Genomic DNA, 72,089 nt, shown 5'->3' on the forward strand with positions numbered 1-72,089 from the left:
TACTGAAGGAGAATTATGCTTAGCAGACCAACAAGATCTATGCCAGGCACCTACTATCCACGCGGCACCAACTTCCCGGTGAGTCTGTGGAAGATTTCTGGTGTGCCCTGCTCGTCCTGGTGAGAGACTGACTGCCAGGCCGTTTCGGCCACTGAACATTCGAACCTGCAAATGAGAGACGCGTTCGTTACGGGCATTGGGTCTGACTACATCCGCCAGCGCCTCTTAGAAGGGACCACGCTTGACCTCGCGGCGACCAAGAAACTAGCGCTCTCATTCACGGTCGCCTCACACAACGTACAGCATTATGCCCCCCCCCCCCAGTGCATCGTGGACCCCGCCAGCTGCCACCCCATCGTGGACTCCATCAGCGACCGCCCTCAGCCAGCCCCACACCAGGGCCGCGCGGCAGCCAACCAAGCCCGGGGGACCCAAGTGCGACTTCTGTGGACAGGCAAAACACCCCCGGCAGCGCTGCCCGGCGCGAAGTACGCTCTGCAAGGCCTGTGGCAAGAAGGGACATTTCGCTGCAGTGTGCCAGGCCCGCTCAATCGCCGCTATTGTCCCGGCACCCCCCACGTGCAGCCAGTAGGTGCCGCCATCTTCCTCTCCTCAGACCACGTGCGGCCCGTGGGCGCCGCCATATTGCTCCACTCACAACACGTGCGGCCCGTGGGCGTCGCCACCTTGCTTGTCTCAGAACCAATGGGCACCGCCATCTTGCCTGCCCCAGGACACGTGCGGCCCGAGGGCGCCGCTATCTTGCCTGCCCCAGGACAGGTGCGGCCTGTGGTAGCCGCCATCTTACCTGCCTCAGGACCCCTGCCCGTCGGGCACCTCATCGGGCCGCTCATCGCCTGCAAACATCGCCGACCAGCCACTTCAGGCCTCGGTCACGATCGACCAGTCTCGACCGCACAACCTCGCGACCGCTTCAACAAAGGTGAAGGTCGACGTGCACGAGATATCCTGTCTTCTGGACCCCGGGAGCACTGAGAGCTACATCCACCCCGATACGGTAAGGCGCTGCTCCCTCGCGGTACACCCCGCTAACCAAAGAATCTCCCTGGCCTCCGGATCCCACTCCGTGGCGATCCGGGGTACTGCATCGCCACCCTCACTGTCCAGGGTGTAGAGTTCAGCGGCTTCCGGCTCTATATCCTCCCCAACCCCTGCACTGCCTTGCTACTCAGCCTGGACTTCCAGTGCAACCTCCAGAGCCTAACCCTGAAATACGGCGGGCCCCTACCACGCCTTACTATTTGCGGCCTCGCGACCCTTAAGGTCGACCCGCCTTCCCTGTTTGCAAACCTCACCCCGGATTGCAAACCCGTCGCCACCAGGAGCAGACGGTACAGCGCCCAGGACTGGACCTTCATCAGGTCTGAGGTCCAGCGGCTGCTGCGGGAAGGTATCCTCGAGGCCAGCAACAGCCCCTGGAGAGCCCAAGTGGTTGTGGTAAAAACCGGGGAGAAAAACAGGATGGTCGTTGACTACAGTCAGACCATCAATCGGTACACGCAGCTCGACGGGTACCCCCTCCCACGCATACCTGATATGGTCAATCAGATTGCACAGTACCGGGTCTTCTCGACAGTGGACCTGAAATCTGCCTACCACCAGCTCCCCATCCGCAAGGCGGGCCGCCCATACACTGCGTTTGAAGCAGACGGCCGCCTTTACCTCTTTCTTCGGGTTCCCTTCGGCGTCACCAATGGGGTCTCGGTCTTCCAACGGGAGATGGACCGAATGGTTGACCGGTACGGGCTGCGGGCCACTTTCCCGTACCTAGACGTCACCATCTGCGGCCACAACCAGCAGGACCACGACGCTAACCTTTCCAAATTCCTCCACACCGCCACACCTAACTTACAACAAGGAGAAGTGTGTGATCAGCACGAACCGATTAGCCATCCTCGGCTATGTGGTTCAGAACGGAGTTCTAGGGCCCGACCCCGATCGCATGCGCCCCCTCATGGAACTCCCCCTCCCCCACTGCCCCAAGGCCCTCAAGCGATGCCTGGGGTTCTTTTCATATTACGCCCAGTGGGTCCCAAACTATGCGGACAAGGCCCGCCCACTCATTCAATCCACCGTTTTCCCACTGACAGCCAAGGCTCACCAGGCCTTCAACCGTATCAAGGCCGACATCGCCAAGGCCGCGATGCACGTGGTCGTCGAGACGCTCCCCTTCCAAGTCGAGAGTGATGCATCAGACGTCGCTCTGGCCGCCACCCTCAACCAGGCAGGCAGGCCCATGGCATTCTTTTCCCACACCCTACATGCCTCCAAAATCCGGCACTCCTCCGTCGAAAACGAGGCCCAAATGATCGTTGAAGCTGGGCGACATTGGAGGCATTACCTGGCCGGCAGGTGATTCACTCCCCTCACAGACCAACGGTCGGTTGCCTTCATGTTGAACACACAGCGGGGCTAGATCAAAAATGGTAAAATCTTGCAGTGGAGGATCGAGCTCTCCACCAACAATTACGAGATTTTGTATCGCCCCGGTAAGCTCAACGAGCCCCTCCAATGCCCTGTCCCAAGGTACATGTGCCAGCGCACAAGTGGACCGACTCCGTACCCTGCACGACAATCTGTCACCCAGGAGTCACCCGCTTTTACCACTTCATTAAGGCCCGCAACCTGCCCTACTCCATCGAGGAAGTCAGGGCTATCACCAGAGATTGCCAGGTCTCCGCAGAGTATAAACCGCACTTCTACCGGCCAGACTGTGCGCACCTGGTGAAGGTTTCCCGCCACTTTGATCGCCTCAGCGTGGACTTCAAAGGGCCCCTCCCCTCCCCTCACCCGACCGCAACATGTACTTTCTTAATGTGGTCGGCGAGTATTCCCGATTCCCCTTCGCTGTCCCATGCCCCAATTTGACGTTTGCCACATCATCAAAGCCCTTAACACCATCTTTGCACTGTTCGGTTTCCCTGCCTACGTCCACAGCGACCGGGGATCCTCATTTATGAGCGAGGTGCTGTGCCAGTACCTGCTCAACAGGGACATTGCCTCGAGCAGGACGACCAGCTACAACCCCAGGGGAGAATGGGACGGTCTGGAGGGCCGTCCAAATGGCCCTACGGTCCAGAAGTCTCCCAGCCTCCCGCTGGCAGGAGGTCCTCCCCAACGCACTTCACTCCATTCGGTCACTCCTGTGCACCGCGACCAACGAAACCCCCCATGAACGTCTCTTCGCCTTCCCCAGGAGGTCCACCTCCGGGGTTTGACTCCCAACATGGCTGGCAGCTCCAGGACCCCTTCTCCTCCGCAAGCACGTGCGGCTCCACAAGGCGGACCCATTGGTTGAGAGGTACAGCTACTCCACGCAAACCCACAGTACGCCTACGTAGCGTACCCCGACAGTCACCAAGACACAGTCTCCCTCAGGGATCTGGCACCAGCTGGGTCCTCACGCACCCCCCCTCTGCCCCGGCGCCACCCTCCCCTCCCCTGGCGCACCCCACCACAGCCCCCGCTCCAGGATAATCCGTCCTCCCCTTGCTCCCACCCGGGGATGAAAAAGATTTTGACATGCTCCAGGAGTCACCGAAGACCAAGCCAACGCCTGAGTCGCCACCAGCACTGCAGCCCTCTCAACGACAGATCAAGGTTCCCCGTTGTCTAAATTTGTAACCTTCTCTGTAATTTTAAAACCAATCTGTATGTATATAATTTCCCACCACCCCCCTGGACTCATTTTTAACAGGGGGTGAATGTGGTAGTCACCACTGTTGTATTATATTGTATATATGGGTATTACGGTAAGGCCCCTGTGCTACAGGTATGGGGTAGATCCCTGCCTGCTGGCTCCGCGCAGTACTCGGAGTATAAATGTGTGTGCTCTCCGAACAGCAGCCATTTTGTCAGCTGCTGTAGGAGGCCACACATCTCTGTGTAATAAAGCCTCGATTACATTCTACTCTCGTCTCGTCATAATTGATAGTGCATCAGTTTGCACTATGTTTAATTTGTGTCTTGACTTCTTTATTTTGTCATGTACAATGTCACTTTTTCTATATGCCTAAAATACCTCAATAAAATTGTTTACTTCTAAACAAGTGGGAACAACTTTGTTACATCTAGACTAACTTAAAACTTTTACTTGCACCATATGCAATGTATAAAATCAGAATTTTTAAGGTTATGTATTTAATCAGGTTATTTTACTTTTTAGTTTTTAACATTGATAATTTTTAAACTCAAGGTGTAGATATTAAATTAAATCTTTGCCGACAGATGTAGCCCTAGACGCCTTCTTGTGTTATGATGATGGTATGTGATGGTTCTCACCAACTCTCATTCACAGAATCAGAGAGAAAGAGAAAAGTAAAAGTGAGAAAAAGAGCACAAATGTGAGAATGAAAGAGAAAGAGAGGGAGAGAGATCAAGAGACATAGCAAGAAAGAGGAAGAAAGAATGAGAGAGAGAGAAATACAACTGCATGCACGGCCTCGGCCTCTGTGAACATAATGCTCTTCTCACAGCCTCATTCTCTGTCACTGCACTGTTCGGGGCATTAGCCTCTGTGAGGGTACGATTCAGGGCCTTAGCTGAACTCGGAGACCATTCTGCTCATAGCCTCGCCTTCTCTAAAGCCATATGTATTGAAGAAAGGAACAGAAAAGGATGTGTATGATAGATATCAGGTGGATCAACAATTGAGACTCAGCCTGGATTTAGGAGGTTCAGCGCGGAAGCCAGAAAACAAATAAAAGAAGCCATAAGAGACAATGGTTGGAGACTGGCAGCTAGCTCAGTTCTAACCAGGGTAGATTGGGCCACCGTGAGTTCTACCAGGGGTACACTGAGCTGCAGTGAGTTCTACACTGGGTAGGCTGGGCCACGGTGAGGTCCTACCCTTGGTAGACTGGTCCGCACTGAGGTCCTACCCAGGGTAGACAGGTCTGTGGTGAGTTCTAGCTGGGGTAGACCGGGCCACAGTGAGTTCTACCCAGGGTAGACCGAGCCATGGTGAGGTTCTACCCAGGGTATACCGAGGCACGGTGAGTTCTCCTGGGGTAGACTGGGCTGCAGAGGGTTCTACCTGGAGTAGACCAGGCTGCGATGAGGTTCTACCCGGGGTAGACCAGGCCACGGTGACTTTTATCTGGGGTAGACCGTGCCACGGTGAGGTTCACATGGGGTAGACGGGGCTGCGGTGAGTTCTACATGGGTAGACCGGGCTGCGGTGAGTTCTACCCGGGATAACCCGTGCCGCGGTGAGTTTTACCCGGGGTAGACCAGGCTGCGGTGAGATATACTCTTGTAGACCGTGCCGCGGTGAGTTACACCCAGGGTAGACTGAGCTGCAGTGAGTTCTACACGGGGATAGGCTGGGCCACGGTGAGTTCTACCAGGGTAGACTGAGCTGCAGCGAGTTCTACACTGGGTAGGCTGGGCCACGGTGAGGTCCTACCCGGGGAAGACCGAGCCGCACTGAGGTCCTACCCTGGGTAGACCGGTCTGCGGTGAGTTCTAGCCGGGGTAGACCGGGCCACAGTGAGTTCAACCCAGGGTAGACCAGGCCGTGGTGAGGTTCTACCCAGGGTATACCACCGGGCCACGGTGAGTTCTCCTGAGGTAGACTGGGCCGCAGAGTGTTCTGCCTGGAGTAGAACAGGCTGCGGTGAGGTTCCACCCGGGGTAGACCAGGCCATGGTGACTTTTACCTGGGCTAGACCGTGGCACTGTGAGATCCACACGGGGTAGACCAGGCTGCGGTGAGGTTCCACCCAGGGTAGACCAGGCCCCGGTGAGTTCTACCCGGGGTAGACCGGGTTGCGGTGAGTTCTACACAGGGTAGACCGGGCCACGGTGAGTTTTACCCAGAGTAGGCCAGGCCACGGTGAGATTTACCCAAGATCCAACGGGCACAGTGAGATTTACCTGGAGTAGGTCGGGCTGCGGTGAGATTTCCAGTGTAGGTCATGCAGTTTCTACCTAGGACAGACTGGGTTGCATTGACTTTCTAGCGGGGTGGGCTGGGTTCCGTTGAGTTTCTATCGGGGTGGACTGGGCTGCACTGAGTTTCTTCCCGGGGTAGACTGGGCTGCACTGAGTTTCTTCCCGGGGTAGACTGGGTTCCATTGAGTTTCTATCGGGGTGGGGTGGGTTGCATTGAGTTTCTATCGGAGTGGGCTGGGCTGCACGGAGTTTCTTCCCGGGGTAGACTGGGTTGCATTGAGTTTCTATCGGGGTGGACTGGGCTGCACGGAGTTTCTTCCCGGGGTAGACTGGGTTCCATTGAGTTTCTATCGGGGTGGGCTGGGTTCCATTGAGTTTCTATCGGGGTAGACTGGGTTCCATTGAGTTTCTATCGGGGTAGACTGGGTTGCATTGAGTTTCTATCGGGGTGGACTGGGCTGCACGGAGTTTCTTCCCGGGGTAGACTGGGTTCCATTGAGTTTCTATCGGGGTGGGCTGGGTTCCATTGAGTTTCTATCGGGGTAGACTGGGTTGCATTGAGTTTCTATCGGGGTGGACTGGGCTGCACGGAGTTTCTTCCCGGGGTAGACTGGGTTCCATTGAGTTTCTATCGGGGTAGACTGGGTTCCATTGAGTTTCTATCGGGGTAGACTGGGTTGCATTGAGTTTCTATCGGGGTGGACTGGGCTGCACGGAGTTTCTTCCCGGGGTAGACTGGGTTCCATTGAGTTTCTATCGGGGTGGGCTGGGTTCCATTGAGTTTCTATCGGGGTAGACTGGGTTGCATTGAGTTTCTATCGGGGTGGACTGGGCTGCACGGAGTTTCTTCCCGGGGTAGACTGGGTTCCATTGAGTTTCTATCGGGGTAGACTGGGTTGCATTGAGTTTCTATCGGGGTGGGCTGGGCTGCACGGAGTTTCTTCCCGGGGTAGACTGGGTTGCATTGAGTTTCTATCGGGGTGGACTGGGCTGCACGGAGTTTCTTCCCGGGGTAGACTGGGTTCCATTGAGTTTCTATCGGGGTAGACTGGGTTGCATTGAGTTTCTATCGGGGTGGGCTGGGTTGACTTTCTACCCGAGGAAGACTGGGTTGTGATGCTCTTTTCGGCCCCACCTCCCGGGATGTCGGCGCGTGTTTACGTCATGACGTTATTGTCCCCGCAGCAAGATGGCGGCGGACCCGGAGTCGCTGCTCCGCTTCCGGAGTCAGTTCCGAGCGGAGGGACCAACCAGGGTCACTGGGGAGTATGTGCGGCCCGGGCCGGAAGGTGAGAGGAAATGGCGACATTTTTACTGCAGCCCATGCATCGGGAAATGGGTGGAGCTCGAACTGGGACCACCCCCTCCCACTCTACAGCCCCACCCACGACCCCTATCCTTCCCCTCTCGACCCCCCGCTTTCTCTACCCCCTCCCCCACCTTTGCCCACTGTACCCTCCCCCTCTCTATCCCATCTCACTGCCCCTACCCTACCCATCTCTCTACCACCATCTCACTGCCCCCTACCCTCCCCATCTCTACCCTCATCCTTGTTCCATCCACCCCTTCCCTCGCCATCCTGTTGGAGTAGGCTTGCCAATCCTCCAGGATTTTGGGCAAGAATTGAAATCAATCTCCGCTGGATGCTGCTGGGTGCAGCCCTGGAGGAAAATCATTGGAACATTAAGAAAGATGGTTTCAAATGTTCTTTGAACAGATATTGAATTATTTAAAAAGGTGGATGAGAGGCTGTTTGGTACAGTCAAGCATCATCCAATTGGGCAATGAGTCGTTTTACTTTTCAATTGGGATCGGACGGTAGTGTGTCACATGGATGGATGTTTTGACTAAGTAATGACTGGAACATGGCTTAAATCATATGATGAAACCTCCAGGATACATTTACTCACAGTTGGCACCCCTAGTTGGATTGGTGTGGTAGTTCTGTGTGTCACCAGCACACATCTGGAAGCCAATCCTTTGCCTCTTGATGTCATTTGGGGACTGCATGTGGGTATGGGAGGATTGTGGGTCAGATACAGATCCTTGAAAGATTCCAGAAGTGCCAGTATGAAAGATGCAAGTGAAACTATTTCTGGCAATGGCCTCGCCACGGTTTGGATCATTAAGTGCGAAACCCAGTGAAGAAAGTTGCACTGAGATGGGAAGACTGACGAGGGAAGGCACCGGTTCAGGGAAAGCAGGGAAGAGCTTGAGAGAGGATTGGCTAGCTGGGAAAGGAGCGAGCCAGCTGGAAGGATAGTTTCCATCTTAGTGACCACACGTTCTTTGCAAATGTTTGAGTTGTGGGTGGAGGAAGCAGGGAAGAGGTGTTTTGGTGATGGAGTGGGAAAAAAACTAGGGTCGTCTTTGCTTACCAGGATGTTCTTGGTGTAGTGGCTGGTTTTGGCAGGAGAGTGGACCTTTTATTCTCTCTATTGCACAGCAAACATGTTTGATTGATTCACAACTAACAAATGAGCAGATCTTGTGAAGTTGGATTTGTGTCATTGTGGGTGAAAGCAATAATTGTGGTAAGATTCCAACATCCATTTGGAGGAAAGACTGGTGTTCGTTCACATTTCATATCACGTAACATTTTTTAGAATGGGGACAAAGAGCAAAACAAAGATTAATGGCTAAGTTTGTATTTCATTTTTTATACGATTTGCACTCATTCCATTAGGCAGTCAAAAGGACTCTCCAGATGCAAGGAAACTGCATTAGGCAGGGCCACTGTTGAAAATAAGGGGTTGCCCATTTAAAACATAGTTTAAACAAAACATTTTCTCTGAGGGTTGTTGAGTGTTTGGTACTCCCTTCCTGGAAAGGTGGTGGAGGCAGTCTTTGAATATTTTTAAGGCAGAGGTGGATAGATTCTTGGTAAGCAAGGGGGTGGTAAGTCATTAGGTGGGATGCAGATTTACGGCAACTTATCACATCAGCCATGATCTTATTAAATGGCGGAGTAGGCTTGAGGGGCCACTTCTGCTCCTTGTATGGCTTGTATGTACTTCATCAGTCTTTGCTGTCTTACAAGCTGCTCACATATCTTCTGTACAATATGAAAGTAATTGCTGATCTATCAGTATTGAGCAGTTTTAACAATATATTTTGTTTATAAGCAGATTTGGAAGATGAAGAGAAGAAAAAGGAAAAACCACTTCCTCGATTTAATATGCACTCTGTATTCTGGATTTTATCTTCAGTCGCTGTGACGTATTATGTTGAATTTTTTTCCACAATTAAAACAGATTACCGAATAGAAGGGTAAATAATCTGAATATGTTTTACTTTTGGTATCTCTTATTGGTGTAGTTTGAAGTTTCAAAATGTGGGATATGTCGTGTTCTGCTTCTTCACGTAGCATAAGCTGCTTCCTTGATGTGCACTCTGACAAAGGAAGGTTCAGACTTGGAGATAGCTTTAACACATTTATTGAACAGTTAGCAATTCTCCTACTTGAGTTCGACTCTCTTGCTAATCTAACTATAGTAGCTCAACTAACCAGTCTGCTCTAACCCATGCGGTGGGTGTGATGCTTTCCTGATCTGTCCCTATCTCTCTGAGTGTCGCCTGTGGAAAAGAGAAAGAGCATGGGTGTCCTTTCCTTTTATATGGGTAGCCCCCTTGTGGTAGTGACACCTCTGGGTGTGTCTTGAATGCCCATTGGTCGTGTCCTATCTTACTGACCTATTGGTTGAATCTCTGTGTGTCATGATGTCTCTGGTGCTCCCTCTAGTGTTTATTTAGTTCTAATGTATTTACATTAACCCCTTGTGTATTTACAGTGCTGCATATCACCACAGGATATTAGGACAGTTTTGCTTTTTTGCCCAACAGCATTGTGGAGGGTGTTCTTGAAGTCTACTGCGAGAGGCAATGTGAAGAGCATTAAATGTTGCTACAATCTGGCAATATCCAGTTGAACAGGCTATAATACGCATGTGAAAATGGAGACCCACACTTCTGTGGGTCAATTCCACAACCATCAGGCCTCCACCGCCTATCTGTGCTTCACAATTGCCATGTCTCGATATAAGTTTATCACTTGTGAAATAGAAATGCTAATGGTTTTCACATCCCTTTGGAAAAATGTAAACTCTCAAATCTTTCAACTCTGTTGAATGCAAAAATTGTAGTCTAAAAATTGGACAAACTGCACATGCTCAGAGTGCACATTGAAAACTCTGTTGTGGGTAACAATATTCAATTGAAGTCCAGGAATTAAAGAAAGAAACGTGAATTTAATGGAAATGTAATTGTTACTGTACAATGTAATTTCTTTTGGTTTAAATTTGGTCGTTTCAGTTACTGAAAAAGGACAGCCAAATAAATCTTCAGAGAAAACATTTGTGATTTTTGCACCATCACTAATATTTTAGTTATTAAATAGTACCAGTTGAAGTCATAGAATCCCATTCGGCCCATTGAGTCTATCACCATCTGATAGAGGACCCTATCTAGGCCCCTCCTCGCCCTATTTAGAGGCAAGTTTTTTTACACAGGGTAGTGGATGCCTGGAACACGCTGCCGGAGGAGTTGGTGGAAGCAGGGACGATAGTGACATTTAAGGAGCATCTTGACAAATACACGAATATGATGGGAATAGAGGGATACGGATCCCGGAAGTGTAGAAGATTTTAGTTTAGACGGGCAGCATGGTCGGCACAGGCTTGGAGGGCCGAAGGGCATGTTCCTGTGCTGTACTTTTCTTTGTTCTTAGTACATAAACTACATTTCTGCTACTCATGTCTGTTTCTTGTCAGTAATCCTTTTCTCTCTCTCTAAAACAGTCGCTGGTTCCTTTTAGGCACCTCACTGCTGATTATTAGCCTGCTGATTGCCTTCTACTGCATCTTCTACCTGGAATGGTACAGAGAAATTGGAGAATATGAGCAATATAATCCTACCCTTGTTCCTTCAGCCACAGCTTCTTTCATTGCTGCAGCAGTGTGGTAGGTTTTTATGGTCAATGCCCTAAAACCAGTCTGCTGATTTTTAACTTGGGGTTCTGTCTGAAATAAAGTGTGTAACTAAATTGAGCTGTTGTGATGTCCTGGCACGAAATGCAAATCTTAAAACTTGCTGTTCTAGTCTATATTGGGAAATAGTGCAAAGGGTTTTGGTGGTTAAATCTTAGTTAGTGGGATAATTGGAGGAATTACTGTTGATTAACGGCAAATAAGATGATAACCTAATTTATACTATTTGCTTCACATTCTTTATCTTCGTGTGTTAGCTTAACTTGGGGGCAAGGGGACACTTGCCTTCAAGTCGGAGTGAAGCTCCACTGCAGAACTGACGTGTTCCAGGCAACAACTTCAGTGCATCACTGAGGGAGTACTGCATTTTTAAAAAAAATTATTAAAGGCATTTTACATATATACATAATATCAGAAGACCAAACAGCAAGGAATACTGCATTGTTGATGTTGTTCAAATGCAATGTTTTAAAGGGAGACTTCTGCAGGTAGAAGTATAAGACTGCACGGCAGTATTTGATGAAGAACAGCGAGTTGTTCAATCGCCCTGCTGAATATTCCCCACCCCTATCATTTTTCTGGAATGATACAAAGGCCCAATTATTAAAAAGAGATTGGGTAAACTCATGTGGTTTCATTAATTTCAACTAGGCACATGAAAACATATATTCATGGGTTGAAAGTTGAAGATATCAGCAGCTGACCTTTGCGTGCTTGTGTTCTGCTCAGGGACCAAGTGAAACTGAGGCTGGATCACATCTAGTGATGGCGTGCTGCTATTCCATATATTACAACAGCTGCCACGCCAGCATTGACACTAAAATAAATAGACTATTTGTCCCATTTGCCATTTGTGGGGTGGGATCTTGCTGTGCACATTTGCCAGCTTACACAATCATGAATGCACTTGGAAATAAATGTGTTGGTTGTGGAATGTGTGCTACAAAATAATTTGGTGTTCATTTTTTACTTTAAAATATAAATTATGCACAACTGCTTTAAACTGATTGCAATGCAGAAAGCTTTAATTTTGTGATTGTAGAGTGAACATGTAGAATCTTCAAACTAGACGGTGGCAATTGATCTTTTCTGATTAAGAATTTAATACAGTTTTTGCTATTCAATCCATATTTACCTTTGCCTCAGGGGGTCACTGCTACCTTTTTATTGTTCTTCGAGGCAGTCTGTAAAATGAGAAAGGAAATATAATTCCCCAGTTTTTAAAGTAGAATATCCACTGTCAAAAACATAACTTGCTTATGGCGTAAGAGCCTAACTTTTAAGCTAGAAGTAATAGTTTGCATAATTAAGAATCTTTTTAACTTGTAGTATGTCCTGAATAATTTACTAATCAGGTTTAGTATTTTATTGCGTAACTTTTATCTTTCATGATTTTATTCTGTTTACTTCAGTAATAAAAGTGGGGCGGGAAAAGGAAAGATGAGTACGTTTAACAGTAAGCCTAATAAATAAGTAAATATTTTTATTGTCACAAGTAAGCTTACATTAACACTGCAATGAAGTTACTGTGAAAAGCCCCTAGTTGCCACATTCCAGCGCCTGTTCGTGTACACGGAGGGAGAATTCCGAATTCTCAGCTGGTACGGGAATTGAACCCACGCTGCTGGCCTTGTTCTGCATCACAAACTAGCTGTCTAGCCCACTGAGCTAACTTCCAACCCGCAGTCTATGCAATGTTGGAAAAAATCTGCAAAAAACAAGTGAATCTTTTATCTTGGTTTTTGTATCTTTGACTTCTTAAAGAGAAGTGTTCTAGGATACTCGAACAATAATACAGCAATTCTATTAATTCATTTGTTTGCTCAAAAAAACTTGAATCTAATTCAAATTCTGCAATTTAAATAAAACTAAAACAAGTATTTTTCTGCTGTTTTAATTTTAATTCATTGATTTTATTAACTGGCAATGGTCAAAATGTTTGTCAGTCTTCTACTTTGGAGCCCAAGCATTCACATTCTGACTTCCTTAGAAAGAACTCTTTGTTCAAAGTTTCAATCATTGACAGTGTGCTCTTAGTCAAGTGTGAAGTGAAAAGAGTTCAAACGTTTGTATAAAATTATTTTTCAATTTATTTAATAAATGTATTTTGTGATGGACCTTGGAATGGATCACAATTGTAACCCCATCCACATAGTTGAAATTTATGGAGTTCTCAAAGTAAGTTAGGGATAGGCAATAAATGCTAGCCTAGCCAGCAATGACTGCACCCATGAGTTAATTAAAAAAGCTTGCTGCACTTCTTCTCCATCATGTCATTTGGAACTAAATGGCATGGTTTGAATGGTATTGTCACTCAATAATTCAAATTCCAATCTATTTTCTGTTTATGTATATGCAGTAATTACATAAATCAACTATTGGGCTATATTGGTAACAGAAAATTCTAAAGATACCATAAGGTGACCAAACATTAATCAAGCCCCTCAGTGTGTAGCAACTTTTCTAGTTAACACTTTACAAATTTCAGTGATATATATAGAAGTTATCTCCAGTCCAGAAATACATAGATTGTAATATAGATATAGCACCTGTTATTGAACTTGACTCAGTTCTTATTTTCACAATGCAATTAATGTCAGCGTGTACCAAACCGTACGTATAGAGTTCAGATACCTCAAGGAGTGAAGCTAGACTGTGTGTTATCACACTTGAAATGCAGAAGCACTCAATATATCTGTAACAATATACTGAATTTGATTTTTCTTTTTACAGCTTTAACATTGCACTGTGGCCTGTGTGGTCTTTCTTTACTCCTTTTATCCTTTTCACTCAATTTATGGGTGTCGTAATGTTTGTATCATTGCTGGGATGATGTTCTGCAGGTAAGTTTCTAATAACAGTTCCAACTGTTTTTGACAAAATGGATTTTATAATTCTCTTGTGTTCTGGGAAGCATTGCAGTTGGTGGTGATCAACAACATCGACAAGTGGTTGTTAATTGATCTCAGTTGGGGTGCTACAGTTCTCCACACTCCTGGCATTGGTGTTAGTAGAGTGAATTCATCCAGGCTTCTTTCTCTCGATTGCTTTCCGTAATCACTGCTGGAAAGTGTGCAGGTGAATGCTTGAAGGGAAGATTGGGTTCAGTTGTGAAAGCCTCCATATTTGAAGAGCTTGAATTGTGCTTACTGACCAGGGCCACAAGGTGAATGGCTACTCCAGGGCACTCACAGAACCACTGTGTACCCTATCAAAGATGAGTGGCAAGACAGGAGAGGAGAAGAAAATGAAAGAGTTTAAAAGGAAAGGATTTGTTAGTTTGGATCTGTAAAAAAATAGAATTTTACAATATAAACAAAGAATTTGTAAACGAACACCAGTGGAAAATTAAGTTTTCTTAAGCTCCATTGATTTCTTTTGAGTATTTTGCTGAAATCTTTGTCAAATTTCTGATCCTGACCCAAAAGTAAATTGAGTGTCCATAAGTTCTTCTAACATTAGTGACTTTATAGCTCTCATAATTTTAGAAGTTTGTGCCTGCGGGTAGCATAAAGTAAGACAAAATGTGCAAATATTTAATTTGTATCAAAAAAAACTGAAACTAAAGCTTTTGGTATCATGAAGTGAGCAGAGCAAAAGTACATTGCTGCTGCCATTCACTTCGCAATCAAATGAAATACAAGGAAAAAAGTGCTGAATTTCATGTTTTCGACTTAATTTTCAATTAATTAAGGTAAAAAGGCGCATTGGCCTCAGTTTTCCTCCCCAATTCTACTTTAATTATGTCGATCTCCTTGGTCAGTTATTGCAACCTAGCATAAAGAGCAGACAGGCAGACTAGCTGCTCTCATCGTTTTTATATGATCAGCTGCTGAGAGATGCTCAAGAAGAGTCCGCACGTCTCTTTCTCCCCTGGCTTTTAATCACTACCTTTCTGATCAGGCATTGGAATTGGAAGTGTGAAGAATTGATCATGAAAATCAGATATTTTGCCAGTCAATGGCACAGCTCTTGAGGATCTGGCAGCCATGGTTGTGATTATATGTACACCACATTTATTACTTTTTCCCACAATTAGTCTGCATCCAATCAACTCTTTAATATTGCCTCATTTTAGAAGGAAATTGACAAAATTAACTTAATTATAATATAGTTGAGCATTGTCTAGTTGTGCCAGTGAATTTGTTAGTTGTAAGTCGATTATTTTCTTAAGGAATTCTTCATTTTTCTCATTTCAGAGCTCAGCTTGATGTATCCTGTAAATATAGAACTTCTCTTTCATCAGTCTGCAGTTGTTACAAGTAACTGAAAACATGAATTTCATTGTTTAAAAAAAAGCATAATTTATCCATGATCTGTAAAAAAATTGCTTTATACAAGATGGAGAAAATTACAATTGTGTGATCTTCTGTGAATAAGTCCATGTAATTAAAGAATTCAATGAAGTCCATTTGAAATATCATGAACAAATATGAAAATGACCTGCAAAGACAACATTAGGACTGCCTGAAATCAGAGTGAGTGCAAATTGTTTTAGGTGATTTGTTGCCAGCGAATGAGGCTCCCTGATACACAAACAAGGGAAATTGCCCCATTCCTTGACTGGATTCAGATTCTTCTCATTTGTTCTCCGGTTTCTTCATGTGGTAGCAATCGAAAACCTGCAGAAAGGTAACCTGATTCCAGTCCTCTGCAAGTATCCTAAACTAGCAGTTATACCATGACTGCAGCCTTTATACGAATTTTAAATTTAAAAGTTGTCCCTTTAGAAGTGCATCACCGACTTAGAAGATGACAACCCTTGCTTATCACCCACAGACTTCTTGAATGATAAGCAGTTTGCTTGTTTTTTCTGCCAGAAGTGATGCAGCAAGATATACAAAACAAAATATTCCAGCAATCAAATGTTTGAATTTTATTTTATGTGTAGGGAGTGTTTGTATCTAACTGGGGGAAAAGAATTTGAATGTGCTTTATTGGTTAAATAGATTGATGTTTCTTCTGGCCTAACTCCATGGAATGGGTATGCAGATTCTTAAGCATACAACATGCATAAATTTGATAAGCACTTTTGTTATCAAGTTGTAATATGACATTAAATTTATACAGAATTTCTATAATATATTTAAACTACTGGGCCATTTGTGTAAAAACTAAATGAATTATGTACTTTGGTTCTTGTTTAAAATGTGTATGTTGCCAGTCTATTCATATTTGAATAAAAATGTGCCACAAAAAAACACAATGTTTGCATCACTGAGCTGCCTACAGAACTACAATGTGCGACTGGTCATTTTGTTTTTGTATGATTCACAAAATCTGAAAAATAAATCGACTGATGAATCAAATTGTTGTAAATGTGCTTTGCGAAATCATGAATCTGGTGTGAATTGTTGCTCCACAAGAGGAGACGGGGCCTATTTATTCATAGATGTTCTTAGTGCAATGCCAGTGCTTATCCACAGTGTATCCAGAACTCTTGTGCTTGCAGTATTCTCTGCATAAGCAACTTGGTTGCAACCCCTGATTATGAAATATGTGTTTTTTCTTAGGTATCGTGTTCCAACACTATTGATAAATAGACTTCTTGTGCTGGCAGTCGCTTATGACCAGGATATTCTGTAATAGAAAGTTTACAATGGACAGTTTGTTAATATATATGCAAGATTATTTAATTCCTAGGAACAGGTATTCTGACTTTTTGGGTGGCTGATCACATCGAAGCACCAGAAAATAATAAGCTTTATTTACTGCTCAGACAACTGTGTACCATAATTTAATTTATATTGTTGAATGAAGTCATACCTGGTGTTCAGGTTATCAAGTTCTAAAGTATTTGATTTTCAGAAGAATGGTTGCAGTGTTTATGTTACTCAGATGTGCTTCAGTTTTCAGGTTAACTGATCTTTCTTGGCATGCGATTAACTATGTGTAAGCAGCAAGGCTTTCGCGTATTGATGCTAGGGAAAATTGTCCAAAAAATTCGCCTGAGGAAGGAGCAGCGCTCCGAAAGCTAGTGACATCGAAACAAACCTGTTGGACTTTAACCTGGTGTTGTAAGACTTCGTACAAAAAATTAATGGTAGAGAAATTGAAGAAAATCAGTTTAAAATGTATGCTGTTGCTCTTTTTAGCCTTAGTTTTATTACCTCTGATTATGTCACCTTTGCTCACGAGTCGCCAGGTATCTTTCTGATACCGCCACGTGGTTCAAGCTCGAGTTATGATTAATAAGTCAGCACACCGCTTAGATTGAAATCAACGGTCATTTATTATATACAACAATTAATGCTTACACAATAATCTTACTATCTATATCGAAACCTACCACTACTGGCCAATACTTAACTTTAGGAAGGGCCCACCAGGTCAGGGAAACGAATGGCTTATCAAATCGGATCTGGCCCGCGGGATTAAAAAGGCTGATACGGGTCGATGGCTAGGAGTCTTTATCAGGTAGCGATCGCTGGAGTCAAACTTACAGTTTCTGGTCGATGTTCTTGCAAAGGTCGCGAGCAGGAGAAGAAGGGAGAGAGAGAGATCTGAACTTGGCCCCTCACTTTATAGGGCCCACGGGCTTCCCGCCTCTCAGGGCGGCCCTTGACCCTGAGTCCCAAGTGATTGGACTTGTTCCCAATCACTGGGTTCGATATGCTCCAATAATGGGGCGATTCCTCGATCGGGGGGTGGTCGTTCACCTGTCTTTGTTTCGGCCACTGCAGGCGCCGACAGGTCTGGCCCGGCATTCAATTGCTAATATGTTGCAATTGTTCCCGGGGATAGCCGATTAAACTGCAGATGTCTGGGTTGATGTGCTGCTAATAGTCTTGAGTCTCGATCTGGGCCGACTTCCCCAGAGCCGAATACGCTATTCTGTCTGCAGCTGTCCGTTTGTGTCCTGTTGGCTGCTTTTCCCATCAGCATTTTCGGTTAGCCATTTTAAATCGGGTTTTGGCCAAATTAATAGGGAATCAGCCATTTTAGGTGGCTACAATACATTGATAGAAAGCAATGCACGTAAACATTGATTTTAAAATATTGCACGAACACCTGGGAATTTAGTATACACTTGAGCATACTCTGGGTGGGAAACACAGAGGAAGCCCGCCAGCGGCCTTGCCGGATTTATTGCGCTGTATTTTAGACTCACCTGATGAAGGAGCTGTGCTTCGAAAGCTAGTGATTCCAAATAAACCTATTGGACTTTAACCTGGTGTAAGACATTTTACTGTGCCCGCTACAGTCCAACACCGGCATCTCCACATCATGTATTTGTAATCACTGGGGGTGAAAACAATGAAAGGCCGACCCACAGAGCCCGCTGCGTGCAACTTCGGTTCCTGACAGATCCAGGTGACATTTTCAAAGGGTGTCTTGATCAAATAAAATTAAAAAATAGGATTCCCCCCCCCCCCCAGGACATGGCATGCCCTTCCACCCCCAGGGACCTCCATCCTATACCTCCCCCCAGGCAGTGCTCCATGGTGGTCAGAGTACTGGGCATAACCCTCTATCCCCTGGGGGTGGTGTGTCCCCGGTGGATTCTGTTTGCCAGTTCCCTATAACCTGGGGAAATTTCTATGTGGGGGGATGATACAGCGGGCAGGCTGTCAGCCAAGGATGTGTTACTGTGTTATAATGGAAACGCCATTATGTCACTGCCTGGGCAATCAAGCAGGGAGATGTTGCCAGCATGGGAGCCACTTTGAGACTGCCCTACGATTCTCCAGCACTCCTTTCCGCTGAGAGGGGGGGGGGGGGGGGGGGCAGAAAATCCCCCTGGAGTCCTTAGTCATTGTAATGTATAAACATTAATATAGAAAGGCATAAACAGCACGCCTAAATTGTGAAGGCTTAAATATTGAACCAGATTTTGTATTAAACAACAAATTTGTTGTGCTTACATTATTAAGGTAAAACTGACAAACTGCTGGCAACCGCATGTGAACTGTTAAAGACGGAATCCATTCCACAGCCGGCACTTTACTGTCTTCACCAACAGAATCTGCACAGAAATAAGTGTCATTGGGGAACTTAGGATAGTTATGCATTAATCTTAAAATAATAATCTTAATTAGTGTCACAAGTAGGCTTACATTAACAATGCAATGAAGTTACTGTGAACATCCCCTAGTCACAAGTCTTACAACAGCAGGTTAAAGTCCCAACAACAGGTTTTTTTTAAGAAGCTACGCTCCGAAAGCTCACCCCAGTCCAACGCCGGCATCTTCACATCATGGTGTCCCCCTCGTCACCACACTATGACGCCTGTTTGGGCACACTGAGGGAGAATTCAGAATGTCCAATTAACCTAACAAGCACGTCTTTCGGGACTTGTGGGAGGAAACTGGAGCACTCGGAGGAAACCCACGCAGGAGAATGTGCAGACTCCGCATAGACAGCGAATGACCCAAGCTGGGATCGAACCTGGGTCCGTGGCGCCGTGAAGCCACTGTGCATAAACATGGCAGGGCAGGTGATGTGTTGCAGCTTTTGCATGTGGGTGCTGCTGGATCCATAGCAACCACATCTGCAGTAACTGCAGCACCTGGAACTTCGGCTCCAAGTTGATGAGCTGGAGTCTGAGCCTCAGACATCATGATGCATCAGGGAGGAAGAAAGTTACCTGGCCACTTTATTCCAGGAGGCAGTCAGACCTCTTTGGCTAGGTACTTCAGATTTGGTCCATGCACAAGGACAGCAGAGTGTGTCTGCACGTGAGGCAGAAATGGGGATGCAGAACCAAAACACAAAGTACTGGACAATCTCAGCAGGTCTGACAGCATTTGTGGGGAGAAAGGGGAGCTAATGTTTCTAGTCTGGATGACTCTTTATCAAAGCTGGAAAGAACTGGAAATAGGGTCAGATTTATACTGTAGTTGAGGGGTGGAGCGATGGGGCTGGATTTTGGGCCAGTGATTGATAGAGATAGTCAATGATGTCGAGTATGAAGATAAAAGAAATGTAAATGGGGGTGATTAAAGCTAAGATGGGGCTGATAGTGGCACATAAAGAGATTAGAATGTGTGAACGGCAGAACAAGGGTGAGCAGTGTGTCAAAGGACAACTAGGAACAGTTGGCCCAAGTGGAATGGGGGAGGAGGGGGGGGGGGGGGGGGGAACAATGGTGAGGGAAAAACAGATAAATGGAAGAAATGAAAATAAAAATAAATTGATAGAAATAAAAATGGGGTGAAAATGGAGGAGAGGGTTCACAGTCTGAAGTTGTTGAACTCAATTTTTTTTAAATTTGGAGTACCCAATTCATTTTTTCCAATTAAGCGTCAATTTTGCGTGGCCAATCCACCTACCCAGCACATCTTTGGGGTGTGGGGGTGAAACCCACGCAACCACAGGGAGAATGTGCAAACTCCACACGGACAGTGACCCAGAGCCGTGATCGAACCTGGGACCTCGGCGATTTGAACTCAATGTTAAGTCCGGAAGGCTGTAACGTGCTTCATTGGAAGATGCGCTGGGCTTCACTGGAACATTGCAGCAGACCAAGCACGGACATGTGGACGTGAGAGCAGGACGGTGAGTTGAAATGGCAAGCAACAGAAAGGTCTGGGTCCTGCTTGTGGATGGGCCGAAAGTGTTCTGCAAAGTGGTCACCCAGTCTGCGTTTACTCTCTCCAATGTAGAGTAGACCGCATTGGGAGCAGCAAATGCAATAGACCAGATTGAAGAAGGTGCACGTGAAGAACTGCCTCACTTGAAAAGAGTGTTTAGGCCTTGGGATGGTGATCAGGCAGGAGGTAAAGGGGCAAATGTTACATCTTCTGCGATTTTGCATGGGAAGGTGTCATGGGAAGAGGGTGAGGGATGTTGGAGGTGCGGACCAGGGTATCCCAGAGGGAATGGTCCCTATGAAAAGCTGACATTTTAGTGCTGGTGGAATCATGCTGGAGTTTGTCGAGGATGATTCTTTGACTGCGGATGCTGGTGGGGTGAAAAGTGAGGACAAGAGGGACCCTATCCTGGTTCTGGAAGCGCGGAGAGTGGGTGAGGGCAGAGATGCAGGAAATGGATCGAACATGGTTGAGAGCCCTGTCGACCACAGTGGGTGGGGAAACTACAAATAAGGAAGAAGGAAGACATGTCAGCAGCACCGTTTTGGAAACTGGCATCATCTGAACAGATGCAAAGGAACTGGGAGAATGGGATGCTTTAGGATGTAATTTATCCTGTCAAACTGGTCTGTTGAAAATGCACTCAAGCGGGTAAATAAGAACGAATAAAAATTGGACATATCCTGATGCCACACGCAAAGTGCCCTTCCCACAATGTGAATACTAAAATGATATGAAAGCAACGTCACATTCAGGTGAACTTATTGTAAGCACGGCCCACTGTAGTAAGTACCAGGGCAGCTGCCACACACTGATCAAACCCTAAATCATTCTAGATAATAAACCAGCGGGAGGGCGAGCAGGCAACTTCTTGAAGGGTTACCAACTTCAAAGTGGAAAGGTGGGCTGGGTGAACTGGGTCAGTTTTCACAAAGCAGGACCTGGGGATGTGAGCGAGAAAGGGATTAGACGTTAGTCCGACCCCTATACATTTTGCAGACTCATAATGACGCCTTGATCTGTGTATAAAAAGGCACGGATGGGATGGGATCAATAAATCATACGCTGGCAGGAAATAGTGGAACCTTGCTCCTTGAAACCTTTCGGATTCTTTAAGGAGTGAGATTTCAGGTAAAGTTTCTGGTTGAATACGACACGTTGGCACGATGAGCACAACTTGTGAACATTGCCTGGTGCAGTGGAGTTTCATTCACAAAATCCGCTGGAAGTTGAATACTAGCAGCCAGAGAGCAGCGTGAAATATCTAATGGGAAACATTGTTAAACAGAATCAGATCGAAAAGTTACTCCATTCGATGAATTTTTGATCTCAAAATAAACTCCCCCATGTGTATCTACCTATCTGTGTCTTGTCCATGTTAGTGGAAGTTGTCTATCTGAACTTTATGTTAACTGATTACTAGTGAAATAGACATGTTTTGAATCTGCCGGGGATGTCTTTACGGGAGGAGAGAGTTTATAACTGAGATTGTTCTTGACAGGTTATTTTCTTTTCAGATCAGGCTGTGTCCACGTATCGAGTCGCTAGGCGGCGATGGGTGAGAGATACAGATTAGAGGTTCTGTGTCCCAGGAAGCGGCGGAGCAACCAGTGCCTGGCAGATGAAGATCCAAACTTCGGCAGCTTCCCCAAGTCCTCAGCAGAGAGCCAGCCCCTGAAATATGCGGTCACCCTGAGCGCTCAGTACGGCATCAATGTGTTTGTGCTGGGACTGGTGCTGACGGTGGCAGGGACCTTTCACAAAGCCGGAGTGGCACAGGAGCACACCTTAGCCTACCTCAGCACCCTCATGGCGATGCAACTGGCGTGGATGCTCTGGTACTTCCTAAGGATGCACGGGAAGAGAGGGCAGGTGACCGAGAAAGATGACCACGCCGGACCAAGGTGGCTGAGAGGTACAGTATGCAAATTGCCAAAGCACATTTCCGTTGTGACTGCTAACCATTTTGTGGTCTGGGGAAATGTTTCGACATTAGGGTTCATGTTTCTCATTAATGATGACCTTTATTGGTAATTAATGGCGGTGCAGTTATCTGAGTTCCATCTGAAAGGTATAAAAGACCAGTTTGGACAAGTTTTACTGGTACCCTTCATTTCCAAGTTTTGCTGGGGGGGGGGGGGGGGGTTCTTTTGAAAAAGTGCTAAACTATAAATGATTTACAACATGTCAGCTATGAACTTTGAAGAACGGGGAACCGGGCTAATTTGTGTTTCCGTCGTGTTTAAAGTTTGGTACATTTCATCTCTAGGTGGTTTAACCTTGTTTGCCATCTTGAGCTTAGTTCTGGATATGTTTAAAATTGGATACTACATTGGATATTCAAGCTGCCTCACAGTCGCCAAAGGTGTCTTTCCTGCCGTCCATGCAGTGCACACACTCTCCCAGGCATGTATATTTACCTGATTTACTGAGTGCTCTTTATTGTTGACTGGTGTCAGTACATTCTGTGTGTTTTTGTAAAACAATATGATTTATTTTCAGGTGTATTTCCTTTGGTTTCATGCAAAGGATGTCATTCGAACTTTTCAAATCATAGAAAGGTAAAACCTGTACCAAATCTAAATTTGCTTTATATTTTTTCAGTTATATTGTATAGTAAATTACCAGGCATGGATTTCAGGTTGAAATGTTTAGAATCGTTCAGCACAGAGGGATGCTATTCGGCTCACTGTGCTTGTGTTGCCTTTGTGGCAGCTATCCAATTTATCACACACTCCTGCTCTTTCCTTTCAATCATTTCATTTTCCTTTTAAGTATTTAATTTTTTTTTTAAATTCCAATTAAGGGGCAATTTAGTGTGGTCAATCCACCTACCCCGCATATCTTTGGGTTGTGGGGGTGAGACCCACACAGACACGGGAGAATGTGCAAACTCCACATACACAGTGATCCGGGGCCAGGATTGAACCCGAGTCCTCGGCACCATGAGGCAGCAGTGCTAGCCACTGCACCGCCGTGCTGCCTTCTTAAGTATTTATCCAATTCCCTTTTGAATGTAACTATTCAATCAGGCAATGCATTCCAAATCACAACAACTTGCTGTGTAAAATAATACATGCTCATATCGCATTTTTTTTGGCAATCACCGTTTTTTATTCATCAGGGATGTGGGCATCACTGGAGGTGTCAGCATTTAATGCCCATCTGTAGTTGCCTTTGAGAAGTTGGTTGTGAGCCACCTGCCTAGCAGTTTGGTACAGCATTGGTAGACCATGTCAGAAGGCAGTTAAGAGCTAGCCATATTGCTGTGGACCTAGAGGCATTTGTGATCTGGATGATGTATAGAAAGCAGATTTCCTTCTCTAAAGGGCATAAATGAACCAGATTGGTTTTGACAACAATCCAATTGTGTCAGGGTCGCCATTACAAATACAAACTTTATATACAGATTTATTGAATTAAATTAATTTGAGTTCACCTGTGGGATTTAAACACATGACCCCGAACCATTAAACCAGGCCTCTACACATCCAGCAACATAATCTATTGTACCCATAAAACGTACCCCATTAAGCCTGAAATCAATGCCTTTCTCTACTGGAAACAGTTTCCCCTTATTTACTATATTAAAAACTTGATTTTGAAAATCTCTATTAATTCTCCTCTTAATCCTCGCCGTTCTCAGGAGAAGAATCTCAGCTTCTCCAATCTCTCCACATAACTGAAGTTCTTCATTCTTAGTACCATTTAAGTAAAACTCTTCTGCGCTGCCTCTAAGGCCCTAACATCTTAAAGTGTGGTGCTAAGACAGAGTTCTAGCTGAGGCCTAACAAGTGTTTTATTAAAGTTTAGCATAAATTCCTTGCTTTTGTGTTTATTCCTCTAGCACGGGCAGCACGGTAGCATTGTGGATAGCACAATTGCTTCACAGCTCCAGGGTCCCAGGTTCGATTCCGGCTTGGGTCACTGTCTGTGCGGAGTCTGCACATCCTCCCCGTGTGTGCGTGGGTTTCCTCCGGGTGCTCCAGTTTCCTCCCACAGTCCAAAGATGTGCGGGTTAGGTGGATTGGCCATGATAAATTGCCCTGAGTGTCCAAAAGTGCCCTTAGTGTTGGGTGGGGTTACTGGTTTATGGGGACAGGGTGGAGGTGTTGACCTTGGGTAGGGTGCTCTTTCCAAGAGCCTGTGCAGACTCGATGGGCCAAATGGCCTCCTTCTGCACTGTAAATTCTATGAAAAAAATCTATGGATAAAACTAAGGACCCATATATGTTTTAACACACTTCTCAACTTGTCTTCCACCTTCATTGATTTGTGTACAGATGCTACCAGATCTCCGTTACTTCACCTCCTTTAAAATTGTACCATTTAGATCATATTACCTTTCCTTATTCTTCTTAAAATGTATCAGTTCACACTTCTCTGTAGTAAATCTCATCACCATGTGTCTGTCAATTTTGCCAGTTTACTGCCTCCTAAGGTCTGTTACTATTCTGTGCAATGCATATATTTCCCGAGTTATGTGTCAACTGAAAACCATGAAATGATGCACCGTGTACCCAAGTCCAGGTCATTAATATAAATAAAAATAACTGTGGTCCCAATACTGACCCCTGGGGAATACCAATGTGTAATTCTGTCCAGTCTGATAAACACCCATTCAGCAGTACTTCCTGCTTTCTGATCTTTCGACTACTTTCTATCCATTCTGCTACTGTCCTTTGAGTGCCAAAGACAAGTTTCTTATTTGGTACTTTCTCAGCAATTTCTGAACATCCACATATACAACATCAACCACACTACCTTTGTCAACACTCTCTGTTACTTCATGAAAAAACTCAATCAAGTTGGTCAAGTAGGATTTACCTTTAACAAATCTGTGTTGATTTTAATTTATTAGCCTGTCCAAATGCCAATTAATTTTGTACTGGATTATTATCTCTGAAAATTACCTAACCACTAAGGTTGAGCTGACTAGCTTGTAGGTGCAGGGTTTACTCCTCCTCCCTTTTCAACAGGGGTTTGTTTTTAATCTGTCGGTCCTCTGGAAGCACCTCACTGTCCAAGGAGGATTGGAAGATTATGGTCAGAGCTGCAGAAAATTCCATTTTTAATTCTCAAAAATACCTATGATGCATTCCGTCCAGACTGTATGACCTCTGTACTTTGAGGATCATCAGCAATCAAATATATTCTCTTTATTTTTATTATATCCATACCACTCTACTCTGCCTTTATGGTTAAATTGACAGCATCCTCTTCTCTAGTGAAGATAGATGCAAAATGTTAATGTGTACATCAGTCATGCTCTCTGACACCACATGATCACTTCTTGGCTCCTTAATCAGCCCACCCATTCTTTGACCACTCTTTGCTATTATGTTCATAAAAGACTTTTAGTTCCTTTTATGTTTGCCACTCATGTTTTCTCATACTCTCTCTTTGCCCCTTTATTTCTTTCTTATGGATGTGATCTTTACTTTCTATATTCAACTTGATTTTCTACTGTATAGTCAGCAGATGCTCAAAGTTGTTTCTGTTCCTTTTTACTTCCATATCTGTATTCATCCAGGGAGTTATAGCTATCTATGCCCCTTGTTATCACCCACAGCCCCTTGTTATCACCCACATGGAAATATGTCTACATTGTACCCAAAACCTCCTCTTTTACGACCTCCCATTGTTCAGTTACTGTTTTGTCTATTAGTTTTTATTCTCATGCATCTGGATTAGATTTATTTTCAACTCATGAAGTTAGTCCTCTTTCAGCTATTTGTTTTTTTATGCTTGAATGTACCTTTTCCTTTTCCAGAACTATCGTAATCCTGATGATATTTCGTTCAGTGTCCCCAAATGGTCTCCTGACACAAGCCTCTGGCATTTCATTCCCAGAACTAGACCCAGCACTGATTCCCTCCTCATTGTGCTGATCAAGATCATTCTCTTGTACAGATTTCAGAAAATCCTTCCCCTCTTTTACCTATAGGTTGCAATCCTAGTCTCTGTTAAACTAAGTGGAGTGTCTGTAATAGAAGCAGAATACCATGATGTTGGAAATCTAAAATAAAAACAGAAAATGCTGCGGAAACTCAGCAGGTCTGGCAACATCTGTGGAGAGAGAAACAGAGTTAATGATTCAAGTCCAACATGATTCTTCTATGGAGGTGGAGAGAGGTAGAAATGTGATGGGTTTTATGCTGTCGACAAAGGGGAGAAGTGCAGGTGGAGCAAAATAGGTCAGGGATAGGTTAAAGGGCAGGGAGGGTTAAATGACAAAGATGGCATGGAACATAAGAAAAAGGGAGTGGTAATGATAGTATTAAAGAGGAGGTGGCATAGTGGTACTGTCACTGGACTGGTAATGAGAGAAATGCTCTGGGGACCCAGGTTCAAATCCCGCCATGGCATATGGTGAAATTTGACTTCAATAAAAATCTGAAATTAAAAGTCTAGTGATGACCATGAAACTATTGTTGATTGTTGTAAAAACCTATCTGGTTCACTAATCTCCTTTAGAGAAGGAAATCTGCCATCCTTACCTGGTCTGGCTTACATGTGACTCCAGATCCACAGCAGTGTGGTTGACTCTTAACTACTCCCTCAAGGGCTATTAGGGATGGGCAATAAATGCTGGCACTGCCTGCGATGCCCACGAACAAATTCCCATGAACGAGTATTTTAAAAAAAGCTATGGTCTAGAGAAGGTGTTAATGGCACTGTCTGAAATCAAAATAGCAGAGTGTGTTAATAGCAGAAAAAAGGGCTCAGTGCTATCTGAAACCAAAAACATGAGAATAAGATACAGACTGGCATTGGGGGAAGAAAAAATCAAAACGGAGGACAAAATTCATGGACTAAAGTTGTTAAACTGATTATTGAGTCCGGAAAACTGTACAGTGTCTAATTAGAGGATGAGGTTCTGTTCCTTCAGCTTGCGTTGGGTTCACTGGAATATTGGAGCAGGTCAAGGACAGATATGAGGCGAGAAAGATGGTGAATTGAATTGGCAAGTGCCAGGAAGGTCGGGGTCATGCTTGTGGACTGAGTGTAGGTGTTCTGCAAAGTTGTCACCTAGTCAGCCAGCCACTACTCTAAGTTCTTGCACCTTTCAGTAATTTACCACATATTTGCTCCTTTGTTTCCCACTATTTGGTTGCCTGGACTGTATAGGCATTAAATAGCCATTGGGTAGAATTTTCCACTCTGCAGACTAAGACCAATGGTGGGAGGAAAAGCTGATGGGATTCCTGTTGGGTGTCAGGATGGCTGAACAGACATGCAATCTTCCACTGGTCAGCTCCTGGGGTCAAAGGTCATGACACCATATTTAAAGGGCACCCAGACAAATATTTGCTCAATGCAGGCCAGGAGTTCAACATTACTCCTCCAGAGTTTTTGCGCCTACAGTTCTTACAGGACAAACTGATAGATGTAACGGACCACGTTTAGGAACATATGAGAACTGGTGGCAATACACAGAACCTCACTGTTGACAACGCCAACCCATCCTCCAAGACACTCCCCCCATCCTTTCCCCAGAAACATTCCCCCTTCCCCAGTAAGCCTATTTCGCCTTTTCAATCTCTGCTTCAACCTTCCACGCTACACCCCCACTCCCTTCCAGCCTTCGCCTGCCTCCCATTTCCAGCCTTCCGCGCTACACCCCCACTCCCTTCCAACCTTCGCCTGCCTCCCATTTCCAGCTTTCCATGCTACACCCCCACTCCCTTCCAACCTTCGCCTGCCTCCCATTTCCAGCCTTCCGCGCTACACCCCCACTCCCTTCCAACCTTCGCCTGCCTCCCATTTCCAGCTTTCCATGCTACACCCCCACTCCCTTCCAACCTTCGCCTGCCTCCCATTTCCAGCCTTCCGCGCTACACCCCCACTCCCTTCCAACCTTCGCCTGCCTCCCATTTCCAGCTTTCCATGCTACACCTCCACTGCCTTCCAGCCTTCGCCTGCCTCCCATTTCCAGCCTTCCACGCTACACCCCCACTGCCTTCCAGCCTTCGCCTGCCTCCCATTTCCAGCCTTCCACGCTACACCCCCACTGCCTTCCAGCCTTCGCCTGCCTCCCATTTCCAGCCTTCCACGCTACACCCCCACTGCCTTCCAGCCTTCGCCTGCCTCCCATTTCCAGCCTTCCACGCTACACCCCCACTCCCTTCCAACCTTCGCCTGCCTCCCGTTTCCAGCCTTCCACACTACACCCCCACTCCCTTCCAGCCTTCGCCTGCCTCCCATTTCCAGCCTTCCACGCTACACCCACACTGCCTTCCAGCCTTCGCCTGCCTCCCATTTCCAGCCTTCCACGCTACACCCCCACTGCCTTCCAGCCTTCGCCTGCCTCCCATTTCCAGCCTTCCACGCTACACCCCCACTCCCTTCCAACCTTCGCCTGCCTCCCGTTTCCAGCCTGGGTGCAGTGTTTGCTAAATATGGTGGCAGGACCTTCGACCCCAGGAAGTGATGGTGCAATGGGAAACTTACTGCCCACCCCGCCATGAGATTCACTGAGCTGCTCGCAGATGTATAATTAATGAGCTGACTAGTGGAAGATCGCATGTGACTGAAGTTACGTGAGGTCCGCAAGAAGGCATAAACAGCCCACTGACCTCAAAATCATGGACGAGGTGAAGTATGCCAGGTGCATGCCACCCATATGCAATTGTAAAACCGAACTTCCAAAATTCTTGCTGGCGGGACACTTAATTTAGAGGGCAAAATTAATTCTGGCTAAGTGGCCTTTTAATTAGGATGCATAAGGTGCTAATGAATGCAGATGGTGTTCCCGACATTGTTCGCCAGCAAACTTTCTCTGCCTTTAACTTGCCATCAAAGCCAGGAGAACTGAATTCCAAACAAATTTTCTGCCAATGGGAAATTTAACTCTTCCAATCGCACCAAATTAAGTGCTCAACCTGCCACGATTCCCAGCATTGGCAGCAGCAGAAAATCCCGCCATGTCTTTAGCCTCCCAAGTACATCAACCCCTTCCAGTTTCTTCAATCAATACTGCCGCCACACTGTAGTGTTAATGGTGACTATGGGTGATTCCTGATTCCTTTTTGTCATTTGTTTATGTTAACATGCGGGCTAATGTTTGGGGTTTGGTGGGAGGATGGGATCATTGTTATTGATATGGGGATTGACATTACATTTGTTACTGATTATTGTTTATTGTTCGGTGTAAATTTGGGAGAAAATGTGAAAAAGGAGGAGAATAATTTTTTTTTAAAAGAAATCAATACTGCCATCACGTGCCTTGGTCTGGCTTTCCTATTTATCCTAAATACCTTTTCATCAAGAATATGAAGTTCCTTTGCCTCTACTGTTTGGAGTGAGGTCTCTGTTATTGCCACCAATCATAGTCCCATTAGGAGAGAAGTTAAAAGAAAATTCTGAATGTAAAGAGGTACTATGAAATTAAATTAACAAGGAACATAAAGCAAAATAGTAAAATATTTTGTAGACACATAAACAGTAAAATAAAGGCTGTGATAGGAATAGGACCAAGAAGGGATATGCAGGATAATACCATAGGTTTTGACAAAGATGGCAGAAATATTAACAAATAATTTTGCTTTGGCATTTACCAGGGAGGTAGAACAAGAAGATGTGACATTGAATTCTGAGAAGAGCAATGAGATGCATGGATTTAAAATAAAAATATGTATTGAATAAATTACACAAACTCAAAGATGATAAAACCCCTTGTTGAGATGGACTGAATGCATGTATTTTAAAAGAATCTAGGGAAGAGGTGGCAGAGTCATTATACACATATATAGTAATTCACTGGAGAAAGGTGTAGTGCCAGAGAACTGGCTGATAGCGAATGTAATTCCTATACTTAGAAAGGAGGAGAGAACGTGTCTTGGGAATTATAGACCAGTGGGCTTAATATTGATGGAAGGAAAAGCAATGGAATCCTTATTAAAGAAGAGAATAGAAGAACATCTAGAAATGGGAAAATGGTCAGCATGTATTTAAAGAGGAAAAAAATCTTGCTTGATCAACCGTATCACATTTTTTGAGGAGTTAACATAGAGAGTAGACAATGGTAATACTGTTGTTATAATTTACTGGGACTTTCAAAAGGCCTTCAATTAAGTGCCACATAAAAAGTAATGAATAAAGTCAGAGAATGCAGAGACAGGGGAAAATGGCAGAATGGATTGCGAGCTGGTGTCAGACAGAAAGCAGAGAGTGGGAATAAAATGTAGTGATTCAGAGAGGCAGATGATAGGAAGGGTCAGCCGTGTAGCATTTGCTGTTCACAATTTTCATTAACGATTTGAGCGTTGGAGTCAAAAACACAATTTCTAAATTTGCCAACCACACCAAATTGGGGGATTGTCAATACTGAGGAGGGTGGAACAAATTACGGGAGGACATTCATAGATTTTCAGAATGGGAAAATAATTGGCAACGGAAATGCGTCACAGTTAAATGTGGGGTAGCAGATTTTGGTATGAATAATGGGGAAATCACATTACTTGGAAGGTGCAAGTCTAGGTGGGGTTGAGGAACAAAGAGATCTTGAAGTAAAATATATCAGTCAGGCAAAGTTGCACCACGGGTGTGAAGGCCAACAAAAAAACAAAAGCTAGAATTAACATTCGGGAAGTAACATGTAATGAACCTTGATCAGACACAGTACTGCAAATAATTCTGTTCATTATATTTTAAATGTGATATGGTTGACTATGGGTGATTCCTGATTCCTTTTTATCATTTGTTTATGTTAACATGCGGGCTAATGTCTGGGGTTTGGTGGGAGGAAAGGGATCATTGTTATTGAAATGGGGATTGACATTACATTCGTTTCTGATGTTTGTTGTTGGGTGTAAATTTGGGAGAAAATGTGAAAAATGAGGAGAATAAAAAATATTTTTAAAAAAGTAAACGTGATATGGAGGCACTGGGGAGGCCACAGAAATGATTTACTTGGATAATACCAAAAATGCATGGATATATATGTCAGGAAATGGTTAACAGATTGTATCTCTTTACTCTTGAAAAAAAAGAAGGCTGAGGGGTGGCCTAATAGAGGCCTTTAAAATGATGACTGGTTTAGGTAGGGTAGATACAAAGAGAACGTTTCTTCTTGTGGGCAAAAGCATAATTGGAGACTGTTAATATAAAATAGTCATTAAGAAATTCAATACAGAATTCAGAAGAAACTTCCTTACTAAAGTGTGGTGAGAATGTGGATCTCATTACCAAAGGGAGTGATGGAGATGAATAGTGTGGATGTATTTAAGGGAAGGTTAGACAGGCATATGGAGGAGAAGACAATAGATAGTTATGATCAGAATATTTTGTCATTTGTTTTGTCTGGTGAAAGTTATCTCTTGATGTATAAGTCACTGCAGTATTGTGTGAGAAATTGCCATTGGATTTTACAGCTTTCCATAAAAATAGTCAACAGAGACCTTGGTACAATGGTGATGGAGTACAAATAATAACTTTCATGTTCTTGTTAAATGTTATACTGTATTTTAACTTTACCGTTGAACGATAAACCACATTAGGTATTGTTTTAAAGATAAAGACTGTCATTAAGATAAATTTATTTTTGAAAAGTGAGATAATTGTCGCCTGAAAGTAATTTGAAGATCTGTTACGGGCGAGGCATTTTCAGAACCCCAAAATGTATCATGGAGTTCAACCAACCTCTCCCTTTAATGTATTTGTTGCTTTTCCTAGCACACGGCTTGCTCCCTAGGTGTGGAATTACAATTATGGACATGTGGGTTTTTAAACACAAAACAAGGTTTATTCCGTGAACTCAACTTAACATCTTAAATAAACATTGGATCTCTTAACACCCCTTTCTTCAAAGATAACTCAGAAAATATTGCAACTGTAAATAATTCCTCAAAATGTTCCTTCAAACTGCCAAGAGACTTAATCCCTTTAAGCAGAATCACATCAGGTTAAAGGCTTTACTATTATGAGTTTCAATCACCCAAATGATCCGGAGATAGTCTTTCATGGCAGAGATCCAGCTCACTGCAACACAGACACTCCCCAAGCTCTTTTTCTCCAAACTGCAGCTCTCTGGAAACACACAGACATACACAAGCTGCTTTTTAAAACTGCCGCTCTCTGGAAACACCCAGACACACACAAGCTCTTTTTCAAACTGCAAAACTAAACTGCAAAATGGCTGATCTAAAACCCAGCTCCACCCACTCTCTGACATCACTGTTTTCTTAAAGGTACATTGCTTAAACATCCGTGTCTTAAAGGTACTCTCACATGACAGATCTAATATATTATAAGTAAATGTTGTTCTTTTAATTCTGATTTTTTTAAACCACTGTGGTTTCCAGGAAATAATTTTCCATGATAAAGTCCGTGATGTGTTTTCATGTCTGAACATATTTTCTCCACTTTTTGTGCATTACAAGATCACTTTCTTTTTAGATTTGGAATGATTCATTCTGTCTTTACAAACCTATTGTTGTGGGTGAATGGTGTAATTGCAGAGTCGAAACATCAGCTAAGTGACCACCAAAAGCGACTGGCAGCGCTTGGCTTTGCCAACTTAACTGTGGGTAAGACATTTTAGTAAGTTAAGTCCTAAATTAGAGGACATTGATCAGTTGCAGAGAATTTTTCAAATGAATGTGCACACAAAATCTGGAATGAAGTGTATGATCTAAACTGATTAGTTTCAATTTAGATGCACTTAGGTCCCTTTAAATATCTGGGGCGGGATTCTGTGATACTGAGGCTAAGTGTTGACGGCCTCGGAAACGCTGTCGCATTTCTCGACGACATCAACACGGCCTCAGGATCAGCAATTCTGGCCCCTACAGGGGACCAGCACAGCATCGGAGCGGTTCACGCCGCTCCAACTGCTGATCCCGGCATCAACTGGGTGCCGCGGGATTCGCGCATGCGCAGTGGCACCGGCACCAACGCTCGCATGCGCAGTGGCTTCTTTCAACGTGCCGACCCCGACGCAACATGACACAAGGCTACAGGGGCCAGCGCGGAAGAAAGGAGGCCCCCAGCCAGGGAGGCCGGCCTGCCGATATGTGGGCCCCGATCGTGAGCCAGGCCACATCGGAGGCCCCCCCCCAGGGTCGGGCTCCCCTCCCCGCCCCCCCCCCCCCCCCCCCACCCACAGCCCCCCCCCCCCCATCGACCCTTCCACGTCGAGTTCCCACCGGCTGAGAGCAGGTGTGGACGGTGCCGACGGGACTCGGCTTTTTTATGACGGCCGCTTGGCCCATCTCGGGCCAAGAATCGGGGGCCGGCCACGTAGAGCAGCCCCCGACCGGCGGCGTACCAACCACACCGGTGTCAATTTTCCACTCTGTGGAGAATTGCGTGCCGACGTCGGGGCGGCGTGGCGCGATTCGCGTCGGTCGCAGGGATTCTCCGGCCCAGCCCGGGTTGAGAGAATCCCGCCCCTGATAATGAACAATTCTCCCAGATGCCAAAATTCTATATGTTCTAAAATATTAATGACATTATCTTCATTCTGCAACCAGCAAGACATCTTGTAACATTCTAAATAAATGGCAAATTACATCAATTCGGCTTGAACATAAAATTAGTGAGTAATCCATATAGCCAGATTACCACAGTGGAGATCGAACCCTTATGTTTGCATCTGACAGATTATGGAATCCAGAATTTTAGAAAATCAGTAACATAGAAACCAATCCCCTTAATCAGGTAATGAAATTTTCCATGCGTTGTTGGAGCATAAGTCAGATTGTGAGAGTGAAGGGACAAGGGGTGGCACGGTAGCACAGTGGTTAGCATTGTTGCATCACAGCGGCAGGGTCTAAGGTTCGATTCCCGGCTTGGGTCACTGTCTGTGCGGAGTCTGCACGGTCTCCCCATGTCTGCGTGGGTTTCCTCCGGGTGCTCCGATTTCCTCCCACAGTCCAGAATGACGTGCTGTTAGGTGAATTGGACATTCTGAATTCTACCTCCGTGTACCCGAACAGGCGTCGGAATGAGGCGGTAACTTCATTGCAGCGTTCATGTAAGCCTACTTGTGACAATAAAGATTATTAATTTTAAAAAGTAACAAGCTGTGTCAGTGTGCTGGCCAGTTAGTATACTCTACATAGAAATCAACAAGGGACACAATGCACTCATTAAACAACACACTGATAGAGTTTACATTTCGAGAATACCTGGGGCTAGATTTTCAATGTAATCAACATCAGATGGATTCTCTAACCGATGGGTGATCCACTCTGTCAAATGTGAAAGCAAAAAGTGAACCCAAAGATTACACAATGAAGTAGCAGCTCTCACTATGAAATCAAATTAACTTTAACAGTTGTTACAACAGGTTAAATAGTAACTCTAGACTGCTTTAGGGGCTGGTTTAGCACAGTGGGCTAAATAGCTGGCTTGTAATGGAGAACAAGGTAGCAGCGCGGGTTCAATTCCCGTAGCGGCCTCCCCGAACAGGTGCCGGAATGTGGCGACTAGGGGTTTTCACAGTAACTTCATTGACGCCTACTTGTGACACTAAGTGATTATTATTATCAAAGATTTCCCCATATTTCTGAATTGCAGTTTGTTTGATTTGTTCTGTCCCGGTATAATGATAGTCAATATGCCATGAAAGCAGATTTTGGCAGTTACACAGTACTTAATATATACTAAGTAACGTCCGAAAGCTTTTGTGGCCAATTAGTTATTTCTTTTGAAGTAAAGGCAAACATTATTTATTTTTTAAAAAAATTTTTTAAGAGTACCCAATTCTTTTTTTTCCAATTCAGGGGCCAATTCACCTACCCTGCACATCTTTTTGGGTTGTGGGGGTGAGACCCACGCAGGGGAGAATGTGCAAACTCCACACGGACAGTGACCCGGGATCGATCCTGGGTCCTCAGCATGGTGAGGCAGCGGTGCTAACCACTGTGCCACCGTGCCGCCCTAAAGTAAAGGCAAACAAAGCAGCCAACTGGCACAAAAAGTCATATAAGTAACAATGGAATAAGTAAGCACTTGATCTGTTCTTGATGCGACCTGACCCCATATTCCCTCCATGACAAAGACCACCTAGTTTCACTTCTGTAACATTGCCTGTGACTGCCAAATTCACCCCATCTGACACGGAAATCCTCGTCCATGCATTTGCCACTTTGAGTTCTGGTTGGCCTCCCATCTTTCACTCTCCAGTCACTTAAACACATCCAAGGCTCTGCTATCCTATCCAACACCAAGTTCCACTTTCCCATCAGCAGTGCCACCATAAACATTTTTCATTGGCTTCTGCACCCCCCCACCCCCCCACCCTGCCAACAGCTCAAACTTAAAATTTTTATCCTCATGTTCAGATAGCTGCACCTTTTTGCCCCCTCCCCCTCCCCGTAACTTCTGCTAGCACTGTAACCCCACAAGCTCTCCATTCCTCTGACTCCAACTTCTTGTGCATCTTGTGCTCTGGTTGTCCAGCACTGGGTGCACCCTGTTCAGCTGCCTTGCTTTCGCACATGGGAATGTCCTTCCTAAACTGTTCTACTGTTCTGTCCCCTCCTTTAAAACTCCCCATTAAAACAAAAGTCAGACATTTCTTCTAATATCAGTCCTTCGGCTTGATATCGATTTTTAAACTTGCTTTTCTATGAAAGGGATTTTGAAAAGGGCACTGCTTGATGTTTCATTTGAAATTGTTGAATTTACATTAATTAAATTGCTGCAGTCATTTAGGACTGAAAATGTATTTTGTATGGGCATTGTCAATAATGTGATTGATAGGCAGACATGACAACCAACCTGGAGGCCCAGAGTATCACTCCAGATGATAGTGATTTGTGGCTGGAGTTTTCCAAAACATCTTTTTATTGTCTTGGCAATATTTGTATGCCAGTCTTCCCATCCACACTCATATTAGTGTCAGGGGCAATCACTTTCAGGATGCAAAGCTATCTGAACACAATTGGATAGATTTCATTCAGAAAATAACACTTTGGGATACAATATGTGAGTAACTGGAGACACGAGGGGGGCACGGTAGCACAGTGGTTAGCACAGTTGCTTCACAGCTCCAGGGTCCCAGGTCAATTCCCAGCTTGGGTCACTGTCTGTCTGGAGTTTACACTTTCTCCCCGTGTCTGTGTGGGTTTCCTCCGGGTGCTCCGGTTTCCTCCCACAGTCCAAAGGTGTGCAGGTTAGGTGGATTGGCCATGTTAAATTGCCCTTAGTGCCCAGAAAGGTTGGGTGGCGTTACTGGGTTGTGGGGATAGGGTGGGGATATGGGCTTAGGTAGGGTGCTCTTTCCAAGGGCTCACTGTCGCACATTTGGAAGGAAAACGGTGACTTTAGATTTATGGTTCTCGCTTCCATTCTGTCGCAAACTAGTTTGATCAATGTGTATTGTAATAATTAGTCAATAACTCCATTATCTTGTACTATGCAATTTCCAGGGGTTTAGAAGGCCAGCTGGATGAACCCTGTTTTTTTTTAACTCGACATTCCTCCATTCCGATCAACAGAGGGATGACACAGCGATTGGGTGGTTCAATGTTCTGATCATGATGGATGGGGCCACTGATTCTGTACCTACTGCATCAAGTACACAGTGCATACCTACACTGCCACTGGTACATTAACAATTCCCAAACCCAATCAGATTATACTGCCCTCTACCTTTTACTTGTTCTTTTTAATTTGTGTCTTTTTCTCTCTCTCAATCCACTGTCTATTCTCTCTTCCCTCCATTTATTTATCTTTCTGTCTCTCATGTGAGTTTAGTATACCCCATCCCACCTCCATTGTTCACTCTGTTTCCTTTCATGTGAGGAGGTAGGACATTTCAAAGCAGTCACCAGCTTCCAGAGCGATTTGTTTTCAGCTCTGAGACATTAGTTTCCACATTGTGGGCAGCACAGTAGCACAAGTGGTTAGCACTATGGCTTCGCAGCGCCAGGGTCCCAGGTTCGATTCCCTGCTGGGTCACTGTCTGTGCGGAGTCTGCACGTTCTCCCCGTCTCTGCGTGGGTTTCCTCCGGGTGCTCCGGTTTCCACCCACAGTTCAAAGAAGTGCAGGTTAGGTGGATTGGTCATGATAAATTGCCCTTAGTGACCAAAGAAAGGTTACTAGGGGTTATTGGGGATAGGGTGGAAGTGAGGTCTTGAGTGGGTCGGTGCAGAGTTGATGGGCCGAATGGCCTCATTCTGCACTGTATGTTCTATTCCAGGGATCTGCAACGCAAATGCCGACTGATGTGAATGGGTGGGGTGGCTAACCCAACAAACATCGACCACCTGTCATGTGAGAGTACCTTTAAGAAATGGGTGCTGAAGAAATGTACCTTTAAGAAATGGGTGTTTATCAGTGATGTCAGAGTGTGGGTGGAGCTGGGCTGTCAGCCTAACAGAAGTACATTAGGTTTACATTCACTACTGAGAACATTTATAATTCTGAATTCACCAAATGATCAAGAGATAGTCTTTTGATGGCAGAGAGAACAGCAGTACACCTGCTTGGTCTGGCTTCAGCTCCAACACTGAAAACAAAACTAAAACACACCCTGCAGCAAACAGCCTAAAACAAAAGTAAAAAGCTGACAGACAGCCCAGCTCCACCCACTCTCTGGCATCACTGATGAACATCTATTTCTTAAAGGTACATTTCTTAAGTTCCCATTTCTTAAAGGTACTCTCACATGACACAGCATACAATTGCTGAGCAACTAATATCCAAACGGATTACTAGAAAAATGGGAGTTATTTTACTGATTAAAGTGATTGAAATTAGATTTGATACTGCTGCAATGTGAGATTTTAAAATAATGTTTTCCATTACAAGTGGTCGGTGTTACCTGTTGAATACTCTCTTACACCAAACTGGAAGAGTTTGCAGATGTATTAGGTCTTGAGGAGTCTCAAATTTGACAATTTTCAAGGATAATCTGGACAATGTTTTATTCCATTTCATTGCAGAAAAGGCTGGACCAAATTGCAGCTGCACTATCAGTGCATGCGCTGCTTTCTACAAAGGCTTCTATTACATGTACCCTTTCTACATTGAGTATCACGTATTCGCATCTGCCATGCTCTACATCATGTGGAAGAACGTCGGGCGCAAGATGGAACATCACAGACCCCCCAAACTCGTGTTTAAAACACGCTACCACATCTTGCCAGGACCAGTGCTGGGAGCAGCTGTCTTCGCCACCACCATAGGAATTCTTGTTGTGTACAGCATACAGGTGGGCTACTCAAAGCGCCACCGACAGTCTGCTGTGACCATGTTTTACTTGTACAGTATCGCAGTACTCTGCTTAATGTCTGCAGCTTCCACAACCGGCCTGGCCGTTTACAGAATAGACGATGGGTCCATCATGGATCATTCCAAAAATCCGTCCCGCAAACTGGATGGCTGCCTCCTGGTCAGCACAGCTTGTGCCTCCTGGCTGCTGTCCTGGTGCTCAGTGCTGGCTGCGATCTGTGCACAAGCCCCCCTGTCCCACACCTGGCTCAGTATACCCGTCTCCGCCCTGGTCATCATTGAGAAATCGGTGCAAAACGTCTTCATCATCGAATCCCTGCACCGCGAACGGGACAAGGGCGAAGGGGGAGAGCTGGGGAGGATCCAGGGGGCCTTGGCCGGCCTTGCGGCTTCCAGCCGGCTCCCCGATTGTGGCATCGTCAACAGAGCCTTGGAGAAGGCGGAACAGGGGGGGTGCTGCGCGGCTGCAGGGTGCATCACTCCCTCTCCAGGCGGCAGCAGCAGCAGCAGCGGTGTGTGCAGTGAGCAGCAGAGCCTGCCCCAGACCCCTGCTGACCCCTTCCCTCTCCCTAACCGCGGGCACACGGAGAAACTGGACAAGAAGAGGATAATACTGAAGAACATCACCGCCTTCCTGTTCCTGTGCAATATTTCGGTAAGAGAACCAATTTGAAAAGAAACACATTTCATTCACAAATTAGTGTTTTTTGTTCAGCAGCACTCACTATAAAGGGGGTATCACCCAAAACAACCTCAGCAGAGTGTCAGATTTGTTAAACAAATCAGGAATTTGTAAAACAAATGTATGGAAAGTAATCATACTTCCACAAGTGGACAATTAAACCAAATGTGACATTGTTTGAACAAAACCTTTAAGGGGGGAAAGGAGGGAGCTCGGTAAGTATCCAATAGGTGCAGTGCAAAAGGATTACTTGAGATAAATGTAGCCAAAGAGATTAAGGATAAATTTGGAAAGTTATTCCAGCTGTGCAATAGCGAAAAAGCAGTTAGAGGGGGAATTAGAACAACTGCCAAGGATAAAGGAGGCAGTGAAGTTCAGAAATGTAACAGTTAGAATATTGAATAGTGGATGGGTCCAGCATTCTATTGCAAAAAACACCCTCTTTTGCCAATTCTGGTCCCTTTGATAATCCCAATCTAAAAGTGCCGACGCTTCTCCGTTACACCTGTAGGCGGCACTGTGACCACGGATTTATCACCTGTGATAAATTCAGTCCACAGGAACGGTAAGAAACCAGGGGGAATCAGTGCTTGTTCACAAAGGAGGATGCCTTCCTAAGAATACACACTAGAGCCTTTTCAAACTCAGCTTTTGTAAACTCTTCACTGTTTCAAAAGTTGTGCCTATTTTAAAATCGTTTAATCAATAAACTCTGGGCATATGTAGGCCTTTGTCGTGTCAGGGTCCCTTCAATGTCAGAAAAACTGGGGCCTCCACATTCACTGAAAATTGGTGACACCTCACTGCGTGTTTTCCCAATTCCTCCGAGCCGAGTAGCTCTCCTCCACCGATAAGTACATTTCATAATAATTCTCTGGCAAAAAGTCATCCAGACTAGAAACGTTAGCTCCCTTCTCTCCACTGATGCTGTCAGACCTGCTGAGATTGTCCAGTATTTTCTAATTCCACCTGTAAACGGAGCTCCAAGGAAGAATGAGGGAAACTTAAACTTGTACCTCAGGGAACTTGTACCTTACAGAGGTGTGCAAAGAAGGTAGATACAGATGACTATCTACAAGGTAACCAAGAAATGGGCTTAAATTAGACGTTTGTGAACACAAATTTGAAACAATTGCCTCTTAACTTTGCTGGTCGGAGTAATGTACACTTTGAATAATCTATCAATTATGCAAAGGAATATAGACAAAATATTGGGGTGTTGTAGTACAATTAGATGACATAATGGAAGAGCTAAAGCACACAAGGGGAAAACATTGATGGATTAAATGGCTATATTTTATCCCTGATTTTCCATGTGCTGTTAAGATTTTTAAAGCTCTTAACTTTTGAATATTATGAACATCTGCAATATGTCATAAAGAAGGTAGAAATATTAAATACAACCGGGCTCAAAAGATTAATGAAACTGTAATTCTAAAGCTGGATACATTTATGTCCTATTACCAGGTATGCACTGCCTGTTATCTTCCTGCTGCCATGATTATTGACTGAGCTTTTGTGTCAATATTTACCATTGTAAATGATTGTGTAAACATGCCCCATCCAACAATGTAGTAAAAGTCCCTGAGCCCCAGGTGACTTTGTGATGTAAGGTCTTTGTCACAAATCTGTCCATATCTTGTATATTAACAAAAACTTTATGTTCATCAGCCAACTATTGACAATATAATGGGTCATTTAATAGTTTCTTATCAATAAATCAATTTGAGTTACAAAAATAATCATGATAAAAGGTGTGACATGGTGGCATAGTGGTTAGCACTGCTGCCTCACAGCCCCAGAGACCTGGGTTCAATTTCAGCCTTAGGTAACTGTCTGCGTGGGTTTCCTCCAGATACTCCGGTTTCCTCCCATAGTCCAAAAATGTGCAGGTTATGTCGATTAGCCATGCTAAATTGCCCCTTAGTGTCCAAAACGTCAGGTGGGGTTGCAAGGATAGGGTGGGGGCTTAGATCTAGGTGGGCTTAGATCTAGGTAGGGTGTTCTTTCAGAAGGGCAGTGTAGACTCGATGGGCTGAACGGTCTCCGTCTGCACTGTAGAGATTCTATGAAATGGCATGTTAAAATGTGAACTAAGAGCTATTAAAACTTTTGAATAGCCACAGTAATCACATTTCTAAATGACAAAAACATTAATTTGTTTTCAATTATGTAGGTAAAGAATAGGTTTTATTGCACCTCCATCTTCCCTCTACTGTTGAATCAATGGTTGGGACTCTATTCACCTGGTTCCATTCTTACCTATCTCATCATAACCATAACCCGCACATTTAGCTCTGGTGTCCCCAAGGACCATTGGTTACATCATCCAAGGTATGTTGACAACACCCACTTCTACCTCATCAGCACCTTTCTCAACCCCTCCCCTGTCCCGACATTATTAGACTGACTTGTCTGACATTTGGTACTGGATGAGGAGAACTTTCTTCCAATTACATATTAGAGAAACTGAAGCCATCGGCCGGTATTCTCCATTGTGAGTCCACCCCGCGACCGCTGCTAGTGAGGACGGAGAATTTGGTAAACAGCCAAATCTCCCATTCCCTGCAGCGGCACCGGAGAATCCCGCTGCTGTGAACAGTCAGAGAATCCTGCATTGGGCGGGATTCTCCGATTGTGAGGCTAAGTCCTCACGCCGGCATGGGAATGGTGGCATTTTACACCTGAAAATTTGGCGCAAAATGGCCACCGATCCTCTGTGTAGCTGGGGGCTAGCATGCCGACAGCATGGAGCACCCTGCTCTAGCTGGCGATACAGCCCAGAGAATTGCTGGACACGTAGCCGCGCATGCGCACGGCGGTGACCTGCAACGGCATCACCGTACAACATGGCGCCAACCGCTCGCGGACCCGGCCTGCAAAATAGTGCCACCCCTTTGGCCGGCTCATGAGCCCCGGACCACCCACCAACAGTGCCCCCAGCCCCTGATAAAGTTCCCCCTGCCTGCGGATCAGCCCTCCCCTGACTGTGGTGGCACTGGACTGAGTCCCTGATGGATGAGACCACACACGACCGACACTGTCGGGAACTCGGCTGGTCGGGGGCAGAGCATCGGGGGGTGGGCCTCAGGCAACGTCCTGAGGCTGTCAGTACAGCATGCGGTGTACTTTCCGAGTATGCTGCTTTGGAGGGGACTGAGCATCGTGAAAGCGGAGCCAGCCCCGATTTGGGGATTCTCCGGCCGAACGCGATTTCAGCGACCGGAGAATCCTGCCCAATATTGTCTTTGGTTCCCACCACAAATCCCGTTCGCTAGCCACCGACCCCATCCTTCTCCCTGGCAATTGTCTAAGACTGAATCAGACTGTTCGCAATCTTGGTGCCATCACGAAGACCACTTATTTCCATCTCTATAACATTCCCCGACTCCACCCCTGCCTCAGCTTGTCAGCTACTGACATTTATTAATTCCTTTGTTGCCTCTGGACTTGATTACTCTCACATCTACGCTCCATAACTTGAACGTATCCAAAATTCGGCTGTTTGTCTTATAACTCACTCAAATCCCATTAATTCATTGCCACCCTGTGCTGGCTAAACCACATTAGCTCTCAGATAACAAGCTTTGATTTTAAAATTCTGATTCTTACTTTCAAATCGGTTGTTGGCCTAATCTTTCCCTACCTCTGTAATCTCCTTCAGGTTCACAATTCTCTGAGATATCTATGTTTCTCTAATTCTGGTCTCTTGAGCATCCCTGATTTTAATTGCTCCACATTGAATCATAGAATTTACAGTGCAGAAGGAGGCCATTCGGCCCATCGAGTCTGCACCGGTTCTTGGAAAGAGGGCCCTACTCAAGTCCACACCTCCATCCTTTCCCCGTAACCCAGTAACCCCACCTAACCTTTTTGGACACTAAGGGCAATTTATCATGGCCAATCCACCTAACTTGCACATCTTGGATTGGATTGGATTTGTTTATTGTCACGTGTACCGAGGTACAGTGAAAAGTATTTATGTGCGAGCAGCACAACAGATCATTAAATACATGAAAAGGAAATAAAAGAAAATACATAATAGGGCAACACAACATATACAATGTAACTGCATAAGCACTGGCATCGGATGAAGCATACAGGGTGTAGTGTTCATGAGGTCAGTCCATAAGAGGGTCATTTAGGAGTCTGGTAACAGTGGGGAAGAAGCTGTTTTTGAGTCTGTTTGTGCGTGTTCTCAGACTTCTGTATCTCCTGCCCGATGGAAGAAGTTGGAAGAGTGAGTAAGCTAGGTGGGAGGGATCTTTGATTATGCTGCCTGCTTTCCCCAGGCAGCAGGAGATGTAGATGGAGTCAATGGATGGGAGGCAGGTTCGTGTGATGGACTGGGCGGTGTTCACGACTCTCTGAAGTTTCTTGCGGTCCTGGGCCGAGCAGTTGCATACCAGGCTGTGATGCAGCCCATAGGATGCTTTCTATGGTGCATCTGTAAAAGTTGGTAAGGGTTAATGTGGACATGCCGAATTTCCTTAGTTTCCAGAGGAAGTATAGGCGCTGTTGTGCTTTCTTGGTGGTAGCGTCGATGTGGGTGAACCACGACAGATTTTTGGAGATGTGCACCCCTAGGAATGTGAAGCTGCTAACCATCTCCACCTCGGCCCCATTGATGCTGACAGGGGTGTGTACAGTACTTTGCTTCCTGAAGTCAATTACCAGCTCTTTAGTTTTGGACCGTGGGAGGAAACCGGAGCACCCGGAGGAAACCCATGCAGACACGGGGAGAATGTGCAGACTCCGCACAGATAGTGACCCAAGCCGGGAATCGAACCTGGGACCCTGGAGCTGTGAAGCAATGGTGCCAACCATTGTGCTACCGTGATGGCTGTGTATTCAGCCCTTTGGGTCCTAAGCTCTGGTATTCATACCCGAAAGCATATTGCCTCTCTACCATGCTTTCCTCCTTTAAGACACTCCTTAAGACTTAACTCTTTACCCAGACTGTAGGTCCTCTTCCCTAATATCACCTTACGTGATCAGTATCATATTTTGTTTTATCACTGCAATGGTGCTATATAAATACAACTTGTTGTTGTTGAAGTATTTTCAAGCCATGCATCCTTTTAAAATTATCCAGAACCTGGAGAGTCTATAGCTACCCATTACTTTCTCCATAGCAAGACTTCTGCCAATCCAAGTCAACTTCCCAGCCAATCAGCAGCCTTTGCTCCTGGAGCATAAATTGTTGTGACAGTTTGAAATTTGGAATGCTTGCATTTGTCCTGATGAGTGCAAGATGAAAAACTTTGACAGCCTTTCTCTTCTCAGCAATGAAGTGTGTTATTAATGTAAATCATATATTTACTAATATTTATCAATGTTATGGCCAGTAACTTTTTAAAGTGGAGATTATCAATTACACTTGAGTCAGACACTGAGGTATAACGCTGATATATGCTAACCAACAATTCAGCTACATAACATGGATGTAAAATACGGCACTGCCAATATGAAACCTATTGGAGACAAAAAAAGATTTGTACTAATGGCAAAGTTACTCATTTTAGTGTGTTGCATTTTGACATTACTCTGTTGCGAGTAAATAAGTATCTTATAATGTCAAATAGTAATCAACCTAACTGTAAATTCTTTCTTTCCTTTTTAAAGTTTTGGATACTTCCAGCATTTGGAGCTTGGCCCCAGTTTGCCAATGGTTTGGAAGAAAATGTTTATGGGTTTGAAACATGGATTCTAATCGTAAATCTTGCAATGCCCTTTGCTATTTTCTACCGCATGCACGCATCTGCATCACTTTTTGAGGTGTTTTGTGCAACTTAGCTAATGTTTTAACTAGCTTTAATAAAATGCACATATTTATAAGATAAACTACGTTATTGGGTTTAATTTTCATGTACCTGTCAAGGATTTTAACTTTGTACTGTCATGTATTTAAAGGAATATGCTGGTATATGTAATAACCTATATTGAAATTCTGTTGTATAAGTAAGATTTTTCAATATCACATGGATACTTTACATTGCATTTGAACACAAATGTTGTGACTGTTCTGTATTAGAAATAAGGTGATGCATGCTTGCAAAATATATCTATCTTGTGGTAATTCAATGTTGTTTGCTTCAGTTAAATGACACCAACACACAATAGAGGTAACAATCCTTCACACATGTATAATTTAGCTTGTGACTGAGCTTTAAGCACAGTTCATATTAGCATTGTGCATCTAGGCCTTTATAAAGTTCGTAGGAATTCCCATTTCATATTGGAAATGAAAGCTGACACACTCAGCATGTTACAAGCTGAGAAATATTAGTAAATGCAGTGACATACACGACCAACAATTGGTCTCTAAAAAGATTGCTTCGTAGTTATTGCTGATGTTTACAGCTTTGGAAAGCATTGCTCTTAGTAACAAAACATTTTATATATTTCATATCTATAATGTGCTTCCAATAAATGAAATACTATATCTGCTGGTACTGAAACAGCAGGGTCGAATTTGTTGCTCGTTTGCAGTTCTGGTTATTTTTTTGTGCTGTCATTTTCAGTGATCACAGCCTCTTCAGCTGATTCCATACCATCTATGCATCCTGCAGTAAAAATAGCGGCAATGTGGTTTTCCCAGAAACATTAATAGCCAAAAGCAGAGTGTTGGTTATGGTCTCAGGTTTTGTGGAGCTTGTTTGTAATACATGAAGCTGGAGTTGTTAATAGTTGCTTTTGTTTCCAGGGTTATTTTTAACTATATGAATGACAGCAGAAGTGTTTTTAACCAACGCTGCCTGTTCTTGCTGCTCATAGCTTTAATGCACCCTTTTATCTTAGCTCAGGTTTTTCAAGTCACAGGAAAGAAGGTGGTTTCAACTGAACGCAATCTGAATGGAGTATAGTTTATAATCCAAGCCTAATATTCTGTGTGGTTAAAGACGAGCAGAAGGCTTCTGTGATAATAATGGTGCATTTGCTGTATGCCTGTGGTTTCTTCTTCCTCCATACTGAAGGACAAAGAGCACTAAAGTCAGTCAATGCTGCATATTGCAGAGAATACACATTGCAGACTTGTTGATGTTTACAAATGAGTTTTAGCCATTTCCATTGCATAGAAATCTGTCTGACAGTGTGATCGGCAACCCAGGCTAATGAGTGGCCAGAGGAGTGTCCCTCCTTCATCTCAGTGGGCCGCAAGATTGTTCTCTAACCCCATGAATAAGATTAAATGAATTTGATACAAGCCGAACATTTCGTAACGAGTTATAAAAAATGCACAGTCATTTATATGTTAATGAAACTATCAACTTCAAATGGTAAAAACAAAAGAAATGTTTACACTTTGGATGCAGAGGGAATGCATGGCTCTCACAGTCAATGTTGTGTGTAATCAGCATGCACCTAACTTCACTTACCCTTGCTTTATGTGAGTATCACTTGAGCCACGATAATAGGAAATAAACTGTGTGGAGGGAAATCAGCGGAATTCGGCAACCCTGCGCGTGGGAAAAGGTCAACAAAATATCCCGTGGGCCACACTCAGAACCCTGATAAACCGCATGTGACCTCCGGGCTGCAGGTTGCCCGTCACTGAACTAACAGGTTACTCAAAGTGTTTGAGATCTGATCAACTGGTTATGCCATTCCAAATGGGTTAATCCATTCCATTCATGCATGTGCAGCCTATGGGGAAATTTACAGCTCAGGTATGTTTCGCAGCTGTGTTTGTGTGGCAAAACCCCACGTGGGACCCGGTAACTAGTTTTGCAGATTAAAAAAAAAAAATCCTTCAGCATTTGTAGTCAGCCATCTCTCGATTGGCAACACTTTCAACTTGTTGAAAGATTCTGGCCAGGATTCTCCATTCACCGCCCGGAATCCCAATCGGGCGGAGAATGGAGTGTCGGCAGAAAAATGGGATTGGCGTCGGGCGCCAGACCCGTAGCCATTCTCTGCTCCTCCCGCTGCCAGCTGTAGCGTGCTACCAGCCCCGTGCTGGTGGGAAAATGCAAATTTGTGATAAGCATGCAATTAACAGGCTGGAAACTCAATTACCCCCTGACATCGTGATGCTCCGATCCCCATAGCGGGAAATCCACCGGGTGGACTTTGATGCGAGGTTGGCCAGGCGCTGCCTTGGCATGGGAGAGCCCGAGGTGCGGGGTCAAAGGGACCAGGGCACTGATAGGTTGCCCCACTGCCATGCTGCTGAGAGGTGACCCAATGGTTCTGGGGATTGAATGGGCTCCAGCTGAAGGTGAGAGGTTGATCCCGGGCTCCCACCCACCCCGGGATGGGGATCCCGGGCTGGAGTCACCACGCCAGTGTGAAAATGGTGGCGATTTACGCCAGGAAAACTGGTGCAAAACGGGCACCGATCCCTGTTCCGGGGTGGGGGCTAGCAGCCAGGCAGCGTAGAGCTCCCAGCCCTAGCTGCAAATATGGCCTGGAGAGTTGCCGTCTCCGTGGCCACACATGCACACAGTGGCAGACTGCAGCGGCTGCGCTGTGCTTCATGGCGGATGCCACTCGTGGACCTGGCTCGCACTCCCTGGACCGCCCCACCACAGTGCCCCCAGCCCGGAATATGTCCTCCCTTGCACGCGTATTGGCCCTGTCCCGACTGTGACGGTGCTGGACTGAGTCCGCAGCCACCAGGCTGAGTTCCCGACAGGTGAGACCATAAGAGACACACGCGGTCGGGAACTTGGCCGGTCGGGGACGGAGCATCGCGGGGCGAGCCTTAGCCAACATTCGGAGGCCGTGGATATGCCACTTTTCAGGGAGCGGAGCATCGCGAAAGCGGCGCCGCTCCCGATATTGCCGTCATCGGGTATTCTCCGCCCTGTAGCCGAACGCGATTTCAGCATCGGGGATCGGAGAATCCAGCCGCCCCCGTGTCTGGACAGCTGCTTCCAGCCCTGGACAACTTGATGATCACCCTTGGCATGGTGATCCCGGGCAGCCCTCTGCTCAACAGCACTCTCCTGGTCTTGAGTTATTTGGTTATGAAGTGGCCTCCTCAGCCTGAACTGCATTGCCTGACAGCTGAAGAGTATTCCAGGCGGTCCAGTGAAGTAGCAATGCAGGAACTCTTTCCTAACATCTGCTCCCTCAGCCAAAGGTCTTTAAAACAGCAGCTTTTAGAAGTGCCAGAGGCTTCCTCGAAAATCCACAACATTGGAAAAGCTTCAAATCCCTGAGATCCTTTGAAATGCTTAGCATCCATCACAAAGCAGTACCTTTCACTAGCCTGTGATTGACAGTTTAATGGTTCAAAAACAGCTGCTTGGTGGATTGTTTATTTATCTTTCCCATCAGGCTTGAATGCATCTCAAGTACTCTGCTTTGATGCTAACCACACAGCTCCTCACCACATCAAAGGAGCTAAATGATTTCTGCTGTGAGGAAAGAGGAAATGAAACCACTTTGCTCCACTGGTCACCGTCAGGTGAGCATGGTGTGGGGGATGCGGGGGTGATGACCATTATTCCCATGTTGGGGGGATGATGCCCCTCCTTGTGTGGGGGGAAGGTGTCCTGCCACCTGACTTTGCAATCAGGCCGCCTTCTCAAAATGGCGGTCTGATACCAGGATTCTGATGGAATCCAGCGAGCTCTCCACCATGCATACATTGCAGAGTTAAAGAGTGAGACTATCACTTGGGCACTACTCCCAGTGCCAGTGGAGGTCAGTCCCAGTTCTCTGTCGACAGGAGCATTTAGGCTCTGTAACGGAGAATCCTGGCATCTGTGTTAGAGTCCTGATTTTGCACCTGACCACAATAATCCCAGTTGACACTCCAGTGCAGTACTGAGTGACTGTTGCACTGTCAGAAGGACCATCATTCCGATGAGACAATAGTCTGATGTCCCATCTCAGGTGGATGGGAAAGATCCCAATAGCAGGAGAATTATCCCAAGCGTCTTGGCCAATGTTTATCCACAATCAATGTCACAAAACGGATCATCTGGTCATAATCTAATTGTTTGTGGGAGCTTGCTGTGCACAATTTAGCTGCTGTGTTTCCTACATTAGAAGCATGGCTACACTTAACAAAAAGTACTTCATTGGCCGCAAGGCACTTGGGGCCATCTTGTGGATGTGAAATATGCTTTATGACTGAAAGTCTTTCTTTCTCTACTGATTCTAGTTATTTATCCTTGATGACATAATCAGCAACCTCTTTAATAGATTCCAAGCTGCCATGTGCCCCGCAATGTAAAGACGTAGCGGCTAGAGGCAAAGTGAGGCTGTCCTGCAAGTGCAGTGCCAGAAATTCAGGCTTCACCTCCAGCAGCAGTGAGTGAGATGTGAGGTGTGCTGCTGCACAGCTGGCCAGCTGCTCAGTGTGGGTGTGGTGAGGATGAGCAGTGACGTGAGAGGCTTGTGTGAAAGGTGAGCACTTGCTGGGGGAAGGATGTATGTGCGAGGCCGTGCAGGACAACCCAGCTTATGCCTGGGTCACCTCTGGCGGTTGGCATTGCTGTTGACTGTCTGGATCCAGAGCAAGCGTCCACTCTTGGAATGTCAAATGGCAGAGGGGAGCATATTGTGCAATGCCGGATCGACAGGCTCCACTCACACTCAGTCAATGTGGGTGTGTGAGAACCTGTCTTCCATTGTCTGTAATCACTCACCCACATCCAACCCCAGAAAAGTAGCCAGGCCGTGGAAACAGTGACCCACACCACCTCCTCTCCCTCAGTGGCCCAAGCAGGACTGCCTCTGGCTGATGCAGGAATCTTCACCACAACCTGAGACTCACTGCAGTCCATCCCCACAAGCCTTCCAAAGCTTGTGTATTCCATGAATTACGGTCTCTTTCCCATTTCTCTGCAGTACATGCCCACGGAATGTTTAAAAACAATGCAGGGAGGACTTTGTTCTGTATCTAACAAGTGCTGCAACTGTGCTGGGAATGTTTGATGGGACAGTGGAAAGTGAGTCTTATTCTGCATCTAACCTCTATGTACCTACACTGTTAACGTTTTATAAGACAGAGAAGACCGAGAGGGAGGCGTGCATTGTATCTAACCTGTGTTGTATCCCCTGGGAGTGTTTAATGAGACAGTTCACAGGCAGGATAATAAATACAGAGGGTCCGATTTAACCAAAACATTACTAAATATCATTTTGGGGAGTTTGGTGGGTGTTTCCTGCTGTCTTTGTGGGATCAAGGCCAATGTCCTGGCAAGCAGGCTGTTTCAACCTTGAATCTACTATTTAAAGACACATCCCGATTCGGGGTCCATGGACCAAAATAATAAAATAAATGGGGAAAAGGGAAATAAACAAGAAGGACTCTTACAACAGGAATAGAGCTGACCCATGGATTCTGATTCAGAGATACTGAAACTGGGGACTTCCGGTTGCGGCTATGCCTAGGTAGGTCGCAGGTTCGGCAGCTCCTGCCGATAACGGACTTTTGGGCCCTTTTAAGGAGCTCCAGCGGCACTTTGACGACGATTCCCGGTGTGGGAAGCAAACAGTGCCGGTCCCCCAGCACTGTATGGAGTGGACCACGAGTGGGGTGGTCAAAAAAGCAGCTTTGGAGAATGAAGTGTTGGGTACTCTGATACACAGACGAACCAACACGGTTGCGAATGGTACAACACAGTTTTATTTCAATGAACTATTAACATATTAAACTCTGGTATTCAGCACATGGTGAACCTCTGAGTGGCTGGTAATCAAGTCTGTGCCCTGAGCCCTCTCCTGCTCGAGTGCCCAGGAAGTGTCGTGTTCCCTGCTTTGTACTGTGTATGCTCTTGTCCGTGATTGGCTGTCGTGTTTTGTGTGTTGATTGGTCCGTTGATCTGTCCATCATTATGTGTGTATGTATGTGCTGTGATGTTCACCTGAATATCATGACATCCCCTTTTTTTTACAGGATTATGTGCCTACGTGTTTATAAATAGAGATGTGTACTGAGTGTAGCTAAATGTGTGTGTGTGCAATATTTACAGCATGTACATGGGGCTTAACTATATTCAAGGGGCGATGTCGGGTGTGACATAACAACAAGGTTGTACCATAAACAAAGAACGGGAAATGTAGAACGACAGGACAAATTTCTGTAACGATAACAACATAAACATATTAACAAAGTGGTTGCATGAGTCCAATGTATAAACAGTCTCATAAGTCCAGTCTAGTAGGTGGGCGACAAATTCGGGTTGACCGTCAGGGTGGCACACCATTCACCACCCGGATTGATCGTGTTAACTCGGTTCCCATCAATGACCGCAACACGGAAGGCGTCTCGGTCATCTGTGTCACCGGTCTGGATGTCATCTGGGCAAGATTCGTAATGGGGAAGCTGAATGGTCCGCACGTTCCTGCGAGGTTGTCGGAGTTGTGGAAAATTGACAGGTTGAGCTGCTCGACAGGAAGCAGCGTAGTGGCCCACCTTGCCACAGCGTAGGCATTGTCGGGTTCTTGCGGGACATTGCCGCTTTAAATGTGCAGCTCCACAGTTGCCGCACTTCGTGACGTCATGACGTTCGTTGCGCCACTGCGCATGCGCAGTTCGGTCTTGCGTCGGGCACGCCTGCGCATCACGTCCCTCAGTGTTGCCGTAGGTTTTGGCGCGCACAAGCGCGGGAGGCACGAAAAGCGCGCGAAATGGCCGACGTCGTCTGGGCTGTGGGCCGGGAGGAACTCGATCGCCTGGACCCGTTCAGCCTCGTGGGGCAACTGGCTCACCGATCCGGCCGCGTAGGACCCCCGCCGCGCCGATTCGGCCGCCTGAAATTGTGCATAGCGGCTAGTCGCGTTTTCGTGCAGGCCACAGGCTTCGATTGCAGAGGCTAAGGTGAGGCCTTTTATTTTTAAAAGCTGCTGGCGTAGGGTGCCCGAGGCGACCCCAAAAACGATCTGGTCTGGAATAATGGAGTCTGAGGTGGTGTCGTAACCGCAGGACTGCGCGAGGATGCGGAGATGGGTAAGGAATGACTGAAAGAACTTATCCTTACCTTGCAGGCGCTGCTGGAAAACATATCTCGTGAAGCTTTCGTTGACCTGGACGTTGAAGTGTTGGTCGAGCTTGAGAAGGACCATCTTGTATTTGGATTTGTCCTCGCCTTCCGCGAACACCAGGGAGTTGTAGATATGGATGGCGTGCTGCCCTGCGGTGGTGAGGGGGATGGCGATCTTTCTGGTGTCAGAGGCGCTCTCTCTTTCGTTGGCTTCCAGAAAGAGCTGGAAGCGCTGCTTGAACAACTTCCAATTTACGCCAAGGTTCCCAGCAACTTGCAGCGGCTGCGGTGTGTTGACGGTGTCCATGGCGCAGGATGGCAGATTTGTGGGTAGGTGTCAAATCACTCCTGGTATCATGAAGTGTTGGGTACTCTGATACACAGACGAACCAACACGGTTGCGAATGGTACAACGCAGTTTTATTTCAATGAACTATTAACATATTAAACTCTGGTATTCAGCACATGGTGAACCTCTGAGTGGCTGGTAATCAAGTCTGTGCCCTGAGCCCTCTCCTGCTCGAGTGCCCAGGAAGTGTCGTGTTCCCTGCTTTGTACTGTGTATGCTCTTGTCCGTGATTGGCTGTCGTGTTTTGTGTGTTGATTGGTCCGTTGATCTGTCCATCATTATGTGTGTATGTATGTGCTGTGATGTTCATCTGAATATCATGACAGAGAAGAGAGGAGAACGGGCGCGAAAAAACAAGATGGTGGCCAGCGGGGATCAGGCAGCGTGGGCCCAGTGGTCACGGGAGCAGCAGGAGTTTTTAAGAAGCTGCTTTGCGGATTTAAAGGTGGAGATGCTGGCCCCTATGAAGGCGTTGATTGAAAGGTTGGTGGAGACCCAGAAGATGCAGGGGACGGCGATCAAGGGGGTGCAGCAGAAGGTCTCTGATAATGAGGATGAGATTCTGGGCCTGGCGGTTAGAGTGGAGGCGCACGAGGCGCTGCACAAAAAATGGCAGGAGAAGCTGGAGGACCTGGAGAATAGGTCAAGGAGGCAGAACCTGCGGATTCTGGGTCTCCCTGAAGGCGTGGAGGGGTCGGATGCTGGGGCGTATGTAACCACGATGCTGGGAACGCTGATGGGTGCGGGGGTGCACAGAGTCCTGGCAAGGAGGCCGAGGGCGAACGAGCCGCCGAGAGCTATGGTGGTAAGGTTCCACCGCTTCACCGATAAGGAGTGTGTCCTGCGATGGGCGAAGAAGGAGCGAAGTAGCAGGTGGGAGAACACCGAGATCCGTATTTATCAGGACTGGAGTGCAGAGCTGACCAAGAGGCGTGCAGGATTCAACCGGGCCAAGGCGGTCCTCCACAGCAAAGGGGTGAAGTTCGGGCTGTTACAACCCGCGAGGCTGTGGGTTACATATCAGGACCGGCACCACTATTTCGACACGCCGGACGAGGCGTGGACTTTCATCAAGAATGAGAAGCTGGACTCGAGTTAATGGACTGCAGTATGTTGTGGGGGTGGTTGGTGGTGGTGGTGGGGGGGGGGGGGGGGGGCGGTGTTATGTTGGGGTTTTCCCCGTGTTTTCTTGTGTTTTTGTGGCCCCTTTGCCCTGGGCCCTTGAGGCTTTGGGTGAGGTCGCAGTTGGGAAGAGCTGCGTCACAGGAGGTGGGGTCGGCCCAGACAGGGAGTGCGGTTTACCCGCGAAATGGTGGGGGTGGCACCTGAAGCTAGGGGTTTGAGTGTACGGTACTTTGTTTTGTTTTTCTTTCTCTGTTCACACGGGGTGTGGGGGGGGGGGGACTCTCTCTACCCCACTTAGGTGGGGGGGGGTTGGAGATTTGTAAGGGGAACCCACAGGGGGATTGGAGGTAGAGGCGGGAGCAGCCGGGGTCAGCATGAGTCAGCTGACTTATGGGAGTGCATTGGGGGAGGGGGAGGGGGGTTAAGCGGATGCTTGACTGAGGGGGGTTAAGGGGGGGGGCTGGGATGCTGCTGTGCTGACTGAGGGGGAATCGATGTTAAAGGGGAGAGTCGGGACGGGGAGCCTCCGCCTGGGGGGCTGGAGGGTGCGGGAGGCGCGGGCATGTGGCTGGCCTAAAAAAGGAGATGGCTAGTCGGCAGGGGGGATTCCCTCGACCAGGCTGATCATGTGGAAAGTGAGAGGCCTGAATGGGCCGGTCAAGAGGGCCTGTGTGTTTTCGCACTTAAAGGGGCTAAAGGCAGACGTAGCCATGCAACAAGAAACGCATCTGAAGATCGCGGATCAAACCAGGCTGAGGAAAGGATGGGTGGGGCAGGTTTTCCACTCAGGGCTGGATGCGAAGAAAAGCGAGGGTCGCAATTTTGGTGAGCAAGCGGGTGGCATTTGAGGCGGCGAGCATTGTGGCGGATAAAGGGGGTCGATATGTTATGGTGAGTGGCAGGTTGCAGGGTGCTAGTGAATGTGTATGCTCCGAACTGGGACGATGCAGGGTTCATGAAGCGGATGTTGAGTAGGATTCTGGATCTGGAGTCATGCAGTTTGGTAATGGGGGGGGGGACTTTAACATGGTCCTGGACCCAGCACTAGATCGGCCTAGGTCGAGATCGGGTAAGAGGCTGACAGCGGCCAAGGTCCTGAGGGGGTTCATGGACCAGATGGGGGGAGTGGATCTGTGGAGATTTGCCAGGCCAAGGGCGAAGGCGTTTTCCTTCTTCTCCCATGTGCACAAGGCGTATTCGCGGATTGATTTTTTTGTGGTAAGTAGGGCGCTAATCCCGAGAATGGAGGGGATGGAGTATTCGGCCATTGCGATCTCGGACCATGCCCCGCACTGGGTGGAGTTGGGGCTGGGGGAGGAGGGAGGCCAGGGAGAATAGATGTGGAACTACTGGCGGACAAAGAGAACTGTGGGCGGGTTCGGAAGTGTATCCAAAGCTATGTGGAGACCAATGATAATGGGGAGGTTTCAGTGAGTGTGGTCTGGGAGGCGCTGAAGGCAGTTGTCAGAGGGGAGCTAATTTCAGTCAGGGCCCACAGAGAGAAGAAGGATAGGATGGAGAGGGAGAGATTGGTGGGGGAGATACTTAGCGTGGACAGGAGGTACGCGGAATCCCCCGAGGAGGGGTTGTTGAAGGAGCGCCGGAGCCTGCAGGCGGAGTTTGACTTGCTTACCACGGGGAAGGCTGAGGCTCTGTTGAGGAAGGTACAGGGAGCAGTGTACGAGGATGGGGAGAAGGCAAGTAGGATGCTGGCGCATCAGCTGCGGAAGAGAGAGGCGGCCAGGGAGATTTGGGGAAATTAGAGATTGGGGGAGTAACACGGTGCTGAGCTCGGCTAGGATTAACGAGGTCTTCAAGGACTTTTATGGCAAATTGTACGAGTCAGAACCCCCGGAGTGGGGGAGGGGATGAGGCAGTTCCTGGACCAACTGAGGTTTCCACAGGTGGAGGAGGGGCCGGTAGAGGGATTGGGGGCCCCGATTGAGATGAAGGAACTGGTTAAGGGGTTAGGGGGTATGCAGGCGGGCAAGGCCCCGGGACCAGATGGGTATCCCGTAGAGTTTTATAGGAAATTCTCAGAGCTGCTGAGTCCACTGTTGTTGAGGACTTTCAATGAGGCTAAGGAAAAGGGAACCCTTCCCCCGACGATGTCGCAGACTCTGATCTCGCTCATCCTCAAGCGAGATAAGGACCCGCTGCAATGTGGCTCCTGTAGGCCGATTTAGCTCCTTAATGTGGATGCCAAACTGTTGGCCAAGATTTTGGCCACTAGGATTGAGGACTGTGTCCCGGGAGTGATCAATGAGGATCAGACGGGGTTTGTGAAGGGCAGGCAGTTGAATACAAATGTGCGGAGGCTCCTGAATGTGATCATGATGCCCTCGGAACGGGGGGATGCAGAAGTGGTAGCGGCAATGGACGCGGAGAAAGCCTTCGATCGGGTGGAATGGGAGTACCTGTGGGATGTGTTAGGCAGATTTGGGTTTCGAGAGGAATTTATAGGGTGGGTCAAATTGTTGTATCAGGCCCCAGTAGCGAGTGTGTCGACGAACTGGCTGCGGTCAGGGTACTTTAGATTACATCGCGGGACGAGGCAGGGGTGTCCCCTGTCCCCCCTGCTGTTTGCCCTGGCGATCGAGCCGCTGGCCATGGCGTTGAGGGAGTCTAGAAACTGGAGAGGCTGGTTCGCGGGGGGGGGGAGGAGCATCGGATTTCACTGTATGCGGCTGACCTGCTCCTGTACATTTCGGATCCGGTGGAGGGGATGGGGGAGGTCATGCAGATTCTTAGGGATTTTGGAGACTTTTTGGGGTATAAGCTGAATGTTGGGAAAAGCGGGCTTTTTGTGATACATGCGAGGGGCCAGGAAAAGAGACTGGGAGAGCTACCACTTAAGATGGTGGAGAGGAGCTTTCATTACTTGGGCATTCAGGTGGCTAAGAGTTGGGATGCCCTGCACAAGCTCAATTTAGCGCGGTTGGTGGATCAGATGGAGAGGACTTTAAGAGGTGGGACATGCTGCCACTTTCCCTGGCGGGCAGGGTGCAGTCCGAGAAGATGACGGTTCTCCACAGGTTCTTGTTCGTCTTCCAATGCCTTCCCATTCTCATCCCCAAGCCCTTTTTCAAGCGGATAAATATGATTATTACGGGATTTGTGTGGGCGAACAAGACCCCGCGTGTTAAGAGACTGTTCTTGGAGCGCAGTCGGTGGGGGGTGGGGGGTGGGGGGGGGGGGGGCGGGGGGTTGGCGCTGCCGAACTTTTGCAGCTATTACTGGGCAGCGAATATACCCATGATTCGGAAATGGGTAATGGAGGGAGAGGGGGCGGCGTGGAACCGGTTGGAAGCGGCATCTTGTAAAGATACTAGCTTGGGGGCATTGATAACGGTAACATTGCCACTTCCGCCGACGCGGTATACCACGAGCCCGGCGGTGGCGGCGACATTGAGGATCTGGGGGCAGTGGAGACGGCACAGGGGGGAGGCAAGGGCTTCAGTCTGGGCCCTGATAAGGAACAATCACAGGTTTGTTCCGGGTAGAATAGACGGGGGGTTCCTAAGTTGGCACAGGGCGGGTATCAAAAGGATGGGGGAATTGTTCATTGATGGGACGTTTGCTAGTCTGAGGGCGCTGGAGGAGAAATTTGGGCTACCCCCGGGGAATACCTTTAGGTACATGCAGGTTCAGGCATTCGTGAAAAAGCAGGTGGGGGAATTCCCGCTGCTGCCTGCCCAGAGGATACAGGACAGGGTGGTCTCGGGCGTGTGGGTAGGGGATGGCAAGGTATCGGAAATATATCAGGAGCTGCAGCAGGCGGAGGAGGCCTCGGTGGAAGAGCTGAAGGGCAAGTGGGAGGAGGAGCTGGGTGAGGAGCTGGGTGAGGGCCTGTGGGCTGATGCCCTGGGCAGGGTGAATTCCTCTTCATCTTGCGGCAGGCTTAGCCTGATTCAGTTTAAGGTGGTGCGCCGGGCGCATATGACAGTGGCGAGAATGAGTAAGTTCTTTCGGGTGGCGGACAGGTGTGTGAGGTGTTCAGCGGGCCCAGCAAACCACGTCCATATGTTTTGGGCATGCCCGGCACTTACAGGATTTTGGAAAGGCTTCGCAAAGGCTATGTCCAAGGTCTTGGACACTCGGGTAAAACCGAGCTGGTGGGGGGGGGTTGGGCAGTGGATGGATTTCATTTGTAAAGGGCAGAGACCCCACCTTGTTTTGTTAAATTGTTAAATTGTTAAATGGTTAAATGGTTAAGTTGTTTTCTGTTTTATTGCTGTTTTCTTTTTGTTGTTTTTCTTTTTGTAGTGGTTTGTAAAAATTATTGAAACATTTTGAATAAAAACAATTTAATAAAAAAGAGATACTGAAACGTATGTCAGCTGCACCTCTTTGCTATTGCCCCCTTTCCAATGACGTTATAGGGCTGTCTCCAGCAGTGAGATAATCATCAACGAGCAACTGCTGATGACCTTCTGGTGGAGAGAAAGCCATTAGGAAACAGCTGAAGGTAGTAGGGCTTAGGAAGCTGACCTGTGCAATGCCGACAGTGATGTCTGTCATGATATACATCAGCATATCGTGGTGCAATCACACACACACTGACACACTGATGGACATGCAGTGGGACCAACCAGCATACACAACATCGCAGCCAATCACCAGTGAGAGCACACGCACTATAAAGACAGGGGACACCAGAGTTCCCGCTCATTATAGCAGCAGCCAGCTCAGAGCACAGAGCTCACAACCTGCCTCTCAGACATTCACCATGTGCTGAGTGCCTCACCTAGATAGTGATAGGACAGGGTCCACAGATAGGCTGGTAATGCATGTACCCAAAGTTACAGTATGTTATTACAGTTGAGTTGTTGATAAAATAGAGTTACACCATCCCCAGGCGTGTTGACCTGTTTGTAGACCAGAACACCCAACACGACATGGATCCAGGAGTGGACGCATACTAGCCCCTGTGAGACCTACCTGCAACTTATCAGCAATCCGCCATCCTGCAGCATGGAGAACATCAACCCGCCGCCGCCGCTACGCACCGCTGGCAATCTCGGGGTGAATTGGAAGCTTTTTAAACAGCGTTTCCAGCTCTTCCTAGAGGCCACAGACAGGGAGAATGCATCGGACACCAGGAAGATAGCCCTTCTTCTCTCCACGGCAGGGCAACACACCATCCACATCTTTAACTCCCTTATATTCGCGGACGGCGAGGAAAAAACCAAATACAAGATGGTGCTCCCAAAATTTGATGAACACATCAGCGTTGAAGTTAACGAAAGCTTCGAAAGGTACCTGTTCCAGCAGCGCCTGCAGGGTAAGGACGAGCCTTTCCAGTCTTATTTAACGCACCTCCGCATCCTCGAGCAGTCCTGCGGCTATGGGCCCACCTCTGACTCCATGATACGCGACCAGATAGTTTTCGGGGTTATGTCGGACACCCTGCGCCAGCAGCTCCTTAAAATCAAGCAACTCACCCTAGCGACGGCCATCGAGACCTGCGTCCTGCATGAGAACGCCACCAGCCGGTACTCACACATCCAGGTGGCTGAAACGGCGCGGCAGGGGCCCCACGAGGCGGAGCAGGTCCAGACGATCGAGTACCTCCCGGCCCATGGCCCGGAGGAGGGCGGCCATTTTGTGCGCTTTCCGAGGCCTCCCGCGCTTGTACGCGCCAAAAGAGGGGACGTTGACGCGGAGGAACACGATGCGCAGGCGCGCACTACGCAAGACCGCACTGCGCATGCGCGGTGGCGCAATGAACGCACTGACGTCATGACGTGCGGCAACTGTGACTCCGCCCATTTAAAGCGGCAATGTCCGGCCAAAGCGCGACAATGCCTACGCTGTGGCAGGCTTGGCCACTATGCTGCCTGCTGTCGAGAACCTCAGCCTGCCAACTCGCAACTGTTTAACCAGCCTCGAACTGACGCACAACTCGCGTAAAGCCATCCTACCCTTCGAGATCGTGGGCTCTTCAAAGGATCTCTGCTAGGCGCACAGGCGTGCAAACTCCTCCACCTCGTTCAGCGAGTACACTCTCTCTCTCTCCAGAAGGCACGTCTGACTTCCAAGATGTGGAATTCAGGGCGCAACTAAACTCAATCCTCTCTCACAACCAGGATGATTTCGAGGGCATGGGTACACTGCCCTACACATACAAAATCCTGCTCAAACAGGATGCCACCCTGGTGGTTCATGCACCCCGCAGAGTCCCAGCTCCCCTCAAGGGCCGCCTCAAGCAGCAGCTGCAGGACATTCAGGACCAAGGAGTGCTTTCCCGGGTGACGGAGCCAACTGCATGGGTCAGATCCATGGTATGAGTCAAGAAGCCTTCCGGCGAGCTCCGGATCTGTATAGACCCGAAAGACTTAAATCACAATATGATGAGGGAACATTACCTTATACCCAAACGTGAGGAGATCACGTGCGAGATGGCTCGGGCAAAAATATTCACCAAGCTTGATGCCTCAAAGGGCTTCTGGCAGATTCAATTGGATCAGTCCAGCAGGAAGCTGTGTACCTTCAACACTCCATTTGGCAGATACTGCTACAATAGGATGCCATTTGGAATCATATCGGTCTCTGAAGTTTTCCACCGCATCATGGAACAGATGATGGAGGGCATCGAAGGCGTGCGTGTCTATGTGGACGATATCATTATTTGGTCTACCACACCGCAGGAGCACATCAGTCACCTCCAACGCGTCTTTCAATGGATACGGGACCAGGGCCTGCACCTTAACAGAGCCAAATGTTCTTTTGGCTAAACCGAGCTCAAGCTCTTGGGGGACCATGGGCGAAATTCTCCGTTATCGGCGCAAAGTCCGCCGATCGGCGCAAAAAACGGCGCAAATCCGACTTGCGTCACGTCGTAAAAATGGGTCGAAAGTCTCCGGCCCGAAATGGGCTAGCAGCGACGTAACGGGATCCGCGCTTGCGCACGTGGTTCACGCCGTGCGGCGTCATACACGCCGCACGGCTTGACGGCTCTTAAGGCCGCGCTGCTCCCCCCCACCCGACCGGAACACCCGACCGGAACACCCGACTGGATGGCTGGCCGCCGCTCAGCCCCGAGGTTCGAGTCACGGGATGTGGAGGCGCTCCTGGACGCAGTGGAGCAGAGGAGGGATGCCCTGTATCCCGGGCAACGGAGGCAGATTGCCCCACGCCACAGCCGGCGTCTGTGGAGGGAGGTGGCAGAGGTCGTCACCGCTGCGGCCCTGACACCACGGACAGGCACCCAGTGCCACAAGAAGGTGAACGACCTTGTCAGAGCAGGCAGGGTGAGCCTCCCCATATCCCCCCTCCCCCATATCCCCCCTCCCCCATATCCCCCCTCCCCCATATCCCCCCTCCCCCATATCCCCCATAACCCCCCCATATCCCCCCTCCCCCATATCCCCCCCTCCCCCATATCCCCCCTCCCCATATCCCCCCCTCCCCCATATCCCCCATATCCCCCATATCCCCCCCTCCCCCATATCCCCCCTCCCCCATATCCCCCCATATCCCCCCTCCCCCATATTCCCCCTCCCCCATATCCCCCCTCCCCCATATCCCCCCTCCCCATACCCCCCTCCCCCATATCCCCCCTCCCCATATACCCCCTCCCCCATTTCCCCCCTCCCCCATATCCCCCCTCCCCCATATCCCCCATATCCCCCCTCCCCCATATCCCCCATAACCCCCCTCCCCCATATCCCCCCTCCCCCATATCCCCCATATCCCCAAGTGAATCCAGCCCTAACCTTAACCTCTGCAATGCACGCGCAACCGATGGCGTGCATTCATATACCTGCCTAACACTGTTGCCTTTTACCCCTGCCACCACCCCCCCCCCACCCCCCCCCCCCCCCCCCCACCACAGGAGAAGCGCACACACAACAATAAGGAGCATGTGAGGACTGGAGGAGGGCCCGCTGATGAGAGGCCACTGACCGAACACGAGGAAAGGGCCCTGGAACTGTCTGGCGGACCTGACGACCGGGAGGTTGCTGATGCAGAGGTCGGGGGCGTACTAGCAAGTGAGCCACCGACAGCCCGTCCCCATATCCCCCCTCCCCCATATCCCCCTCTCCCGTATCACCTGATCACTGCCTGATGTCTAACCATGCATGCTTCATTGTGTATCGCAGGACCAAACGTCCAGGCACCCATCCCCGCAGATGCAGACCGCCCGCAGGATGCCCCTCGGAGGCCACGGGAGACGGAGAGACCCGGACCCTCCGGCATGCGACGCCCGCAGGATGCCCCCCCCTCATCTCCTCCCCGGCACAGACCCCCATCCCCCTCCCCGGCACGGACACCCCCCCATCCCCCTCCCCGGCACGGACCCCAACCTCCCATCCTCCTCCCTGGCACAGACCCCCCCATCCCCCTCCCCGGCACGGACCCCCCATCTCCCTCCCCGGCACGGACCCCAACCTCCCATCCTTATCCCCGGCACAGACCCCCCGTCCCCCTCCCCGGCACGGACCCCCCCCATCCCCCTCCCCGGCACGGACCCCAACCTCCCATCCTCCTCCCCGGCATAGACCCCCCATCCTCCTCCCCGGCATGGACCCCCCATCCACCTCCCCGGCACGGACCCCAACCTCCCATCCTTACCCCCGGCACAGACCCCCCGTCCCCCTCCCCGGCACGGACCCCCCCCCATCCCCCTCCCCGGCACGGACCCCAACCTCCCATCCTCCTCCCCGGCATAGACCCCCCATCCTCCTCCCCGGCACAGACCCCCCAACCCCCACCCCGGCACGGACCCCCCCCCCATCCCCCTCCCCGGCACGGACCCCAACATCCCATCCTCCCTCCCCGGCACAGACCCCCATCCCCCTCCCCGGCACGGACCCCCCATCCCCCTCCCCGGCACGGACCCCAACCTCCCATCCTCCTCCCCGGCACAGACCCCCCCATCCCCCTCCCCGGCACGGACCCCACCATCCCCCTCCCCGGCACGGACCCCCCCATCCTCCTCCCCGGCACGGACCCCCCATCCCCCTCCCCGGCACGGACCCCAACCTCCTCCCCGGCACGGACCCCCCCTCCCCCTCCCCGGCACGGACCCCCCATCCCCCTCCCCGGCACGGACCCCCCCATCCTCCTCCCCGGCACGGACCCCCCATCCCCCTCCCCGGCACGGACCCCAACCTCCTCCCCGGCACGGACCCCCCATCCCCCTCCCCGGCACGGACCACCCCCCCCCATCCCCCTCCCCGGCACGGACCCCAACCTCCCATCCTCCTCCCCGGCACGGAACCCCCATCCCCCTCCCCGGCACGGACCCCCCATCCCCCTCCCCGGCACAGATCCCAACCTCCTCCCCGGCACGGATCCCCCTCCCGGCACTACCCCGGAGCCCAGCCCACTCTAACCACCCCCCCGCCGCACACACACACACACAACCCGAGATACACCTCTCCCCACACATTCAGACTGCGGCCACGCCATCGCCTGCCTAGAGCCAACCCCCCAGGCCGTCACTCACCTCCACGCTGGTCGGCGTGAACCTGGAGCACAGGGTCACGCCGATGAAAAGGAGGTTTAATTTACGTCGACGTGAACGGTCATCACGTCGACGGGACTTCGGCCCATCCGGAAGGGAGAATATCGGCAGGCCCAAAATCAGCTGCCTTGCGCACACCCGTGCCATTCTCCGACGTCAGCGGCGCCATTAACGCCCCGCCGACTTTTCTCCCTTCGGAGACTACGGCAACCGGCGGGGGCAGGATTCACGGCGGCCAACGGCCATTCTCCGACCCGCTGGGGGGTCGGAGAATGACGCCCCACATCTCCCGGTTGGGTGTGCGGCCGGATGCCAACAAGGTGGCAGCCACCAAGGCTATGCAAAATCCAACAGACAAGAAAATTCATCCCTAACCTCGGTTCCCACACCACAGCTCTCTGGCACCTTGTCAGGAAAACAACTGAATTCCAGTGGCTTCCCACCCACCAGCGTGAATGGGAGGAGCTCAAGGTCAAGCTGACCACCGCCCCAGTACTGGCGTTTTTCGATCCTGCAAGGGAGACAAAGACCTCGACTGTCGCCAGCCAATCCGGGATTGGGGCGGTCCTCCTGCAACGAGATGACGCCTCATCATGGGCCCCTGTCGCCTATGCGTTACGTGCCATGACCCCCACAGAGCAGCGCTATGCGCAAGTTGAGAAGGAGTGCCTAGGCCTGTTGACTGGCGTTGACAAGTTCCACGACTATGTGTGTGGCCTTCCCCAGTTCACTGTGGAGACCGACCATCGCCCGCTGGTTGGCATCATCCAAAAGAACCTCAATGATATGACCCCTCGCTTCCAGCGTATTCTGCTCAAACTCCGGAGGTACGACTTTCAACTTGTATACACCCCGGGTAAGGACCTGATCATAGCAGACGCTCTGTCCAGGGCAGTCGACACTCCGTCCGACCCAGAGGGGTTCGTTGGCCAAGCCGACGCACATGTAGCCTTCACTTCTGCCAGTCTGCCGGCCACTGACGAACGCCTTGCCCACATTCGCCGTGAGACTGCGGCCGACCCCCTTCTGCAACGAGTGATGCGCCACATGACGGACGGGTGGCTCAAGGGGCAATGCCCACAGTTTTACAACATTCGGGATGACTTGGCAGTCGTGGATGGTGTCCTCCTGAAGCTGGACCGCATCGTGATCCCACACAGCATGCACCGGCTTGTCTCAGAACAGCTGCACGAAGGCCATCGCGGCGTTGAGAAGTGCCGATGGAGGGCCCGAGAGGCTGTATACTGGCCGGGAATAAATGAGGACATTGCTAACACTGTGCTCCATTGCCCCACCTGTCAGCGGTTCCAGCCGGCACAACCACGTGAGACACTTCAGCCCCATGAGTTGGTCACATTCCCCTGGTCGAAGGTGGGCGTGGACCTGTTCCATGCACTCGGCAGGGACGACATCATCATCATCGACTACTTTTCCAGCTATCCGGAGGTCATACGCCTGCACGACACCACGTCATCGACTGTTATCCGGGCCTGTAAGGAGACCTTTGCTCGTCACGGCATTCCGCTCACCATGATGTCAGACAATGGCCCCTGCTTCGCGAGTCAGGAATGGCCTTCCTTCGCTAGTGCATACAACTTTGCACACGTGATGTCCAGTCCCCTGCACCCTCAGTCAAATGGCAAAGCAGAGAAGGTATCCACATTGTAAAAAGGCTCCTCTGCAAGGCTACTGATGCAGGATCTGACTTCTGCCTCGCCTTGCTGGCCTATCGCTCGGCCCCACTGTCCACATGCCTATCGCCGGCCCAAATGCTTATGGGTCGCACCCTCAGGACCACTGTGCCATCCATTCACGTCCCAGACCGCGACCATGCTCCGGTACTTCGGCGGATGCAAAAAGAGCGTGAGCAACACAAGGCGGCTCATGATGCTCGGGCGACTGATCTTCCTGCCCTGGTGCCTGGAGATCATGTCCGCATACATCTTCCGGAGGGTGGCTGGTCGGCAACCGCTGAGGTTCTTAGATAGGTGGCTCCCCGCTCGTTTCTGGTTCGTTTGCCTGATGGCTTCATTCGCCGCCGCAATCGGCGTGCCCTTCGTCGGGTTCCACGCTCGCTACGAAATTCTGCACCGGTGCCACGCCCTCCTGTTGTCCCTGACATGGACTTTGTTGAGCTTCCGGATACCCTGCCTCCTCCTCACTCAACCGTGGCCCGGCCCATTCCTCAGCCGGTGGATCCTGAACCACCCTTGAGGCGGTCAACCCGAATTCGTCGCCCACCCCAAAGACTTGATTTATAAACCTTGCACTATTGGACTCACTGACTTGTTCTGCCGTACTGTTTAAGAGCTTTTCATCGTTTGTTAATAGCATTTGTTTCATTCTTTCCCTCTGCACCTGGCACCTTCCCGTGTATATAGTATAGCCACATGTACATATTGATGTAAATAATGCACACACATGATCAGACACACTCACTACACTTTATTTATTCTCATGTAGGCACATATTCTTTGCGAAAAGGGGGATGTCATGATATACATCAGCATATCATGGTGCAATCGCATACACACTGACATACAGTATGGACATACAGTAGGACCAACCAGCACACACAACATCGCAGCCAATCACCAGTGAGAGCACACGCACTATAAAGTCAGGGGACACCAGAGTTCCCGCTCATTCTAGCAGCAGCCAGCTCAGAGCACAGAGCTCACAGCCTGCCTCTCAGACATTCACCATGTGCTGAGTGCCTCACCTAGATAGTGATAGGACAGGGTCCACAGATAAGCTGGTAATGCACGTACCCAAGCTTACAGTATGTTATTTAAGCTCAGTTGTTAATAAAATAGAGTTACACCATCTCCAGCTGTGTTGACCTGTTTGTAGACCAGAACACCCAACACGACAATATCCTGTGGCTGACATGATTGCAACTGACAATTACAATCATCGTGCTTTGAGCCGTTTGCTGAAGAGTGTCCCCTGATTACCATTGACTTCAGTATGACTAAGGCCTTTGGCGATGTGCTGGTAAAATGTTTCTTTGATGTCAGGGGCAGACACTCTCAACTCAATTGTGGAATTTACCCCATGTCTACGACTAGAAAACTGCTGTTATGAGGCTTGGAGTTAAGTGGTGCTGGAAGAAATCAAACAAAACATCAGAGAATTTTCAGTGGTGCATTATTAACTCTCTTTCGCAGAGAGCAGTGGAGGCAAGGGCACTGAATAATTTTAAGACAGAGGTAGATAAGGGTAAGGACGGCACGTTGGCACAGTGGTTAGCACCGCTGCCTCACAGCGCCAGGGACCCGGGTTCAACTTCAGCCTTGAGTGACTGTGTGGAGTTTGCATGTTCTCCCTGTGTCTGCGCCCGGTTTCCTCCCACAGTCCAAAGATGAGCAGGTTAGGTGGATTGGCCATGCTAAATTGTCCCTTTGTGTCTAGTACTCAGGTTTAAAACAATTTACATCTACAAGCCCAGGTTAAAGGTGTTTCCTCATTTCACTTCCAATGGAAACTTGCGTATCCTTAATCCAAAACTGAGTATATGCTGAGTATATTCTTCCCCGTTGTTACCAGACTCCTAAACGACCCTCTTATGGACTGACCTGATTAATACTATATTCCTGTATGCTTCACCCGATTCTGGTGTCTATGTATTTTACATTGTGGACCTTGTGTTGCCCTATTATGTATTTTCTTTTTATTTTATTTTATTTCATGTACTAAATGACCTGTTTCAGCTGCTCGCAGAAAAATACATTTTACTTTACCTCGTACACGTGACAATAAACAAATCCAATATGCAGAGGCAATGAAAAATAGCAGTACGACTGAACTTTCTGAGGACTACAGCCTCTGCAATGCAGTATTTGCTTCAGGGATATGGCTGTGCTACTTAAACCACTACTATTATCGTATTTTCAAAATACATACTTCATTCACATAATTCATAAAAGTGAGATTGCATAAAGATCAATAAAGATCAGTTTCTTTCAATACAGTACATGAGGTGCCTCACTTCAGTCATTAAAGTTAATATTTACAATGTGCATTTACATTTCATGTCAAACATTCTCTGTTAACCACTCCAAGTGTTTTACATCGATTCTAGTCCCTCAGTGTACAATGGCAGGCAGGCCTTAGCCTGTGGCCTTTCCTCATTGAGCCTTTGCAGCAGCTGTCCCAAGCTTTAGTACATCCTTCAGGATGTAGGACGTTGGAATGTGCCAGTCTGCAACACTTAGTTCTAGACAACTCTTCGGAACTCTCACTGGAAGACCAACATGTTCTGGGCAGGCCAATGAGCATCTTCTCCTGAGTTGATGGTCTTCCAGCTGCAGTTGCTATTTATCTTGGTGGGTGCCCCTGGGAACACCCTGTGGAGAACTCAGTCCTGTGTTATGGAGCTGCCCAGGATGAACCTTAACAAAACTTTCATATCTTTCCCAGATCTGCTTTGCAAAGAGATACAACCATGTGAGGGGGGATGAAAAGACTCCCCTGTTCTAGCACTCCAGATTTGACCATAACAGAGATTATTTTGTGAATTTAGAGAGAATGCGCTTTGCCAATACTACATGAGTTCCACTATTTGCACTTTCAAATCGTAATGAATTATTCAGATGGGTTTTCTTTGGTTGAATAAAGAACAAGATAACTTTATTGAAACTATTACACAAATTTTAAAAACTAGGTAAATTGCAACCACATATCATTTGTCACACTCCTTTGCCTGAGTACACACACACGTTAGTATGGATAGCAGAATAAGAGTTTTACAGTTTGTGAAGATGATAAAACAAAGGAATACATGGTTAGCTGTCCTTTGGCTGTTCTCGGTGCAGTGATTTCATGTTGCAATTGTTTTGTTCAATTGTCTTCCTGGGTGTAGTTGAAAACAGCATATCTCTATGTTTTGTTCCCCAACAATCTCAGTTTGCAGTAGATTTCTCTTCTCCGGATGGTTACTTTGCAAATCCAGGCACAATACTTCAGAGAAAGCAAACAGTTTTTGCAGCCTATTTCAGTGCATCATTTTGATCTTGCATCTCTCTCCTGCTAGGTAACAGTCTCTTAAAATACCCTGCTTACTGTATATTCCAGAGGAATTCTATTAGTCCATATCTGCTGTTGACATTGTTGTTGACAGCTAATTGCATTTTGATGTCTCATCTCAAAAACATTTTCAAGCAGACATTGGAAAGTCAGCAGTAGATGGTGATCTTTCATGTCCGCCATGGGAATGAGTGTATTTTTTCTCCATCCCAATTGGTGGAATGCAAGCTGTAAATTGTGACTGGGTAGTTTCTGTTGCCTTTTAGAATCATAGAATCATAGTATTTACAGTGCAGAAGGAGGCCATTCAGCCCATCGAGCCTGCACCAGCCCTTGAAAAGAGCACCCTATCTAAGCCCACACCTCCACCCTATCCCCGTAACCCAGTAACCCCACCTAATCTTTTGGGACACGAAAGGCAATTTAGCATGGCCAATCCACCTAACCTGCACATCTTTGGACTTTGGGGAGGAAACCGGAACACCCGCAAGAAACCCACGCAGACACGGGGAGAACGTGCAGACACCGCACAGACAGTGACCCAAGCCAGGAATCGAACCTGGGACCCTGGAGCTGTGATAACCACTGTGCTACCGTGCTGTCCACAAGATTTTAGTTTTTTTCTAAATCCTGCCACGAAAGAGAAAACAAAATGTGTTTTTTAAAAAAGGCACATCTTTGTAACAAAGAACACATTCCAATATGAGGTGGTGCCTTCCCCACTGCAGTCAGTCAAGGGAGTGTACATTGGCGTTGAGACTCTGGGCATCCATGGAGAATATGACAGAGAGTCCTCTTTTTGTTTGAAAGTTCTGGTGATGAGGTGTTCTGCTAAATGGCCTTGACACTCTGCCCAGGAACTATGCTCTGCTTTTTATACTACTTAACTAGTTAGTGGTTTTGCTAGAGGTTAGGTTTATGATATAAGTTAAGGGAAATTGAGTGAAACTATTGACCACAGCCAGGTCCACCTAACATCATTTAAGTGCAGTGACATGGAGGGCAATTTTTGAAACAATAATTAAGTTGCTTTTCTTTCGTAATGGTTTTACTCAGTTTAACATCCTGACTAATCCACTATTTGTCATAAAATGTTTTTTAAAAAAATATGTTCATTGAGATTTTGCGTTTTGTAAAGTAATGCAGCAAAGTCAGAAAATAAAACAGCCCCAAAAGCAAGGAAGGGACAAAACAGAAAGGGGTTAACCCACATGAGCACAGCATGGGACCAGAGAATGACATCACCACTGGCTTAATACCATCAGCATACAGAACTAGATACCCCACCAGAGACCAAGGGAGAAACATGATAAGGTAATGAAAACCTGACAGCATAATAAAATGGTGCCCACTCTTTCATGCTGTACAGCCCCACAATCATCACGGGAGATCGGGATAAATTTCTCATGCCATGATCTGGTGCACACCAACATACATCCCCTCAACTCCAGCAGCGCCAAAGGCACCAATGACCCAACACAACCTTCTCTTTCCAGATTCCAGACCACTTGAACCCATATAGGAGCCAGGAATAGTTTTGTCATACCCACCCTTGCAAATACAAAAGAAAATGCAAAGAAATCCCAGATCTACGGTGAGTTACATATATACTACATAAATCCCAAACACAGGCCCAAGGTCAAACCACAATTATAAAGAGAGAGAAAGAGAGGACTGGCAACAGTAACAGCATATTCAGACCATGGTCAAGTCCACAGGGCCTCCCAAAGTAGGAAAGAAGGAAAAGAGGAGTGAAAAAAAAACGCACACCTACCCAAGTTATCCCACCAGATGGAAACACCCACCAGTGAAGAGGAGAACAGACCACTCAATCAATAAGAGGGCAACACACTGCCCCCGCCCCCCAAGGGGAACAACAGGATGTACACCAAGGCACAGAACGCGACCCCATCCCCTGATCCCTTTGCATCAGAGAGACAAGTAAGCAAAATCCAGACTCCCAAGGAATCCCTTCCCACACCCTCGAGAAGGACATCCTGAGCCCTTTGGGATAACAGGATAACATCCACAGCAGCAGGCCAGGCCTAGCTTAGCACCAACCAACACATAGAAAACAATACCCCACGTGCCTCTGGCACACCCAAAAAAGCGTGGACCCTAGTTGAGCCTATACCTTTCCAGGCCCATCCAGAGCAATGCACCACAAGCAGATGATTATTCCAGTCCCGGCCAAGAGAGGGGGCCCAAGAAGAGTAATAATTGTCACAAAATCCAATAAATAGGCAACCTGGGAAGGAGGGCCAATGCCCTCCTCCCCAGCATAAACGCAGAAAAGATTCCCCAAAATCTCAATGAACATATTTTTAAAAAAAAACATTTTGTGACAAATAGTGGATTAGTCAGGGTGTTAAACTGAGTAAAACCATTACGAAAGAAAAGCAACTTAATTATTCTTTCAAAAATTGCCCTCCATGTCACTGCACTTAATTGATGTTAGGTGGACCTGGCAGATCAGGTTAAGAACCAACATAATGCTCACCTGAATGAAGAGAAAAAAAGAAGAGAACTCCCAAAGTGGGGACACCCAGCCAAGATCAAAGCAACCACCATTGCAGAAAGGATATCCAGAGCAACCTTCCTCCTCACAACCACCACAATAGTCCATGTGAAGAACACTAAGAAAGACCCAAACAGAGGCAAGGAAAAACTGAACCTCAAGAAGTAAATGAAAAATGAAATGAAATGAAAATTGCTTATTGTCACAAGTAGGCTTCAATGAAGTTACTGTGAAAAGCCCCTAGTCGCCACATTCCGGCGCCTGTTCGAGGAGGCGGGTACGGGAATTGAACCGTGCTGCTGGTCTGCCTTGGGCTGTTTTAAAAGCCAGCTATTTAGCCCAGTGTGCTAAACCAGCCCCTATAATAATCACTTATTGTCACAAGTAAGCTTCAATGAAGTTACTGTGAAAAGCCCCGAGTCGCCACATTCCGGCGCCTGTTCGGGGAGGCTGGTACGGGAATTGAACCTGCCTTGCTGGCTGTGTTCTGCATTACAAGCCAGCGATTTAGCCCACTGTGCTAAACCAGCCCCATTGAAATTTGAAATAGAAGGAACCCAGTCAACCCCAGGATACAAACTCTGCCCAGGCCCAAGAAGGATGAAGACACAGATTCTTAATTAAAAGAATATACGAATCCAAAGGAAAAATCCAAAATGGATTAGCTCCAACTGGGAGGGCTATCCTCAACCTCAGTCAGGACTGAACTAACCCTATCAACCACATCCACTCACCCTTCACCCCCCTCCAGCTCCATTTGTCTTCTTCATAAACAAGACAGGAGGTGACAAAAAACACCCCCTTTCCCAAACCATAAGGATTATAACACACAACAACCAAAAGGAGTAAAACTGCACAAATCCCACATCCCACAATTGATTCTAAATGATTTGCTAACACAGTATAACAGGAGAAAGAATCAACAGCCCAGGTCATCACGTTCACATTTCACACTCCCCTATAGAATAAAAGATGGCAATAAGTCAACAACAAGGAGTAACGATTGATGAGGATTATTGAAAAACCGTAGGATAAAGACGTCTTCCATTTCGCACGAGAAGGCAAAGGATAAGGCAGGATCAACGAGCACTCTCCGGGATCTCCGGGATTACCCAAGACCTCCATTGATTGAAGCACGAGACACCATGGACACTTCCACCATGCTATCTCTCTGATGGCCAGGCGGTTCTCAACCTAGGCCCTGGCCAGAGGGAATGACTCAATCTGCTCAACTATCTCCATCCTCTCATGACGAGCATCAACAGTAGGATGATAAAGGACCAGCGATCGGTGGGCCCGATCGACCCCTGCCCTCGCAGACAGGATATGCTCCATTGAATCTAATGCACC

The 72,089-nt window shown here is 47.7% G+C and overlaps 2 protein-coding genes across 2 annotated transcripts; both read left to right on the forward strand.

Moving 5' to 3' along the window:
• The first annotated feature begins 7,077 nt into the window (after positions 1-7,077).
• Positions 7,078-16,210, forward strand: tmem128 (transmembrane protein 128). Its single transcript, XM_072495979.1, has 5 exons — positions 7,078-7,205; positions 9,045-9,186; positions 10,713-10,874; positions 13,635-13,744; positions 15,101-16,210. Exons 1-4 carry the CDS (start codon positions 7,106-7,108, stop codon positions 13,732-13,734), a joined length of 504 nt encoding a protein of 167 aa, XP_072352080.1. The 5' UTR covers positions 7,078-7,105; the 3' UTR covers positions 13,735-13,744; positions 15,101-16,210.
• Positions 16,211-21,988: 5,778 nt separating this feature from the next.
• otop1 (otopetrin 1) lies at positions 21,989-45,781 on the forward strand. Its single transcript, XM_072497837.1, has 6 exons — positions 21,989-22,349; positions 22,704-22,840; positions 22,937-22,995; positions 32,834-32,964; positions 38,333-39,276; positions 44,929-45,781. Exons 1-6 carry the CDS (start codon positions 21,989-21,991, stop codon positions 45,097-45,099), a joined length of 1,803 nt encoding a protein of 600 aa, XP_072353938.1. The 3' UTR covers positions 45,100-45,781.
• The last annotated feature ends 26,308 nt before the right edge of the window (positions 45,782-72,089 follow it).

Source organism: Scyliorhinus torazame, chromosome 3, assembly GCF_047496885.1.
Source record: "Scyliorhinus torazame isolate Kashiwa2021f chromosome 3, sScyTor2.1, whole genome shotgun sequence".
NCBI classification, from domain to species: Eukaryota; Metazoa; Chordata; class Chondrichthyes; order Carcharhiniformes; family Scyliorhinidae; genus Scyliorhinus; species Scyliorhinus torazame.

Coding starts and splice junctions, on each gene's coding strand:
- tmem128 (XM_072495979.1), top strand. CDS start 7,106: ATGGCGGCGGACCCGGAGTCGCTGCTCCGCTTCCGGAGTCAGTTCCGA. Junction 7,206..9,044: donor TGTGCGGCCCGGGCCGGAAG/GTGAGAGGAAAT, acceptor GTTTATAAGCAG/ATTTGGAAGATGAAGAGAAG. Junction 9,187..10,712: donor ACAGATTACCGAATAGAAGG/GTAAATAATCTG, acceptor TCTCTAAAACAG/TCGCTGGTTCCTTTTAGGCA.
- otop1 (XM_072497837.1), top strand. CDS start 21,989: ATGGGTGAGAGATACAGATTAGAGGTTCTGTGTCCCAGGAAGCGGCGG. Junction 22,841..22,936: donor CAGTGCACACACTCTCCCAG/GCATGTATATTT, acceptor ATTTATTTTCAG/GTGTATTTCCTTTGGTTTCA. Junction 39,277..44,928: donor TGTTCCTGTGCAATATTTCG/GTAAGAGAACCA, acceptor TCCTTTTTAAAG/TTTTGGATACTTCCAGCATT.